At 34.9% G+C, this 71518-nt stretch overlaps 5 protein-coding genes across 7 annotated transcripts; 2 read left to right on the top strand and 3 right to left on the bottom strand.

The window, feature by feature from the left end:
- The first annotated feature begins 4000 nt into the window (after positions 1 to 4000).
- LOC103503051 (suppressor protein SRP40) lies at positions 4001 to 6192 on the top strand. Its single transcript, XM_008467221.3, has 3 exons — positions 4001 to 4332; positions 5601 to 5672; positions 5812 to 6192. Exons 1-3 carry the CDS (start codon positions 4113 to 4115, stop codon positions 6105 to 6107), a joined length of 588 nt encoding a protein of 195 aa, XP_008465443.2. The 5' UTR covers positions 4001 to 4112; the 3' UTR covers positions 6108 to 6192.
- Positions 6193 to 7324: 1132 nt separating this feature from the next.
- LOC103503052 (cytochrome b561 domain-containing protein At4g18260-like) lies at positions 7325 to 10679 on the bottom strand. The gene is made up of 4 exons (XM_008467222.3): positions 10322 to 10679; positions 10055 to 10216; positions 9070 to 9218; positions 7325 to 7778 (listed from the first exon to the last, which is right to left on the bottom strand). The coding sequence occupies exons 1-4, from the start codon at positions 10478 to 10480 to the stop codon at positions 7484 to 7486; spliced, it is 765 nt and encodes a 254-aa protein (XP_008465444.1). The 5' UTR covers positions 10481 to 10679; the 3' UTR covers positions 7325 to 7483.
- A 19370-nt stretch (positions 10680 to 30049) lies between these two features.
- On the top strand, positions 30050 to 49904 carry LOC103503053 (protein VACUOLELESS1). Of its 2 annotated transcripts, none has more exons than XM_008467224.3 (16): positions 30050 to 30311; positions 30453 to 31254; positions 31680 to 31970; positions 33219 to 33358; positions 33811 to 33916; positions 33998 to 34090; positions 44681 to 44770; positions 44857 to 44970; positions 45424 to 45531; positions 45670 to 45743; positions 46608 to 46662; positions 47427 to 47608; positions 47709 to 47838; positions 48010 to 48112; positions 48719 to 48816; positions 49367 to 49904. In XM_008467224.3, exons 2-16 carry the CDS (start codon positions 30469 to 30471, stop codon positions 49529 to 49531), a joined length of 2535 nt encoding a protein of 844 aa, XP_008465446.2. In that variant the 5' UTR covers positions 30050 to 30311; positions 30453 to 30468; the 3' UTR covers positions 49532 to 49904. The 2 variants fall into 2 exon arrangements, with proteins under 2 accessions (XP_008465446.2, XP_008465445.2); XM_008467223.3 differs by having other exon boundaries at positions 30425 to 31254.
- A 594-nt stretch (positions 49905 to 50498) lies between these two features.
- LOC103503054 (3-hydroxyisobutyryl-CoA hydrolase-like protein 5) lies at positions 50499 to 54418 on the bottom strand. Of its 2 annotated transcripts, none has more exons than XM_008467225.3 (16): positions 54281 to 54418; positions 54028 to 54161; positions 53772 to 53855; positions 53611 to 53679; positions 53383 to 53446; positions 53179 to 53255; positions 52987 to 53070; positions 52788 to 52872; positions 52625 to 52710; positions 52064 to 52185; positions 51896 to 51956; positions 51699 to 51797; positions 51295 to 51396; positions 51152 to 51193; positions 50964 to 51070; positions 50499 to 50852 (listed from the first exon to the last, which is right to left on the bottom strand). In XM_008467225.3, the coding sequence occupies exons 2-16, from the start codon at positions 54058 to 54060 to the stop codon at positions 50801 to 50803; spliced, it is 1167 nt and encodes a 388-aa protein (XP_008465447.1). In that variant the 5' UTR covers positions 54061 to 54161; positions 54281 to 54418; the 3' UTR covers positions 50499 to 50800. The 2 variants fall into 2 exon arrangements, with proteins under 2 accessions (XP_008465447.1, XP_008465449.1); XM_008467227.3 differs by having other exon boundaries at positions 53179 to 53252; positions 54281 to 54417.
- Positions 54419 to 57040: 2622 nt separating this feature from the next.
- Positions 57041 to 63987, bottom strand: LOC103503057 (aspartyl protease family protein 2). Its single transcript, XM_051087724.1, has 5 exons — positions 61918 to 63987; positions 59346 to 59399; positions 59034 to 59149; positions 58298 to 58361; positions 57041 to 57681 (listed from the first exon to the last, which is right to left on the bottom strand). Exons 1-5 carry the CDS (start codon positions 63601 to 63603, stop codon positions 57340 to 57342), a joined length of 2262 nt encoding a protein of 753 aa, XP_050943681.1. The 5' UTR covers positions 63604 to 63987; the 3' UTR covers positions 57041 to 57339.
- Between the last annotated feature and the right edge of the window lie 7531 nt (positions 63988 to 71518).

Genomic DNA, 71518 nt, shown 5'->3' with positions numbered 1-71518 from the left:
TTTTTTCAAACTGTTATTTGGTTCAAAATTGTATATCAAATATAAAAGATCTATTCTTTTCATACTTTTATTTAGTTGTTCACAAGATCGTGTACTAAATATAAATATAAAAGATTTGAAAAAAAACATCGTTCACAAGGTCATATCCAAATCTAAATGACTATGTATCATTTAGATTGGAGCAGACAAATGTGAACGATCGTGTAAAAAAAGGTAAACGATTGTGTAAAAAAAACAAATCATCATGTAGACAAATATGAATAATCATATACCAAAAGAATTAAAAAAAAAATCGTTTAGCCAAATCAAATGATGGTGTACCAAATTTTGAGCCAAATCTAAACGATTATGTACCAAATTTTGAAAAAAAATCGTTTAGATTTGGATTAGATCGTGTAACCAAATTAAACGATTGTGTACCAAACAATAGCAAAATCTAAACGATTATGTACCAAATATATTGCGCGCGTTGTTGACGACGTGGCTGACAAGGTATTTGTAACGCCACAAAGTAAGTAATTTAAGTTTGATTACCTTAAGTTAAATTTTGGCAATTTTCGAAATTATTTTTTTTGAGTGTTATATGATTTATTTGTAGAAATTCGAATTAATTAAATACTTATTGATTAGATACTTTGGAAAAATTTCTAATTAATTGAATTTGGAACTAATGATTGAATCGAGTTGTTTTTAAATAGTTTTTGTTGGAAGATTTGTATTTGGGAGAAATTTGATTAATTATATATGATTATATAGTTAATTGAAATTTAAAGATAAAATAATTATATTTTGAAGATAATTAATTATTTAAGGTTATATATTTTTTTGGAAAGAAAGAGGGTGATTTGATTGGAGAGAGAGGGAGATTTGAGTTTAAAAAGAAAATTTGGTGGGTTTTTAACGAAGAAAGAGTATGAGATGTTTTGGAGAAAAGAATAAAGGAAAAAGAAAAGAAAATAATAATAATTTTCTATTATTATTAATTTTATTTATTTAGAGCATTGGTATACGTGGAACCCCACTATTCATCTTTTTCTTCCTCGTCACAAAAGAGAAACCCTAATTCCTTACCTTCATAAACCCTAGCCACCAGTCAATCTGTCGTCGCTGAGATTCGCCATCCATCAGTCATTGAGAAGATTTTTCATCCTCGTCGGTAGACTCTAACGCTCGAGCCATCGTCTTCAGCCACGTCGTTTCGTTAGTCGTCGCCCCGTTTCATCGCACACGTCGTTGCCCCTCGTCGAACGACAGTCGAGTCACACAAGCCGTCGCGTCAGTTTGTCTTCGGCCATCTCCATCTCTGTCAGTCGATCATCCGAAGCAACCCGAGCCACGTTTCTACAAGTCGCTCCGTCAATCGTTGTTCAGCCGCGATCTGAGGCATTCTCCGTTAGCCGCGTCAAAGCCGAGCGCCGTCGACTTCCGCTTTGAGCCGTTTTCGTACGCCTTAGCCTTCGACTTCCGCTCCGAGTCGTCTCCACGCGCCTTAACCGAACCCCCAGCGTCTGAGCCCGCGCGTGCAAGCCAATCTCAGCGTTTAAGCCGCACACGAGCCGCCCTTGTTTTGAAACCGTACCTGAGTCGATTCCCTCCTTCAGTCGAGCCACATAGCTAGTTTTTTGCCTTTTTACTTATTTTTGGTAATTTTGATTGGGTTTTGGTTAATACCCAACAAATATTGATTTTTGGACTCTAATTAATGTAATTTTTAATGATTGATTAAATTGATTAGATTTAATTGGAAGCTGAGCTAGGAATTTGTCCAACTAAGTGTAAATTGAATTCAACATCGACTTTGGGTAAGTTAAATCAACTGGATTTTTGGATCCTTAATCAATTGCGAGTTAAGTTATTGAACTTAGTAAATTGCCCTTATTGTTTAGGATTTATTCTTTGGAAGCTTGACCTTGCTGTTAGGATTACATTTGGTTAAGCTAATCTCCAGGTAAGAGATTCTTCTACTAGACCTACGAATTGAAGTCAGAGCTTGCATGTAACTTTTCCATTATGCACAGATGTAGCTAATATCCATAATGTGTTTATGTTTATGATGATTGCTAGTCATGACTAGTCTAGGTTATGATAACTAATAAATCCGATTGAGTTATGTTTATGATGAGGATATTTGATGTTGTTGATGCTTATGCATGAAGTATTAATCTCATGATTAAGGATGTTTCGATTAAACTCATGTCATATTTATGATGATGCTATATTGTGCTGCATACTATGGATAGAGTGTACTGTTAGCTTTTTCTATTAGAGTCGTACTCACATGGGTGTCCTTCGGGATCACCACCTTTTTATGACTGTGTAGTCTGACGGGATTACCAGTCTAGTATGAGATGATATGTTTAAGAGTGGCTCGACGAGGTCACTCACAGCCCGATTGTCTTATAGTGTTTCTTTCGAGATTTACTAAGGACTAGTTTGTCCTAAGTGTTCCTTGTGTTCACCGAAGACCAAAGATGTTCCTACGGGATCACGGATTGCACGTGTTCGAGAACGTGCCAGTTAGGGGTACCACTTTACAGAACTCTAATAGGAAGTTAACATCCACCTAGCAGCGGAACTAGTAGTAGGTCCCTTACTGAGTATATTTTATACTCACTCTCTTATGTTTAACTTTTCCAGGTAGATGTAGAGGTAAGAGCAAAGGAAAACTGCAAATGACAAGAAGTGACCGTGGCATGCCATAGGGAACGTTTTGCTTACACCTAATGATATTAGTTTTTGATTTCAGTATTTATGCACTTTTATTTATGTTACTCTTTAAAACTAGATAGGGCCCGAACTAGAAATTTGTTATTTTGAAATTTATTTCTATTGATTTATTTATTTATGATTTTAAATGAGTTTTTAAAGTTTTGACCATGAACATTTGTTTTACCTTTAAATTTAATTTAAGATTTTTTTTTTCCTTTTGAGTAGTAATGATCTCAGTTTAGTAGAAAGAGTTGGGTCGTTACACTATTTTTAGTATTTTCCACGGTTGACATGAGAGTTTTTTTGTTTTCGAAATTATTCTATACAATATAAATATTTTGCCACTTTGTTATATTTTATAAAAGACTCCTAATTTATACATATTTTGTGGATTTTGTCATTTTTTTAACTCCCCTATAATTTATCATTTTTCTATTATTTTCTTAGATAATTTAATTATTGTCCGAATTTTTCAGATTAAAGTGAACTCATTAATGAACTCAACCTTGAGATTTGAGCCTTCCCCTTATATGTCTTTTGAACTTTAAAGAAAATTATTGAAAAAATGTTGATTTACACTTTTAAATTATGGAGTTATATCTATTCCAACCGTGAAATAATAATTAAATAAATCTAAATCATAAAAATGTATGTTCTACTTAAAAAGTTTTGTAGTACAAAATTACGAACTATCAAAGGAGTTTGTAGGTCATGCTACTAAAAATATTAATGAATTGCGGTTTTCAAGTAGAATTCGTAACTACACATATTTCAAAACTCTTTATTTTATATCCTTTATTTAGATTTGGTGGATACATATACTTCAAAATTTATAATTAACTTTTTCGGTTTTATTAGTGAATTGATTTAAAATCTCAATTTAAGATTGAGATAATTACAAAAATAACAATTAGATTTAAAATATTAGTATATACATCAAAATTTTAAAAAATTATAAATATAGTAAAATCTATTGAAGTTTATAAATGAAATAAATCTATAACAAACAAATCATCTATCCCCATAAACTTTGTTAATTTTATGTTAATTTTAAAAAAATGTTGTAATTTATTTAATTATTATTCATAAAATTATTAGAATGCAAATTACTATTATTCATTAATAATTAAATGCATGCAAGAATTGAAGAAAGATGATTGATTTTTTTTTAGGATGAATCTAAATCGTTGAGACTATATTTTGTTGCCATTTTCTAGCTTCAATATTTGTGGTGATGCTATTTTCTATCATAATTATATAAAAGAATGAAGTGGCTATAAATGCACAATGCAAATATAAAATAAAATAAAACAATAACCATACCCTCCAAAATCAAGTTCCTCTCCAAGTTCCAGTAATGGAGAACAGAACCCATATATTTTTCATTTGAAAACCATCAAATCATGGCCTCCAATTTCATTATTGGATTTCATTGCTCAAATCCACCCTTTTCTTCTTCTTCTTCTTCTTCTTCTTCTTCTTCTTCTTCAAATCTGCTGCTTAGCAAATCGCTGCCCTTGAAGTTCCATTCTCGTTGTTCATCTTCTTCGAGAAAATTCGCTGTTTCTGAGAGCGCCGAGGGTAGAGTTAACGAAGAGGAATTTCTCATTTCGTCTTCTTCTGGTATGTGTTAATTCGCTGCTTATTGCGTGTTTTCTTGATTTGTTCTTTGTTTCGTCTCTTTGCTGCTTGTTTATTTGTTCGCTTCATAATTGACTCTTCGTTCTGTAATTCTATACTTTTATATTCATTTACAATGGATGAATTTCTATTTGTAAATCTGAATGATTGTGGTATAATATTCTATTCGAGAATATGTTATATAGGAAATGGACATTATGGACTCCCTTTTGATATGGAAGGTGATCCAATTCCAATCCAAGTGATCTATCCATATACAAATATAATAAAGTAATGTTCACCTTGTTTGCCTTGGTTCAGTATATTTCTAGTGTCTGGGCTTTGAATAACATGATGAAATTTAGTTCTAATGCTTTTAAGAAATTTCATTATCTCATTCCTGTCATTTTATTATCTTAGGTAGGTGTTCACCACAAAATGAAACCTAAGAATGACGGACACAAATATAACATGTTTTAAAAATCTTGGACATGACACGGGTAAGGGTCCACTTATTAAAATATTCATTTAAAAAAATATCTATCGTGTTTATGATAAAAGAAAATTCATAGTAAATGAATTGATGCATTTATATGCTTAAAAGACCTAACTCGATGTATTTCACTCATATGTATCATTTTAGTCTACTCAAAGAGTGTTCTATGCATGTGTGATGTATTTGCTGTACTAACAAGTGTTTGATAGTTGTCCACCAAGTGTCGGACATAAACATACTAACCAATCTAAAGTGTCCGTGCATCTTAGTTTGGAACTATTTATCTTTCCTCTTATTTGAGGTAATGTTATCAAACATTTGTTAATAGCAAGAAATAGACAAAACCAGTTAGTATCTGTGGTTTCATTAGAAAAAGAATAACAAAACTTCATCGGACAATGTCTCTTAAGAAGGGACCATTGTTCTCCAAAACAAAATTAGTTGTAGCCATTTTTATATTTCTCAATCAAAATGATGCATTAAAATAGTTGTAGCCATTTGGATCCAATACTTTGAGGTTTGTTCGGTTTAAGTTTCTATATAGTTTATTGTTCATTTTTAATTTTTTAAACAACTGTGTTATCCATGTATTTTTGCTATAAATTTTGAAAATATATTTACATATTATACTTTCTTGCATGAAACTTATTATTATTATTATTTAACCAATTTTGGTAGACATCAATTTTGCAGGATTAAATTTAAGATTTATTTTAACCTTAATCTTATTATTTATAGATTATTTATCATTGTTTTTTCCCCCTCAACTATATAGGATCATCTTCTTCTGCACGCACACAACTCGATCTCTTGGAGCAACTCTCTTCTGGTAGCCAATTAGTTGATGGTAAGTGAGCGCTGTGACTCTCTTCTCTAAACAACTAAACAAAAAGTGAGAATGAAATAGAATGGCATTGGCTTTCTTTCATTTGAACTTGAAAGAGATGAGTTCACTTGAACTTACTGAGTTTATGTTATGTTGTCAGGTTATGAAAGCGATGGCAGTTACGGGAAAACTACGATTCGTGATCAGCTTGCGCAATTGTTCAGAGACAGAGATGACGATTTTAGCGTTCCGTTGGGTAAGAACTTGAAGAAGGTTAGTGCCAAGTTTTTGACAATTTCTCAGAAGAGGAATATCAAAAGACAAGCATACCTTAATGAAGTATCTCAAAGAAACGATTCTGTTTTCTTTGCTACAGTTGGAGCATTTGTAATTTTGCCCCCTATTGTAATATTGGGAATTGCTATACTAACTGGTTATGTGCAACTTTTTCCATGATATATATTTTACACGTACATCTTATATATATATATATATATAGAAGTGATAGAAGTGATAGAAGTGATTATCACTTGATACTGAAGATTCATTGCCCATTCTTTTCATCTTTATGTGATTATATCATCTTAATTAGTTCTTCTGAATGTGGTAATATTATTCCTTCTAAGCTTCAACTTCTAGTTCTATATTTAGGCCACTGCTGCATATTATGATTTTACAATTTAAGAATGGTAAGTTTTGAAATTTTATCTGTGGAACCTTATGGTATATGGTTACTAAATTTTAGTGTTTTAAAATTAGAATTTAGTTTAGGTTACATTACAAGTTTAGTCATTGAACTTTTTGAGGCTAGTGTCTGTTTGATTTATAAACTTTCTATAAGTTTATAGAAGTTTATTAGACTTAATTGTTGGATCTATTAGATATGAAGATTTATTCTATAAGTTTGAATTTTATGTTTAATAGAATATTAAATTTTCAATTTTTTTTCAATTTTGTGTTTAGTATATCCATGGATTTAAAATTTATAAGTTCATAAACTAAATTTGTAATTTAACTTTTAGTTTAGGCTTCGTTTGATTAAAAATTGTTTTAGAAAAGAAAGAATTCAATAGAAAAAAAAAACTTTTTTTACTATATTCGAATCCACGTTTGATATCAATTAAAATTTTAAAATTGAATTCAAAATTCAAAATTTATATTTGGTTGTGAACTTGAAAATGAAATAGTGCTTTATAATTTCTGAAAAACAACATTAAAAACAAAAAAAATGATAGTTTATTGTTTTTGAAAATGTGCTATTTTAAGGTTGTTTTTTAAAATCGATTTTAGAAATAGGTGTACCAAACAAGTTTTGATTGTTTTTTTTTTTTTTTTTTGAAACCATAAAAATGGAAATGAATCACGGACCAAATGGAGGTTTAGTTTTTTTATTTTGTATCATCAGTCAAGAATATTGAGAATTCCATGATACAAAAGTCTAGGGACTCCACAATCTTTATATGCAGATCAACTACTCCTCCTTTCGTCTAAATCACGATATCTAATCTCGTGATACTATTAAATAATAATATCCGTGTTTGTGCTTCTCAGCAAAAAAATGTTTCACATCTTTATTCTTGAAAAGAAAAAAAAACCTATGTATCCATTATGTTAAAATCTGTAATAGAAAACAGAAAAAACCCACATTATCTAATCAAAAAACATATCCTCCAGACCCAAAAGATTTTTCATTTCTTACAAAAAAACCACACTCTTTTCCTATACAAATCCCAAGAAGAAGAGAGAAATGAGTAAGAAGAATAACAACAATCTCATGTTAGTGAAAAGAAAGAAAAAAGCAACCTTTTGACAACAACTGTATTACTCCTTCTTCAGCATGGATCGGTAGGAAGTTCCTTTTGCTTGTGATTTGGAGACAGTACTACCAACTCATTCCCCAAAGTAACTCCTTGCTTTTGTATATACTCTACTTTGTCTTGGAATAGATAAAAGAATGATATCAAACAAATTTCAACACTGAAAATTATAGTCCAAATTCTTATACTTTCAGATGTTTTCTCATGGTATGCAAATAATCCCGAGTATACATTGAAAACTCCTAGGAGAGATACTGCTGTCCCAACCATCCAATGTATGAAAAACCATAGGCTTCTTGTTTTAGATCCCCTGCAACAGACAATAATGAAGAGTTGATTTAGAGTTTACAAGTCGATATCGACCTGCCTGTTTACTCGATCTCTCCTGAGCTAGATCAACGTACTGCAGTTGATTTTGGAGTAAGAGAAATTTGTTTGTTCGTTTTGTTTTGAAATTGTCCTTTATACTCCTAAACTTTAGAGATTGAGTTCATTTAAACTCTGAAGTTTTGCAATTGTATCCTCTCTATTACGTTTTATCAGGGAAACTCTGGTGGAAACTTTATAATGATGTCAATTAAACTCCTAAATATTCATCAATAAGGTTCTTGATCATAATTTTCTTTGAGAACCGTGTCCATCATAACGAAGGGTCTAAGTTGATTGGCTTATCGAAATTTTGGAGTTTAATTTACTTGAATTATAAGTTCCACATAATATTGGCCGAACAAAATTTAGAAGGGGTAAATTAATGAAAAATCAAGATTTAAATTGATAAAATTCTAAAGTTGAGGGGTATAAGTTGATATGCAAACTATTTTTTAACAAAAGGTCTATTAGAGACATGATTGATGAATAGGGTTCACAAAAGTTGTTTTGTTCCTAAATCTTTTCTTGTATGACCTATTTTTACAACCAATATTCTTCGTCATTCCAAAATTATAGGCTCGCACCAAAGGGTGTTTCGGGTAAGAACTAAGTAAGACTATAATAACCATCTCTTGTTACACTAAATATTGTTCAAAATTTTCATAATAAACACTTTCAAAACCTCTCATTTTCTACCATATTTATTATTTACTATTTGGCATTCATTTTTTTTTTTTGTTCTTTGCTACAATATTTACTATTTAGTTCTCAAAATAAAATAGTTTACACTCTAAAGCTATACTATTATTACCTAAACTAAAACAATCTATAACAAAACACAAACTATTATAACCCAAATATAATAATCTAAGACAATAATAAACGACTCCTCACCCCAAACACACTCTTAGTCTTAGAACACTCGTGAATATAGAACAACATAGAGTGAAAACAATTTTTTAACCTCATTTTGTATTTTTTATTTTTAAAAATTTAGTCTATTTCATCTCCATTTTTACCATGATTTGCATCTTTCTTAAGCACAGTGATTGAATTCTTAGCCAAATTTTAGAACAAAAAACTTTTCAAAAGTTACATTTTTTAGTTTTCAAGGTGGAACTCGAAGGTAATATCTATAGACTTAATTTTAAAAAACAAAATGGTTACCAAACGAGACTTTAATAACTCTTTCCAAGAATAATCTAGTTGGCGCGTGAAATATGAAAATTTACCTTTTTGGCCTTACAATTCCGATCAACCCCTGTAACCAGATCATCCCATACAAGCCAATCCCTATCCTTTGGTGACTATTATTGAAAGCATTGTTGAATTTCTTGATAGACATCACTGCTCCTGCTGTGACTAGTAATACAGACAGTATCTGTTCAACATAATCAAATCAAGATACTATATAGTATTAATGGCTGATTTAACAACTTATTGTAGAATGAAAAATACTAGCATTATAATCACTTGAATCACAACTGTTTATTCATCAAATTGGGCCCCATCTTTGTGGTTGAAGTATGATCAAAATCCTTCAACTCTGTCAGTGCAAATTTTATACCATTTTGACTTTCCAGACCTAAATCTCACCTAACTCTGATATTATAATCCATAAACCTGCTAGATTTTCAACAATACAGATATTTGGCTATGAGTTTCTAATTAGTTATGATGTGATGATGCCTCTCTTTTCTTTCTTCACAAGTATATTCATGTATAAGATATTCAGAATCAGGACCCTTATAGTTTCTCTTTAACCATCATTAATCTCATAAAGTAGAGCAAAAAAAGTGGATTGTTTGCTTGTTTATTAAAAAGTTAAAGTTAATTGCCTTAATCATGCTTCTACATTTATTGTTTGTTTAGTTCAAAAAGATTCTTCTTTATGTAAACAGAAAGAAAAAAAAAAAACATTGATTTTAGTATTTGAAAGTATTAAGTATCAGCTGGTTGGGGTCAGTTTAACCGACACTAAATCAACTATGGTCGGTTTAATAAATGTTCAAACCAATTTCGATCATGAATGAATACAATAATATGTCGATTTAAGTCTTTGAAATTTTTCAAATTGTTGTCAGTTTGGATTTTTTTCAAATTGACACTAACCGAATCTCTTATTCTTTGTCAAACTGTATTGTTCGGTTGGATTTGGTCGATTTTTTTTTTTTTTAATCTATTATGCTATTGATAGAGAAGATTAGATGAACTTGCCTGTAGAATTGTATGAATGTAAAAGTAATATTTCAGCTTTCTTCCACATTGCTCTCTGTTAGACATTCTGATAACAAGAATCCCTATAGGCATAAGGAATCCCATTGAAGCCCATAGGAGAAACCCATGGAGTGTGATATCAAACAATAGGCTGGAACTCATCTGTTGCCATTATATTACCAATAATCAATTTCAGCTTTACATTACATACAAAACCACTCTTTTCATTACATGTAAAAGATATGAACTTAAAGAAGAAATGGAAACCTTTTGGCTGTTGTCTTTCTTGCTTGAATGAATCATGTCTTCATTTTTGTTGTGCTGTTGAGATGAGCTGACTTGCTGAAATGTGAGAAGAAGAAAGATAAAAAGTATTGAACTTGCAGGGATGGATAAAGCAAAAGCCTTCTTCTGCAAAAATAGCATTGTTTATTTGGTTCTGATGAAACAAAGCACAAAGCACAAAGCACAATGGTGAAGCCACCCTTGTAGGTTGTTGCTATGGATTTCACAAGGGATCTTGAAAGCTTTTGTAGCAATAAGAAAAAAGGAAAAAGTAGAACAATGTCAGAGGAGGACCACTAAAGGTAGTGATCAATAATGCCTAAAGAGGACACTGGACTAAGGTACTTGATTTTTCTCAAGAAATACAGCTACTTCATATTTTTTCTCTCCAACCGGTTGACCTAAAAGCTTAAGTTGATAAGTAAAGGTAAATTCAATATTATATAATCTAATAAAAGATACAGAGGACCCAACATGTGAAAATTAATACTAATTGACAATGAAATAACATTGCATGAATTTGAACACAGTGTCCTCTGGACCATATGTTTGGATACTATGTCAAATTACCGATTAACTTAAAAACTTAAGTTGGTTGGTGGAATGAAGGTAAATTTAATATTATATCATGTAACACATGTTCTCGACTCTTCCCAACTGCCTTTGAGATTTCTGTACTTAATCCCTTTCAAACAGCATATCTACCCCAAATATATAGAAGATCCACTTTTACAAAATGATCCAAAGGTTGGAAGTTTGGATCTATTCATCAACTTTCTTTGACTTTAAAATCAAAAGGTATATCATATACGCAATTTTTTTTCTTTCTGTTTCTCATTTTCTCATATGATCTAGAAAGCAAAAGGAAAAAAAATGGGAAATGCTTGAAGTTGGTGATACTTACAACCCACTTTTTTAGTATCAACAAAATTCAAAGTGGGGGTATGGGTAATAAATGTATATAGAGTACTATAGGCAGTTCTCAACCATGTGGGGTTCACTGTGAAATTCTATATATCATTTTATATGGTGTGAAATGAAGAACAATGAAGTAGTGGAATTTTACAGCAAAATAGGAACAATTTTTTTTTTTTTTCTCTTTTGGAGGCAGAATATATGAAAGTGGTTTGTTAGTGGAAACTGCTCAAAAACATTATCTTTTGTTGGTTTTTTGTGTACACACACACAAATACGCCATGGACGCCCCACATACACACATTCAAGAAATTTGTTTGTTTCCATTTGATTCAACGTTATATTCACGGGTCTAAACTCTTTATATGTATTGTCATTTAACTAATTGCTCTTTATTTATATCAATGGAATCTCTCTCTTCCTATCTTTGATCATCATTTTTTGTTTTCATTGCATCATGTTTGAGTCATCTTGTTGTTATTTAACTATGGATTAGCACTTCTTGATCTTGAGGCCTAGCTATAGGTTGAAATAATATATGTCGTTTTGTATTGATTGCAAATCTATTTAAACTTGTTCAAGGTAGAGATGACCTCATGTAGCCAAATGTCATGCATTGTTAAATCACCACCAAGCTCGAAAGCTTTTTTTTTTTCTTTTTTAATGTGATAACTAAATCTAAATAGATCCGTAAACTCGAACCTCCTTATAAATAGTAAAAGAGAACCGATCAGGTAACTCAAAAGAATTCATATTACCTTCTTTTTTGGAGAATGAAAGAAGATAGATTTTACTTAACTTTCTCACAACGAGGGCTTCAAGACTAGAGGCGCAAACTTGAACCTCCTTGCAAAACGTGCAAGGTGAATGCTCCAAGTTTCGTTAATGGCCTACTTCTCCCCGTTTTCTCACAACCAACAATAACTTAAGTTAATAGATTATGTAGTAAACTAATTAATTATATCAATATTTCAGCACCTTCCATAACATCGTAAAAATTCATAGAAGGTCAACAGAAAAATTTCATATAGGAAATAACATTAAAATAATTCAAACATGATTGTATACGATGATTGTATACAATTTCTTGCTCTGACACAATGTTAAAATCAATACACCAAACCTAAAATCTTGAGCTAATAGATTATGATAAATTATGCATAAGATTAATTTTCACCGTCCAACCGTCAATAAATGGTTGGTTGCACTAGTTTTCACTTGGAATAAGATATTTACGGTGTTGAACCAAATTTCACACCCCAGGAAAGAAAAGATTGAAAAGGTTGTTCCATAGTCTACAATGCGGTAAAATCAGTTAAAAGTGCATATAGGAAAAAACATTTTTAATTGCCCAAATTGCTTATGGATTCAATGGTTGAGATTATGATTAATGTATAATTTTTCTACTCATAGACCAAAGAAGAAGCATGGAGATCTAAAAAGGTGAAGTGGTGGGTAAGAAAAAAGTTAGGATCCATCCAAATTAATTGTTATTAATTACTATTGGTTGATTCTTTTTCACAAGATATATTGTTAATTAATGATTATTGCTTTTGAACCCGTGATTATAGTTGCTGATTAAAGTAATTAAAATTAACCCATTTGAGATCATTCAACAAAGTATACACTAAAGAAGAAAACTTAGGGTTATATTAGTTTCATAAAATTTGATAATGATTTCACAAGAGATATTATGAATATGTTATCCAAATTGTAAATACATAGATCTTAGGATAAGTTTACTTTTTATTATGATTTTTTTTTCCAACCATGTTTGTTATTAGTTAATAAGTATATAGGTTGGACAATAAAATTAGAGTTGGTTTAGATTAACTTAAGAAAAACAATATTTTTCAAGAAACTCCTTTTTTATTTAAACTCTTTTGATGAAAATTAACTTAAGCTATTTTGAATGTTTAATAACCATTTTAATAATTTTCTCCATAATAATTTTTTAAATTAAATACTTGAAAATGTGTTCTGAATAGAATCTTAGTCATTAAAAGGTTCTCTTTAATGATAATCATTTGGTATTTGTATTATGAATTATAAACCTATTTACTCTCCATTTCTTATCTTTTTTAAAGCTTTCTAAAATAAATTCAAAAGAAAGTAGTTTTATAAGTTTTTTTTAATCCTTTGGTTTTTTTACAACATTGGTAGAAGGTGTGGCAAATTGATAAATTTAGAGATGGAAGAGGAGGAAAAATCAAACGGTTACCCAGATTTTCTTTTTTTTTTCAAAAATATTGAACGAAAATGTAAAGTATATAAATTGAACTTCTAACTTTAAAGTTGAATCAAAGTGCATTTGAGCTAGGGCCGTTTTGATTATAAAATTATATTATATTATTATTATTTGATGATACATGGGTTATAAAATCAAACATTCTATCTTCAAAATTGAGGATAAAACTTTTATGAATTTGATATTTAGTCTTTTAGTTTTAGAATTATGTTTCAAAAACTATTTTTGGTTTAAATTTAATGTGTTTAAGATTTAAAAATATTCCTAAAAATGTATTACAAAACAAAGAGATTACTATAAGCTAACAAACTTTGATAGAAACAATAATTAAATGGTGATGTGAGTACATCATAATTAAAACGAGAGATTAAAAAATAATTCTAAACAATTCTTATATGCTTGATTGGCAAAATTTGGGTTTGAAGCTTAATCAAGTGGGGTTTTTTTTTTTTTTATTAATTGAATTTGAGAGATAAAAGAGATTAGTGATTAGAACTATCTAACTAATTAGAAGCCTTTTTACTTTCTCTTTTGTCCTTTTAAAAAAGATAAACCAAAATACTTGATTAAATATAATGTCTTGCCCATCATCATTGCTCTCTCTCTCTCTCTCTCTCCCTCTCTTTATGTCAATCTCACATACTGAGATTATTAGTTCATGTTTGCTAAACTTTAAATTTGGGTCCATAATCTTTTTTCTTTCTCTAACAATCTTTTTTAATTTTAATTTGTGTTTAATAATTGACTGTAATGTTGTTTAATTAGTTTATAAACTTTTAATTTTGTATCCAATGAAGTTAAGAAAAACTAAACTACGTTTAGCTCAATCCCTAATTGACATGTCTCTTTTTCTAAGAGTCGGAGTTTGGTACTCCATTTGTCTAGTATGTTACTAACATATTCAAATTAAAGGGTGAGTGTAAGTGATATATTAGAAATATAAAGTGAAAAATTTTATTCGATAAGATACAAAAATTTTAACTTTCTTATTTGGTAGAGGAGACTTGTAAAAAAATAAATATTGATTATGTAGAGAAACTTTTAGTCATGTGAAATCGAAAGTTTAACGATGATGTTTTCAAAATTTTGAAAAGAAAAATAGATTTTTTAAGTCTCAAATTAAACCCTTACTAAATTTTAGAAATCTAATTAGCAAAATTGTAAAAGTTGGTGTATTGAAAATTATATCATATTTGTGAGGTTGAAGAAACAAATAAACTAGTATAGTCTGAAGCTTTTATGAATGGCTCACATTTAAGTATATATAGAATATCCTCCCAAGTGTCATAACAAATGAAAAAGGATTGTAAGAAACATCCAAGATAACATTTAATCATTAAGTTGTCCATAAAGACTACCTTTTGAATTGTTCTAGTAGCCAAGCTTTTGAGAAAGAAATGACATAAGAATACATACATGTTGCAAAGAGAATGGCAGAGAGACCGAAATTTTCAAATTTCTAACTTTGAACGTATATATTTTAATTAATCAAACTTTTTCAAATATTATGCTCGTGATAGATAGATATATATGTGTACGTTGCAACAAATGTGTACATATAACATAGAGAAAAAATTAGAGTATGTTTTGAATAACCGTACGTAGAAATGTAAAAACTTTTATTAACTTAATTTGTCTTAGATTCTTAATTATGTATAATGTTTGTTGTTGATGATAAAATTTGGTCAAAGGAACCTTTATTTGCCACCACTTATAGTGAATTTATAATTATTTAGAGGTGTCAAGCACTACAAGAAATCGAGATTTTTCCAACGTCGAAAAACGTCGGGGGAAGTGAAAAATACGTTGGAAAAGGATCTCCCGATGCAGTCCTCGACGTCGGGGGAAGTGAGTCGGGATAGGCTTTCCCGACGCTGTGTTGGTCATACGTCGGGAAAGCCTCTCCTGATGCCGTCTTTCTCGACGTAATCCACTACGTCGGGAAAACCTCGTCTGCTTTCCCGACGTCATGTACTGCGTCAGGAAAGCCTCCCCTGACAGGCTTTACTGTGCAGCTTTGTTAAGGAACCGTTTTGCCGACACTATACTGAAAGCTCGAGAAAAGGCACTTAAAAAGGTTCGTTAAACTTGAGATTTTTCTTGTTTGTCCAATGTTAGGCCAACCCTATGATGCACAGACGCACACATATTCATTCAATGAAAGTTGTTTCAATAAAAAAAATATTCATTTAAGATATATTTGTTTTGAAAGTTATTGACTGACTTAGCTATAAAGTGACAAACGGGATCCTGAAAAAGTGAGAATGGAGAGAGAAGAACTTGAAAGACAGCAAAGAGAAGGTTGGCGGCGAGCTACGGACAGAGGAAGGTTGAAGCTGAAGTTGCGGCCGCGGCGACGGACGGCAACGACGATGGAACGGACGACGGCGAGCTACGGACAGCGACAAATGTTTCTCTCTTCTCCGAACCCTTTTCCTTTCGTTTTCAGTTCTATGTAAAACAGAAACGAAATAAATAATCAGGGGATCTCCCGACGCACTACTTACGGCGTCGAGAAAACCTAGACCTTTCCCGACACACTATTTACGGCGTCGGGAAAACCTAGGCCTTTTTGACGCACACTTACGGCGTCAGGAAAACCTAGGCCTTAGAAATACCACTTATTTTCCACGTGAGGCTTTTCTCGATGCACTACTTACGGCGTCGGGAATACCCCTTATTTCTCGACGTCTTGTGCCCGACACATGAATTGTGCGTCGGAAAAACCTCTTATTCCCACGTCTTACTTTATGCGTCGAGAATAGCATTTTCTCCCGTCGTCTTATTTTATGCTTCGGGAGAACCTCTTATTCCTGACGTTTTTTATCCCGACGTTTTTTTTAACGTCGGAAAAAGTCCGATTTCTTGTAGTGAAGTAGAAGTCTACTAAGAAGGCTAAACCTAGAATTTACTTAATCACATTATGAAAAAAAACTCAAAAAAGTTAGGTTATGGCACACGGACATATAAATGTCACAAATGGGTTGTCTATTTGATAATATGTCAAGCCTCTAAAGTCGAGGCAGGCCAATTGTTTTACTCTTTTCTTTGTTGGCATCTCTTATTAGCCTATTTCCTAACTAACTAAAGTTTGTTTGAAATGAGACAACTTTTCTTATCTTACACACATATAACCCTTTTTCATAGGTCCAAAATTACCCGTAATATGGGTGACATGTAATTGCTCTTCTTCTTTACTCTACTTTAATTTGATGGTGAGAGACCTTACAACAAGAAAATGACATAAGAATACGTAGAAAAAGAAATGACATGAAAGAAAATACGCATTTTGGAGAAAGATAAAGAGAGATCATAGCATCAGAACAAATGTTGAATTTTGGCCACCCTTAAGGCTGACCAATTGATTTCATCTCTTCCACTCATTTTTTTTTATCATATATCTTTTGAACATTAATTTAAAGTAAAAGAAAAAGAAAAAAAAAACAGAAGAGAGATAAAGGAAGTTATAATTGTGCTATTTTTCATTATGGAGTAAAGGAAAAGTTGTGCAAATGATTCAACATAACATCACATTGATATTTTACCTACGCTCTTATGATTAAATTAATGACCTAAACAATAAACCTTAATTACAAAATGACTATCCAACACAATATGATGGAGAACTTTATGGTACTGATTAAGATGATTGTCGTATGTTTTCTTAATGTGATTTAGAAAAACAGTAAAATTTAATCTATAAGACATATAATTAGAATCCGATCTCTATAATTTAACCAAAATCTCGTTATGTAGTTCAACGATGTATGAATTAATTTTATAATTTTATCAAACCATGAAGATTAAATTCTAACCTATAAGATTAAAGACTAAAATCTAACTTTTTCAAACTGGTTTAAATTTGTAATTAAACCTATAAATTTTTGTATTTTATAATTACGAAAAATATCAATTACTTATTACATAGATAAATTTTGCCATATCTGAAATGGGACCCTTTTTGTGCTTTTCAAATTGGGCTATCTTCGCTTATTAGACCTGTTCAAAGATAAGCCCAATGATTTAAACCCAAAGACGAGGGCTTAAATGGGCTTCTTACTGGGCCCATTCATTGCCCAACCCTCAATATTATGCACCTTCAGAAAGCCCAATCTCGGCCCATTTCATATAATTTGGAGTTTGATCGGTCTCTCTGTCCAGTTCATCTGCCGTCGCCATTGATCGGAATTCCATTGCCGATTTTGAGCTGCGCGATCTGATGAGGTAGGTTTTGTTGATAATTGAATTTTTAGACTCAAACAATTAGCTTAGATAACAAATAGAGAAGAAGAACGAAAGAAAATTTGGCAAGAGAAAACTCTAGCTTCCATTGTATTTTTTATATTTTACAAATCTTAAATATATAAAGAGAAGCTGAGAATAAAAACTCTTACCTACACACATCATATAATTCCTCATATAACAAACTGTTTCTAGAATATGTAATTGGGCCATAATACAGTGGGCCAAGAAAAGAGAAGAAAAATAATTAGTAGGCTATCTTAACACCCCCTGCAAACCAATGACTGCTGAATCAATGACAGTAAGATTATTCTTCAGTTTGTGGAAACTTTGAGCAGACAATGATTTGGTGAGTATATCTGCAATTTGTTCAGTTGCTGGAAGATGTCTAACAAATAATTTTTCCTTTCGTATAAGATCTCTAACAAAATAGATGTCAAGTTCAACATGCTTTGTCTTGGAATGTAATATAGGATTTGCACTAAAATGCACTGCACTTAGATTATCACAACACAAAATAGGAGGAAAAGGTAGATCAATGTATAAGTCATTCAAGAGAGAACGAATCCATACCATTTCGGTTGCCAAAAGAGCAAGGCAACGATATTCAGCTTCAGTACTAGACCTGGAAATAATAGACTGTTTCTTGGAACCCCAAGATACTAAGTTATTTCCAAAGTAAACACATAAACCAGAAGTGGATTTTCTATCATCTGGATCAGAAGCCCAATCCGCATCAGCAAAACCAACTAAGGATGTATTATCAGACTTGCTAAGCCATAAACCATGATATAGTACACCTTTAAGATATCTTAGAATTCTTTTCACAAGCTGCCAGTGTGTATGTTTTGGAGTATGCATAAATTGACAAGCTTTATTGACACTATATGATATCTCAGGATGAGTAAGTGTGGCATACTGTAATGCACCAACAACACTTCTAAGCAAATGCACATCATGAAATGGTTCCCCTTGAAAAGCAGAAAGTAAAGGACCACTTACCATAGGTGTAGAGATAGGTTTAGCATCCAACATTTTTGTTCTCTGTAATAAATCAGTAATATACTTTGATTGAGATAAAAACAAACCTCCATTAGTTGGGTATGACACCTCACCTCCAAGAAAGTAGCTTAGCTTTCCCAAATCCTTAAGTGCAAATTGACTGTTTAAAGAATGAACTAAAGAATTCACATCTTTCTCAGAGCTGCCCATAATAATCAAATCATTAACATAAATCAAGGCATAGCAACAAGATGTAGGAGTAACACGTATTAATAAAGATGTATCAGCCTTGGAAGTTCTAAATCCAAGGGAATGTAAACCTGAGCTCAAGTTTTCATACCAAGCTCGAGGGGCTTGTTTAAGACCATAAAGAGCCTTTTTCAAATGACAAACCATAGGATAAGAGCTTTTAACTTCAAAACCAAATATTTGTTCCATGTAAACATTTTCATCTAAATTTCCATGAAGAAAAGCATTATTAACATCTAATTGACGTATACTCCATCCTTTCATAATTGCTATAGTTAATAGCATGCAAATAGTAACGGATTTCACAACAGGGCTAAATGTTTCATTGTAATCAATATTAGGTGTTTGATGAAACCCTTTAGCAACTAAGCGTGCTTTATATCTAGCAATAGGCCCATATGAATTCCTTTTTATCTTAAAAACCCATTTGCAACCAACAATTTTCTGATTAGGATTTTGTGGAGTAAGTCTCCAGGTGTCATTTTTTTGTAAGGCTTCAAACTCTTCTTCCATGGCTTTTTACCAATGATAATGTTTAAAAACTTCCTTGTCATTACAAGGTTCAGTTTGAGTATAATCAATCAAGAATGCTTTTGGTTTAAAAATACCATGCTTACTCCATGTTATCATGAGATGTATGGATGTAGATTGAAGTTGAGTGTTCATATCAGAATCAATTTGATGTTATGGTTCCATAAGACTTGGAGATTGAGTAATACCTCCACTATTACCATCATTCCGAGAGCTCTCTTAAGTACCTGTCTCTAAAGGATACACAATAGTAAGGTTTAGATGATCAGTGTTATCAGAAACTGTGTCAGTGTGTCGCCTATCCTCATTATGGTTCATAAGGGATGATTGAATTATTGAGTGAAGTGGTGGAGATAGGACATTTTTGGATTTGGGTATGCTAGAATGAGATGAAAATGATGCATATGAAAATGAATTTTCATCAAATAATACATGTCTAGAAATGAAAAGGCGACCATCTGAAGCTAGAAATTTGTACCCTTTATGTGAGGTACTGTATCCTAGGAAAGTACACGGTGTGGATCAGATAGATAGTTTATGTGATTGGTAGGGTCGAAGGTAGTGATAACTGTAATGACCCAACTCCTTATACTAAGCCGAAGTCATTACTATTTTAAAAGATAAATAAAATTCATAAATTTTAAAATAGAAAAATAAAACAAAACCTCAAATTTCTCATTTAAAAGCATAAACAAATGTCAATGGAAATAAATCTAAAATAAAATCCTAACTCGGGTCCTATCTAGTTTTAAAGAAATAAAATAACAATAAAAGAATAAAATAAAAATGCAAATACTGGAATCCGAACAATGACATAAAGCAAAAGCAAACGGGTCCCTATGGCACGCCACGGTCACTTCTGGTCATTCGCCAGCTTGCCTTTGCTCTTACCTCTGCCTCTGCCTGAAAAATAGAAATAGAAAGAGTGAGTATAAAATATACTCAGTAAGAGACCTACTACTTGTCCCGCTAGGTGCCTGTTAACTTCCTATTAGAGTCTTGAAAAATGGTACCCCTGAACTGGCACGTTCCCGAACACGTGCAATTTGTGATCTCATAGGAACATATCTAGTCTTCGGTGAATCCAAAGGAGCACCTAGGACAAACTGGTCTTTAGTGTACCCAAAGGAAACACTAAGACACTCGGGTTGCGAGTGATCCCGTCGAATCACTCGAATCATGTCAATGTCAATGTCAATGCCAGACTGGTGGTCCCGTTGGACTATGCAGTCCTAAAAAGGTGGTAATCTCGAAGAACACCCATGCGGGTACGACTCTAAGAGCTGAAGCTAACATACACCTTATCCATAACATGTAACATGTCATAACATCATCGTAAACATAGCGTATCATAACAATCATAGCATACTTAACCAATATCGTAAATATGAACACAACGCAGTCATCCTCATCGATATACTACTAGTCAAACATAACATCAATTCTCAGCATCAATAATCAACACAGCGTCGGTCATCATCAATATCATGGCGTTATGCAATTTAGCTACCATCCAGGTATAACTATAAATACATGTGATCTCTTAATATCACTCGTAGGTCTAGTAGTAGAATAGCTTACCTAGAGATTAGCTCACAGCAAACTTATCCTAACAGTCACGGTCAAACTCCCCAACAGTCAAGCCCTAAGCACAAATAAACCCAACACTAAAATTAATAAATTAATTACTAATTGCCTAGGGTCCAATTCCAATTATCTCAACTTACCCAAAGTTGAAGAAAAATTCCAAAGTTATCCTCGGTTTGGGAAAAATCTTCGATTCAACCCCCAATTGACCTATCATGAAAATAATTCAATTAAATCCACAATTAAATTATTTAAGGTCTAAAATTGATCTTTGTTGGGAAACAACCAAAACCCAAATAAAACTTACCAAAAATAGGTGAAAAGGACTGAAAATTGGCTTAGCGGCTCAAACAGCTTAAAAACAGGAGAAACAACTAGGCTGCTCGGCTAGAAGGCAGAAGACGACTCGGGTAGGCGGGCGGCTCGACTGCATGTGGCTAGGTAGGCGAGCAACTCAGCTGCATACGATTCGGGGCAGAGGAGGGCTGTTCGGGTCGATGTACGTGCGGCTCGGGTTGCGCAGGAAGGCGACGCGTCGACCGATGGAGAACGCTTATTGACGACACCGAGCGATGATCGTGACGGCAAGCCAGAAATCAACGACTTGCGGTGGGGTACTGATGGAGATGCTTCAGTTGACAGAACGGTGGAGGTAACAGGCTGCTTACGAAGGTGGGCAGACAGCTCGGGCAACGACTGTTGGCTCGATGCCGCTGCTGCTCGACAGGAAGACGATCGGCTGCAAAGACAGGGGCGGCCGTCGACCGTGGCTGGCGAACGCCAAGATGGTAGTGGCGACGGTCCTTGAGGCTAGGGTTTGTGGAAGAAGATGAGTACTTTTTTTCCACTTTCACGCTTTACGAGGGTTCTTTAAATAATAATACTACTACTATTATTATCATTATTTCTTTTCTTTATCCTCACTCCATTCCCCAAAACAAATTTAAATCTCAAACCTTTTCTCTCTCCATTTAAACCCCTCAAATCTCCATTTTTAAACCAATAATTCCACCAATCACATCCAGCTTTCCCCAAATAAAAATATCATAATTATCTTTTACTAAATAATAATTATATTTTCCATTATATAATTATTATTTTAAATTTCTCTCTCTCCATAAAATATTTTTCTCCAAAACAAATATCTTTACATAACCATATTATCCATATAATATAATTATTCCAACTTCAAAGTTAATTAATTACATAATCACATATAGTCCATCAAATTTCTCCTAAATACAAATCTCATTACACAAACAACTTTAATCAAAATTCCATTAGCACCCAAATTAATTTCAACACTAATTAAAATTAACTTAAGATAATTAAAATAAATTACCTTAACTTGGGGCGTTACAATAACACTTGCAGCCAAAGGCTCGAAGAGAAGGAAAGTTAGGTTTCCAGCCAAATAGCTTATCCAACGGGCTTATAGTATCAATGACTGGGGTAGGCAAACGATTTATGAGATAGACACTAGTGGAAAAGGCATCATCCCATAATGATAGAGGTAAAGTGGCTTGAGATAGCAATGTAAGAACCATTTTCTTGATATGCCTATGTTTTCTCTCAACTATGTCATTCTGCTTTGAAGTGTAAGAAAATGTTATCCTATGTTCAATGCCATGTTGATCAAGAAAAGGTTTGAGTGGTTTAAATTTAGTACCACCATCTGTTTGATGACTTTTAATTGATTGACCAAGAGACTTTTCAACACAGGTTTTGAATTTTTGAAAGGCTAAAAAAGGCATCAGACTTGGAATGTAAGAAATATACCCAGGTGTATCTACTATAGGCATCAACAAAACTTATGTAGTAACTAAAACCATTATGAGATACATTTACTGCAGGACCCCATAAATCACAAGTAATAAGTTGTAAATGATGTGTATAATGAGTGAGGGGTGAGAGAAAGGAAGGGCATGATGGTTGCCCAATGCATATGCTTCACAAAAAATCATTTTATCTATAGTGCCAGAAGAATAGTCAATGTGTTTTAAAACAGCTTTAATAGTAGGTAAATGGGGATGACCTAGTCTTTTATGCCATAGATCAAGTAAGGGAATATTAGATTTAGGTACAACTGTATTGAAAACAAACTTGGTGTTGGATTTAGAATGGTGAAGTCTTTTATGTGATGGTTGGATGGTAAATTTGTAGAGGCTATCATTGAGTAGTCCTTGAAGAAATACTTGGTCAGTATCCATATTCTTCATATAACACAAAGTAGGGTGAAATTCAAAGAAAACATGATTATCTTTGGAAAATTGTGAAACACTGATTAAGTTTTTGGTAATGGATGGAACATGGAGCAAGTTATTTAGTGTAAATGATTTGAATGGTAATGTAGAGGAGTTAAATGACATGGAACCATGATGAATGATTGGCAAACATGACCCATTTGCTGCATATATTTGATTTCCTCCCACATACTCAAATCTAGTAGATAGGTTGCTCAAACTATGAGTTAAATGGTTTGTAGCTCCCGAATCAAGATACCAATTATTGTCAATATTCAGGTCGGGGGAAGCCACCATATCAGACATCTGTGGATGATTATTCATATTAGTATATGAAGTATTATGTGAGTTTGGTGAGTATCAAAAGAAACAACGATTAGCACTGTGTCCAAGCTTTGTACATATTTGACATTGTGGTTTATTACGATTTCCTCTTCCTCCCCTGTTTGATCTTCCATTCCCACGACCACCCCTTTGATTGTAGGAGTGATTGTTGTGATAGTTGTTTTGGTTGTTCCTTATGTAAGATTTTGCTCATATTTCAATTGTTTGGGTGACAATGTTAACAGAAGGTAGAGCAGTCTCACTGATTCATTTTAAGATTCCTGATTAAGTAATAAAGACATAGCTTCTTGTACAGAAGGAGAGTCAGTTCTGGCGGAAATAACAGATATCATTGATTGATAATCAGATCCTAAACTAGCTAATATGTACAAAATATGATCATCAGATGAAACTGGTTTGTTAATTGAAGCTAAGGCATCAACACACTGCTGTATTTTGAGAAAGTATTCTTTTAATGACATAGATTCTTTCTTTATATTGTGAAGTTTGTTTTTGAAGCATAGCTTGTGCCAAGTAACGGGAAAAGAAAATACCTTGAAGAGTTCCCCAAATTTCTTTTGCAGATTTGCAATGAAGCATCTGATTCAGTATTTCTTCACTCATGGACCCTAGAAGCCATGAGGAGATAAGGCGAGCTTGGCATTTTCATACCTTATATTCCAGATTTGGTGTTCTTGTAGCGGATGTTGATGAACTCCCAGTAGATGTGAGATATTTTGATGGTGGTTCTGATTCAGATTTAAGAAAATTTTCCAAGTCATAGGCTTCTAATGCTGTAAGAATTTGGAACTTTCATAAGAGAAAATTATCATCGCTAAGCTTCACTAAATATATTTTGTTACCCGATCCAAATATTTGATTAATCGGTGAAGATGCTTCAGTGTTCTCAACACCGAGCAGGGATGAGTTTGAACTCATTTTGTGAGTGATTTTGTTGTTGAAGCCTATGCTCAATTGAAGAAATGAAGGAGGGAAGAACTTACCATTGGAGAGTTGATCCGAAAATTACAGCGAGACTCCCGATTTGGATATTTGAGAGGGGGATTTGGGACGAGTTTGAGTATACCATTTGGTAGGAATAAAGAAAATTTTAAACTGGTGGAGACGTTGATGAGATGAAGATGGTGAACAAAAAGAAAAAAAATGATGGGATGGGTTACTGTGTAGAATTGAATTTAGAGAAGATGATGAGATAAGTTGCTGCTAAAAAGATAAAGAGAAATTAATGGGTTGCTGCCAAAAAATAAAATAAAATGGGAGGATGTGATGTGCTGCTGTTGTCGAATGGATGAAGAGAAGGTTATTGAAAAAAAAAATTAGTCAGTTAGACTCTCAAAGCTCTGATACCAAGATAAGAAATAGAAAAGAAGAATTGAAGAAATGAAGGAGGACAAAACTTATCATTGGAGAGTTGATCCGAAAATTACAGTGAGACTCTTGATTTGAATATTTGAGAGGGGGATTTGGGACGAGTTTGAGTATACCATTTGGTAGGAATAAAGAAAATTTTAAACTGGTGGAGACATTGATGAGATGAAGATGGTGAACCAAAAGAAAAAAAAAATGATGGGATGTGTTACTGTGTAAAATTGAATTTAGAGAAAATGATGGGATGAGTTGCTGCCTAAAAGATAAAGAGAAATTAATGGATTGCTGCCAAAAATTAAAATAAAATGGAAGGATGTGATGTGTTGCTGCTGTCGAATGGATGAAGAGAAGGTTATTGAAAAAAAAATTAGTCAATTAGACTCTCATAGCTCTCATACCAAGATAAGAAATAGAAAAGAAGAATGAAGAGGAAGAGAATTTAGCAAGAGAAAACTCTAGCTTCCATTATATTTTTAGTAGGGTCGACAAGAATAATAGTAAAATTAGAGGTTTGCTTTGGATAAATGACAATTTTATTTTTAAATTGACAAAATAGCAAAACATAAAATTTTTAAATAATAAATGAGAGAACAATGCCTTAAATGCCCCTACCTAATTGACAAATGTGATTTCTAAATACATTTATAACAAAATCCACAAATACCCTATAATTAATACAAACTATGCACCCACATCCACAAATACCCTATAATTAATACAAACTATCCACCCACACTTGGGACATGACTGCTCGAGGACGGAGGCTTCTTCAACGGCAAGAAGAGCACACCCTAGTGCGGTAGCGTGCTACGGAGAAGGATGAATGGTGCAACAAGCTTCATGCAAATGAGAGTGACGGCGGCTGGGTTTGTGGAGATGCGACAACGGCGGTTGGAGCTTTGTGGACAAACACCAGTTGGAGCAAACACAATCCACTCGTTTCATATTCGGATGTCGCGACGCAGAGGAGATAGCTGATGGAAAGGGGAGCGGCTCGGGATGTGGCGGCTTGGGCTAACCACGAACAAAAGCTTGACGGAGAACTAAGGTGACGGTGGCGGCTTCGACGGACGGAGGGAGATTATTGCCGGAGATCTCAATAGAGAGAAGAAAGGTAGGGGTGGCGACGGCCGTGTGATTTCGAAGAAGAAGAAGATGAGAGTGAGGTGTTGCGGCTGAGATGAAGAAGATGATGATGAATTTAGGGTTTTAAAAAAATATATAATAATAATAATATAATTCATATTATATATATTATATTATATTATATTATATTATAATATTATAAAATTTATACTTTTTTTATTTTTTATTTTTCTTTCCAAACTTAAATAAACACACAACAAAATAAATTATCTAAAATTAATTGATTGTGGATTATCTTTAGCATAATTTTAGGAATTCAACTGAAGAATCTAAAATTAATACACTGTATTTTGTACATAATAATTAGAGAATGTTACAACTAATGACATATATTTAGGATTGTTCAAACAATATAAGATTTTTTTATTTAGTTAAGAATTTTGTTTACAAATACACTATTCGTGATATGTGATAGTTTGTTTGATTTTTTTTTATCTCAACAAATACACCGACATGACAAAATCTAAGGAATCTAATGTTAGCGATGCAAAATTAATGATTTTTCATAAATAATTTAGGAAAAAAATGTCAAAATTAAGAGAATGTAAACTTAATTTATTGTGTGTGTTTTTTTGGTAAATAATTTAGGAAATAAATAATGATGAAGTGGGAGGTTGAATTTTGGCATAATTTTAGGGAGGGTTTGAATTTTGAATTTAAACTTATCTAATTTACATCATTATATTTGTCATGATTTTAGGGAAGGATTGATATGTGGTGCGTAAAAATTTGAATCTTTTAAATTCTTTTTCGTTAATTTCTTAGCATTATCTTTGCCATGATTTTAGGGAGGGATTCAATTTTGAATGTATAATTCCAAAAAGAAAAATATTGAATATTTGAATTTTTTTTTTGTTAATATTTGCATTGTATTTGGCATGATTTTTAGGGAGGGTTGAATTTTGAATCTAAATTTAACTAATTTAGCAAAGATAATTATTTGCTTTATATTTGCCATAATTTTAGGGAATGATCGGTATCTATGTGCATTTAAAATTTAAATCTTTTAAATTATTTTTTGTTAATTTTTTAATGTTTTTGTTAATAATTAATTGTTGCATCATGATTTTAGGAAGGGATTCACTTTTGAATGTATAATTCCAAAAAGGAAAAAATGAATATTTGAAACTCTTTTTCGTTAATTTCTTATTTTTTATCATAATAATTGTAACGACCCAACTTCTTATACTAAGTCGAAGCTATTACTAATTTAAAAGATAAATAAATTTGTAAAGTTTGGATAAAAAAAATAAAACAAAACCTCAAAATTTTCATTTAAAAGCATAAACAAATGTGATTAGAGATAACTATAAAAGTAAAATCCTAACTCGAGTCCTATCTAATTTTAAAAAAATAAAATAACAAATAAAGAATAAAATAAAATGCAAACATCAAAATCTAAACTAGGACATAAAACGGAAGCAAAAGATCCCTATGGCTCGCCACGTTCACTTCTGGTTGCTCGCCAGCTTGCCTTTGCCCTTACCTCTGCCCCCGCCTGAAAAATATAAATGGAAAGAGTGAGTATAAAATACTCAGTAAGGGACCCACTATTGGTTCCGCTAGGTGCCTGTTAACTTCTTATTAGAGTCCTGAAAGTGGTACACAAGAACTGACACGTTTCCGAACACGTGCAACATGTGATCCCGGAGGAACATAACTGGTCTTCGGTGATCCCAAAGGAACGCCTAGGACAATCTGGTTTGTAGTGTACTAGGAGGAAACACTAAGACAATTGGGCTGCGAGCGATCCCGTCGAACCACTCGAATCATGTCTATGTTAATGCCAGACTGGCGGTCCCGTCGGATTGCGCAGTCCTAAAAAGGTGGTAATCCCGAAGGACACCCATGCAGGTATGACTCTAATAGGACAAGCTAACATACACCCTAACCATAACATGCACGTAACAAACCATCATCACATCATCAAGTCATATCATAACATCATATCATATCGCCATGTCATATCATATCATCATTAATTACCATGTCGTTATGCAATCTAGTTATCAATGTGCACAACTAAAAATATATGCGACCTCTTAATTTCATTCGTAGGTCTATTAGTAGAATCTTTTATCTGGAGATTTGCTCAAAGAGTTCTAACAGCAAAATCACGCTTCCCAAGCAGCAAAGTCCTAAATGGTTAGAAAACACCAATTTTCATAACTTAACCACCAAACGACCAAGGACCCAAGAATCCAGTTGAAATAACTTACCCGAGGTCGAGGTTGCAACGCTTGAGCCCTTAACTGGAGAAATCTCACGCTCCAAAATCACTTGGTCCAAATTGTCCTTTAAGAAAAATAATTTAATTTAACCCAAAATTAAATTATTTAAGATAAAAAAATTTTAAATCCTAGTTGGGTATTCCAAAACCCAATCAAAGCTTACCAAAACGGGTGAAAAAGGACCCAAAACAGGCTGGTGGCTCACAATTAGCTGGACGACTCGGCTGGGAGCAGGCGCGGGCGCAGTTGGCGTTCGGCTCACGAAGAAGGGCGCGGGTCGGGTCGGTTTGCGGTGCGGAGCGACTGGAGGCACGGATGGGGCGTGCGTTTCGCTCGGGAGTGGTCGGTTGGGTAGGCGACGCGACGACCACCGGAGGCGCTTGCTGACGACACCAAGCGACGACCATGACGGCGAGCCAACGATCGACAGCTTACAGCGAGGTGCTGACGGAGACGCGGCAACCGGCGGAACGATGGGGATGACGACTGCTTACGAAGGGGCTTGGGTTCCGATTCGGGGGAGATCGACGGTGGCGTAGCGGATGGGCGGCTGGAGAATGAAGGATGGAGGGGGCGCATGGCAGACTGCGGGTCGACGGCGGTGGCGGCTAGGGTTTAAAAGGAGATTATGGTTTCTTTTCTTTTTTTTTTTTCCTTTTGTGCATGGGTCCCTATGCCTATTTAAACACCATTAATAAATCAATATTAATTTTTCTTTCCTTTTCCTTATTTTAAACCAACAAAACAAATCTTTTATCTCCTTAATTAAAACACACCAAATCTCTCTTTTTAAATTCAAAATCAACCAATCACATCAATATTTTTCCTAAATAAAATATTACCATTAGATATTTTCTTAATGTCTAATAAAAATCAATTATTCATAAATCACTAAATTCAAAACATCCAAAATTTCAATAACTACACTTAAGATACTAAAATTAAATTCCAAAATTTGGGGCGTTACAATAATTAATTATTGCATTATATAATTTTGAATCTATAATAAAATAATTTTGAATCTATAATACTCAAGTTATTTTTGATTAATTTGAAAGTAAAAATTGAGATAATTAGGGGATATTGAAACCATGAATATGTTTAAGGATCTCTCAATAAATATAATAATTTTTTTGAATTAGTTAGTAATTATCATAAGTGAGTGTGTTTACAAATATACTGTAATCGTGATATGTGATATTTTATTTTATTTTTCTATCTCATAAAATACATTGTATTTGTATATGAACAGTTGTCATCCGTGAGGGATAATTTCGGACAAAAAAAGAGGAAAAATATTTAAGACAGTTAGTTTTGCTATAAATCAAATTAAAATAACAGTTTGTTATTTTTCTATTTTCTATTCTTATATTTGTTATTTCCCCTTTTAAGTATTCTATAAATCTAAAAGATATAAAGAGAAGTTGAGACTAAAAACTCTTACCTAATTGTTTTATCGTATAACAAACTGTTTTTAGAATATATAATTGGGCCGTGGGCCAAGAAAAGGCCATAATACAGTGGGCTAAGAAAAGAGATGGAAAATAATCAGTGGGCTATCTCAACAATCTTGAACAGAAGCTCAATCCATTTCGCCAACCATCTGAATTTTTCTCTGTTCGTGTTTGCACTTTCTCCGATACAGCAATTTATCCTTGGGGTTTACGAAGTGCTGTTTGGAATTGGTGCTTCGTTCCGTAATTTTCTTTGCGTATTGGATGCAAGTGGAATTTCCGTGCTGATTCGTTTTGTAGTTCGTCAGTTTTTGGAATTGCTTGTTTATCGGCAATTTGCAGAGAAATAGTTGTCAGTGATGTATATGTCATGTACATGCTTGTGAATTACGCGGGACTCGTTTAATACAGGTAATTGAGCTCGTTTTTTGGCAATTTGCGCATAGCATATTGCTGTAGATTTCAGTTTTCGTATCGTCAGTCTGGAGTAATGTGAATTATCGTTCTTCTAATTCGTTTCGCAGAGGACTGAAATCTTGCAAAATTTCCTAGCCGTAGTCGTTCTCTCATGGCCAACGTATCAGTTGCTGCGGAATGGCAGCTTCTCCATAATCGGTACTACCGTAAGCCGGAGCTTTATCCTATGAGATGGAAGCACATTGACCTCGGGCGAAACAAGGTCGCTTGTGCTCCTTTCGGCGGTCCCGTTGCAATTATTCGTGATGACTCGAAGATCGTTCAGCTCTACGCTGAATCTGCGCTCAGAAAGCTACGGATCTTCAACTGTGCAGGTATTCAGCTGGCAGAGACCGTTTGGCGGAACCCAGGAGGACGTTTGATTGGGATGGCGTGGACCGACGATCAAACTCTGGTCTGTGTTGTGCAGGATGGCACTGTGTACCGCTATAACATTCACGCCGAGCTTCTGGAGCCAAACTTTTCGATGGGTAAGGAGTGTTTCGAGCAGAATGTAGTGGAATGTGTGTTTTGGGGGAATGGAGTTGTGTGCATAACTGAGGCGAACCAGATTTTTTGCATATCGGATTTCAAGAATCCGAAATCATGTAAGCTTTCAGACCCGGGAATTGAGGATTTGCCACATTGTATGGTGGTAATCGAGCCACAATACACCATGTCAGGGAATGTGGAGGTGTTGCTCGGAGTTGGGGAGGCTTGTGTGCTAGCAGTTGAGGAGGATGGAGTGCAGCGGCTTGGCGAGGGTGTGCTCGATGGGCCGCTGCAGAGGATGGCCGTCTCCTTAGATGGAAAATGGTTGGCAGCATTTACTCACGATGGGAGACTCTTGGTTTTGACTTCAGACTTGCAAAAAACTATTCTGGATCGTGAATGTGAGGTTAGCAATGTGTTTTTGCAACCTTTGATTGTTTTTACTAAATGGATAAATTTATACAAGATGCGAGTCCTAGTCTACTCTTTTGGTTGTACGTGCATGATAACAACTGTTCACTTTAATAGATGATTCAATGCTTGGGTTTTTTTTTTTTTTTTTTTGGCAAAGAATTTTTGGTTTTAGATGTTGTTTAGATTATCCTTTCATTTGATGTCAAGATAATTCATTGTTTCATATTCTTCCCCATTTTCCCAGCTTGAAAAACATGGTGGACTAGGACAATTAGTTTACTCAATTTACAAGCATCCATTCATTGGGCATTTTTCTGAAGTTCTACTCCCTATGTTATTATTGCCATCTAGTTGTCATTTGTTTTCTTGAATGGGTTGGAATTGGATCATGTTATTCTTCTTGTTTTCTGGCTCCAGTCGGCTCTTCCTCCACAGCAATTAGCTTGGTGTGGAATGGACAGCGTACTTCTTTATTGGGATGATATGCTTTTGATGATGGGTCCAGATGGAGATCCTGTTCGTTACTTCTATGATGAACCAGTCGTTCTTATCCCCGAGTGTGACGGTGTGAGGATATTATCTAATACAAGTATGGAATTTCTTCAACGGGTACCAGACTCCACAGTAACAATCTTCCGGATTGGAAGTACATCTCCTGCAGCTCTCCTTTATGATGCGTTGGATCATTTTGACAGACGTAGTGCAAAGGTAATATTGTTTTTTCCCTTTCTTGTAGAAACATCTAGCATTAACCAAGCTCTAGAGGAGAGTCTCTCTTCAGAGATATTCGCTGAGGACAGTCTACTGGCAGGATCCAACCAAAAGATCATCTTTTAGTACTTTTTTTTGTTTAAAATATCATTTTGGTCTCAGGTAGTCTAGAGTCTGGACTTGTTCCATTTTAATTATTGTGTCATTGTACTTTAAAATTTTCAAATTTAGTCTAGTTACTTTCAATGAATCCTATGATCAGTTCTCATTCTTAGTTTGAAATTAATTTTTATTGAACTTTGATAAAATAATAATGATAATAATAATTTTCTACTATTAATGATTTTCATTCTAGAAAAGACACCACGACTAAATAGAACAAGTTTCAAATACATTGACCATTTTCCATATTATTGCATTGATAATTGTAGTCTTATTGATGCTTATTTAAACAATTTTCTATTTGCGATGTCTGTAAATGATAAGAAAACAATTAAAGAGGGAATGTTTTGTAATTCTCAATGTTGGCTTTTGGAATTTTAGGTCTTTGCTTCTGTGGGCTTTCGTTAATAAAATATTTTTTTGATTCTACAAGTTTAGTTCATGAACTTTCTAGTTTGAGTCTAATAGGTTCATGAACTTAACAAAAGTATTTAAACTTTGTTTCTTATATAGTTCATACAGGGGAGCCATTTGGTTTGCAGTAATGAAGGGATGGGGAATATGTTTATAAACCCATATTACTTCATGGACAAGAAATAAAATAACATATTTTATGTCCAGACATTGGCATCCTACACAACAATAAATGGATATAAATATGAATCACATTTACCAATTTTGTTCTCATTTACTAAACTCGGGCATCCCAGAATCCTATTTCTAAGCTTCACATTCCCATTCGGGTGTGATATACCCTCCAAGAGGAACTTTTAGGATAGAGCTACTTGAAAGAAAAACTCAATGGCATTGTGTTTATTTTTTATTTTTCTGAAGTAGAGGACCACACTGAAACTTTTTGGAATATGAGCTCAGTGTTAGCATGTTTTACGATGGAATTTTCAGTTATAATTTATGAGCTACTCGCTTGTAGCTAGGTGTTCATATTCTTGTTGATATATTATTACCTATAGTGGCAAACTGGCAATCTTCTTGTGTACTTGTTTTTTGGATGCCCATGTTAATTTTTTTTTTTCAAGGTACCAGTACGGCAGTATCTATAATTTTCAATGCTATGTTTCCCAGGCAGATGAAAACTTAAGACTCATACGCCCATCATTGCATGAGGCTGTTGAAGCATGCGTAGATGCTGCTGGCCATGAATTTGATATTTCTCGGCAGCAGACCCTGCTAAGAGCTGCCAGTTATGGCCAAGCCTTTTGCAGGTAAGTTATTGTAGTGTTACATTTTAATTCCTTTTTTATGATGTTTCTATTTATTTTCTTTATAATTGAAATTAGCAGGTGGCAGCCATTTTTATTTATTATTTGGTAATAACACAGCTAAGTGGACAGCTTGTTTAAGTATTAAGTATGCTTTAAAAAAAAAGAAGAGAAAAAAGGATTCAGTATGATGATTCCTCTAAACAATACAAGCCTAGCTTATTTAACCTGTTCATCGTTTGGGACATTCTAAGCTTTTCATTTTTTTTGTATACCTTTTTGATTTGTGTAAACTGAGGTAACTCCGTTGGCTAGGTTTTGGTAGGATGAGTTATCCTTAACCTGTAACATATGTCACCCTTTAATAAAATCTGTTTCTTTTAAAAAAATGTAAATATTTTTAATGTTATCTCTGATTTTGCTCTCCCATAATGATATCCAGTTGGCTTTGGCAGCAATTTTAATCGGGAACGAATACAAGAGATGTGCAGATTATTACGAGTTTTAAATGCTGTTCGCAGCCCGGAGATTGGCATCCCTCTCAGTATACAACAGTTTAAGGTCCTCTACTGACAAGAGTTTCCAGTTTCTTGAACTACAAGGAATCTTCATATTAATACTAAATAAACTTGTTTCTTGCAGCTTCTTACACCACCTGTTCTGATTGCTCGCTTGATCAATGCCCACCAACACTTGCTTGCATTACGGGTTTCTGAGTACCTTGGTATGAGTCAGGTATATATATCCTATAACCTGTGAATCAAACCATAGGGTGGATTTTCTTCTCACTTGTGTGCTAGGTGTCAGGGGCATAATTGTCCAACGTATTATTTACCGTTGGCCGTATGCCCGAAAACCCCCAAATCACTATATCTTTATGTTTTGAAAGTAGTTTAGGTTAATTCTTTCGTTTAGGTGTCGCCGAGTCACAGTGTGACATTTCGGCTTTTTCATATGCAAGCCTGCCAAGGCCAAAATTCTCAATATGTACTATAGGGGTACATGAACAGTCCGACCCCCGCCCAAGCCTTGTCGCACTCTTTGCATGCTGAGTTATTTTCCTTGCAATTGACAGTCTTCAATGCTTTCTTTATGACGTTTTCAACTATTTACTTTCTCTCTCCCGTTTTATAAAAAACATTTTCCCAAGAACGGGGAGGGAGGCTACGTCATACCGCGAGTTTGTCCGCGGATTCCGATTTTCGAACGGCTGACTTGCTGATTGAGCTAAGCAAGTGCCGCACAATCGTGTTGAGAAGTTACGATTGTGACAAGTGGTATCAGAGTCAAATTGGCTAATTGACGATTACATCGAAGCATGTCGTCGTCGAATCCATCGGGCAAGGCCCAGAGAGACCGACTAGTAAAGATAGAAGAACAGATGCTCTACCTAGTCGAAGTTCCCGACTCCATCCGCTACTTGGAGTCTCGTGTCGACGAAATTTCTGAGAAAGCTAACATGATCGATGCGGTAGCTGGCCGTGTCGAAGGGTTGCCAATACAAGAGTTGTTGGCAAGGGTTGACGCCCTAGAAGAAAACACCAACGCCAGAAGAACTATTAACTACGAGCGTGGGGAGAGTTCCTCAGGCTTTGCTGTCCACATGGAAGAACGTGTCGGCGAGCTTGATAACGCTCAGAAGACACTATTAGAGATGATAAACGGCATGTCGGAGGATTTTAGAGTCACCCTCGATGTCGTTAGGAATGAAATCGCAGACGTGAACGCAAGACTGAGCCTCACGATGCGAGCAATGGCAAGCCAAGCTCCAGCTGGAGGAGCAATTTCGGTTAGCAAAGTAAAAGTCCCAGAACCAAAGCCCTTCTGTGGGGTAAGGGATGCAAAGGCCCTGGAGAACTACATTTTCGACCTTGAACAGTACTTCAAGGCTACAAACACCGTCACCGAAGAAGCCAAAGTGACATTGGCAACGATGCATCTGTCTGAAGATGCAAAGTTGTGGTGGAGGTCTCGATACGTAGACATACAGGAAGGATGTTGCACTGTAGATACTTGGGACGCCCTGAAGAGAGAACTCCGCTCGCAATTTTTCCCCGAGAATGTGGAAATCCTGGCTCGGCGAAAATTGCGCGATCTAAGACACACTGGCGAGATTCGGGAGTACGTGAAGCAGTTCGCAGGGTTAATGCTAGACATCCGGGATATGTCAGAGAAAGACAAAGTTTTCTACTTTGTTGAAGGGCTGAAACCGTGGGCGAGGGCCAAGTTGTATGAACAAAGGGTCCAAGACCTCACGTCAGCATATGCAGCAACCGAACGGTTGTTCGATCTGACAAGTGACTCTCAAGATGCGAGGCGTAATCAAAGTTCCTCACCAAGAAGGAACAGAGATAGTCGCCCGAGCTCCCCCAAAGCTGTCGGGGGAGACAAACGTTCTGGTAAGGACCGCAAACCTTACCAGTCAACCACCGAAAATACATGGCGGAGGCCGAATGATCGAAGCCCAACCAAGCGTCCTCTCAGTTGTTTCATATGTCAGGGGCCCCATTTGGCAAGGGAATGCCCGAACAAAGTCGACTTCCATGCGTTTCAGGCCTCTTTAATTGCGGATTCAGACGATAAGTCAAATCAAGTCGAGGATGAAGCGGGCCTGATAGAGGGGGGCGAGAAGACCCGAATAGGGGCCATAAAATACATGTCATCTCTCCAGAAAAAGTCAGGGGAGAGCCACGTGCCATCGAAAGGGGGCTTACTGTATGTTGACACCTGGATCAACCAAAAGCAGACTAAGAGCACTATGATTGATTCTGGTGCAACCCACAACTTCATAACTGAGACGGAAGCTAGACGTCTAAGGCTCCGTTGGGAGAAGGATTCAGGAAAGATGAAAGCCGTGAATTCCATTGCCCTACCTATCGTCGGATTGGTGAAGCGAACGACAATAAAGTTGGGAGGATGGAGAGGCCCCGTAGACTTTGTGGTTGTAAAGATGGACGACTTTGATGTAGTGCTGGGAATGGAGTTCCTCCTTGAACATCAAGTCATTCCAATGCCGTCAGCCAAATGTCTAGCGATTACCGGATCCTTCCCCACGGTAGTGCAAGCAGATATTCGGCAGCCTAACGGGTTTAGAATGATATCGGCCATGCAACTAGACGAGAGTCGCGCCCAAGAGGAACCACTGTCTGTGGAGATCCTGCTTGGGGCGTTGGAAAAGCCGGGGGAGACAGTCCCCAAGGACACTCTGTGTGTCCCGGAGAAGTGCCATGGTGTGATGCCAAGTAGATGGCCCAAGTCCTCGTCGATGCGGAGGAGGACCGACCATGGGGTAGAGTCGCCATCAGAGGCAAACGCGCATGCGAAGAATGCTTATCGCATGGCGCCGTCGAAGTTAACCAAACTTCGGAAACCGTCAGAGATGTTGTCGAGTACAGGGTGCAGTATACCTGTACAAGCTCCGTATGAAGCCCGCGTCCTTTCCCTGATGAAGAAGGACAGAAGCCCACAACAGTGTGTTGACCGTCGTACCCAGAGTAAGCTCACGGTCCGGCGTAAAGGCCCACTCCCCATGCTCACGAGGCGGGTGGACTGCCGACGTGGAGTGAAGCATCGCCCAAAGTCAGACGACCGACCGAGGCAATGTCGAGTAAGAACAACGAAGGCAAAGGGACGCGAGAAAAATTGTGTCACTAGGCACGAAGCATACGAGTTCCCTGTGGCGCCGCTGGGTCTTACTGATGCCAAGGGAGGAAAGTGTTGTTTTGTGCAGGGCCAGGTGAGCGCGCTGATTCATGTGGGGGAGTTCCACCAAGGTGGGTCGTCGAGAGAAGAAGACACTCAGTGGAGCGAGAACCTTGAGTGTCGGGTCGCCTTCAATGGTTCGAAGCAAACCATGATCGAGGGGCCAAATCTTGGGGTCGTCGATGCGACTAAGACTCCTGAAGTCGAAGCCGAGCAACTCAGCTGTGTGCTCGCAGAACACCTGCATCATTGTGTTGATGGCAGACAAGAGAATTGGGTTCAACTGCTGAAGGTAACCCAATTCGGTTATAGTGCTCAGACCGACTCGCTGATCAAGAGAAGTCCGTTTGAGATTGAAGATAAGAGGCATTCTGTATTGCCGCCCGTCGCTGATGGCCCTTGTCTAGGGGACCGCCCTCAAGTCCGCCGAGTTGGAGAAGAATGTGAACAGATGGCCAACATCGCTCGAGTGTGCCTAGAAGAAGCTTCAAGACCGATGGAGGAGAGGGGAGATCAAAAGCGATGCCCTCTCGAGTACGAGGGGATGACCAAGCTTCCAATTGGCGGTGCAACAACGTCGTACGATTATCTGTCAACCTGGACCTGGAGGAAGACAGAGAAGTCGAGGAAGGCCTTGCTAACAGAGTAAGGACTTGTAGAAGGCCCACGAGGGAGACACATAAATTCTTGGTGAAGCAGAAGAAGCCCTCGTGGAGGTAACCAGCGGAAGACCTGTCGAAGACTTTGAAGCGTGGATGCAGAAGACCGAAGAGCTCCAGCTTCGCCAGTTGACGAGGACGTCAACCGTTTAAGTGGGGGAGAATGTCAGGGGCATAATTGTCCAACGTATTATTTACCGTTGGCCGTATGCCCGAAAACCCCCAAATCACTTTATCTTTATGTCTTAAAAGTAGTTTAGGTTAATTCTTTCGTTTAGGTGTCGCCGAGTCACAGTGTGACATTTCGGCTTTTTCATATGCAAGCCTCCCAAGGTCAAAATTCTCAATATGTACTATAGAGGGTACATGAACAGTCCGACCCCCGCCCAAGCCTTGTCGCACTCTTTGCATGCTGAGTTATTTTCCTTGCAATTGACAGTCTTCAATGCTTTCTTTATGACGTTTTCAACTATTTACTTTCTCTCTCCCGTTTTATAAAAAACATTTTCCCAAGAACGGGGAGGGAGGCTACGTCATACCGCGAGTTTGTCCGCGGATTCCGATTTTCGAACGGCTGACTTGCTGATTGAGCTAAGCAAGTGCCGCACAATCGTGTTGAGAAGTTACGATTGTGACACTAGGCCCCCAATTTTATTTACTTATAATAGGAGGAATAAGAAGAAACATGAAACCAATGAGGGGGGAACAAGTGGTAGGGGAGGACATGGTCATGAACCCAATCGAGAGGAGGCACGTGGTGGAGGGGAAGAAAGCAAGGAGGTTGGGGACCAGAAAGGGGGACCCACAGTTAGTTAGTAGTGGGTAATTAAAAGGGTGCACGGATGTTTTGAAGGAAAAGGGGTAGAGGTCGCCATCTCCTGAGAGAGGAGAGTGCAGAACCAGGTTTTATCATTTTGTTTTGTGTCTATATAGTCGGCTGGTCTTTGTGAACGTCATTGTGGAATCCTTGTGTTATTTGCTCTGTTGTTTTGTTATTTTTCTTTGTGTTTACATTCTCAAGTGTTGGTTTGTGTTTGGACATCGTTTTTGTTTGGGCTGTAATCCGTTTTTGGAAAGAAATATATATAGAACGTTTGAAGAGTCCTAACAACGTGGTATCAGAGCGTCAAACCTGGGCAAATCGTAACAATGCGAAAGCAGGGAAGAATGGTTGGAAACGGTGGAGCTGGAAATGAAAAGGCTGTCGATGATTGAGGAGAACATAGCATTGTTGGCCAAAAATATCGCTGAGATGAACTCGCAAATCGACAAACAGGCGCAGCAACAGCAAGTGATATTGAAGTATATTGAAGGAATCATTAAAGACGATTCACTGGGAAGAAAGATAGAAGAAGGATCCACCAGCAAGGTTACTATGGCAGAGACATACTCCCCAGCGACTGTCGACGAACCAAAGGTGGAGGCAAAAACAGAGGAAGAACGAACGCTGGATCGAAGTAAGTTTAAGAAAGTAGAGATGCCAGTTTTCGATGGAACAGACCCCGACTCGTGGCTGTTCAGAGCAGACTGCTATTTCAAGATACATAACTTGTCAGACTCGGAGAAACTCACAGTGGCAGTGATCAGCTTCGACGAGCCTGCGTTGGACTGGTAACATTCACAAGAAGAGCGGGAAGCATTTGTCGGTTGGGATGATTTGAAACAGAAAATGCTGGTGCGGTTCCGAGCAACCAGGGAAGGAACGTTGGTGGTCCGATTTTTAACGATCAAACAGGAGACCACCGTCGAGGAATACCGGAATCATTTTGACAAGCTACTAGCACCGGTGGCTTCCCTGCCCACGGTGGTGTTAGAAGAAATGTTTATGAATGGGCTGAACCCGTGGCTGAAGTCGGAAGTGGAAACCCCGGAGCCCAATGGGCTGGCCCAGATGATGAAGCTGGCATTGAAGATAGAAAAAAGAGAGTTGGTCCAAAAGGAATGTGGGCTGATTAGTGCTTATGATATTAAAACCGGCCATAAAAATCAGCAGACCAAGAACACCGGTTCATCAGCCACGAAGGAGGGATCGACCGGTGGAAGCTGGCCAATGAGAACGATAACTCTGAGTGAGGTAGCCAGGGGAGATAACCGTCGGGAAGGGCCCACGAAACGATTGTCTGATGCAGAGTTCCAAGCCCGAAGAGCAAAGGGATTATGCTCCGTTGTGGGGAGAAGTACTTCGCAGGACACCGATGCAAGTCGAAAGAACATAAGGAGCTCCGAATGCTGGTAGTCAAAGAAGGAGGTGAGGAGTTGGAGATTGTGGAAGAGGAGTTCTTTGATGCTGAAACTAAGATGAAACAAGTCGAAGTCCAGAATGTGGAGAACGTGAACATTGAATTGTCCCTCAACTCAGTGGTGGGTCTGACCAACCCGGGGACCATGAAGGTAAAAGGAAGGGTGGGAGAAGAGGAGGTGCTGATCTTAATCGACTGTGGGGCGACCCACAACTTCATCGCTGAAAAATTGGTGACCAAACTGGGGTTGACGCTGCAGGAGACACCGAACTATGGAGTGATCCTAGGGTCTGGAACGGCAGTCAAGGGTAAGGGGGTGTGTCGCGACGTCGAAGTACAATTGGAAGGATGGAAAGTGAATGACAGCTTCTTACCATTGCAGTTGGGGGGAGTTGACATGATCCTAGGAATGCAATGGCTCCACTCTCTGGGGGTGACAGAAGTCGACTGGAAGAAGCTGATGCTGACTTTCCACCACCAGGGAAGAAAGATTGTGATAAGGGGGGATCCGAGCCTCACCAAAACACGGGTGAGCTTGAAGAACTTGATGAAATCATGGGGAGCAGAAGATCAAGGATTCCTTGTAGAATGTCGAACCATGGAATGTGGGCTGCAGGAAGAACACGAACAAGACAGAGAACAGGGGAAGGAAGACGAAGAACCTATAGCGACCCTGTTAAAGCAGTTTGCTAGCGTGTTTGAATGGCCCACAACGCTCCCACCAAAGCGCAGCATTGATCACCACATCTACCTGAAGAGTGGGACGGACCCGGTGAATGTCAGACCGTACCGGTATGCGCACCATCAGAAGGAAGAAATGGAGAGATTGGTGGATGAAATGCTCTCCTCAGGAATCATACGACCGAGCAAAAGCCCGTACTCCAGCCCGGTGCTGTCGGTAAGGAAGAAAGACGGGAGTTGGAGATTCTGTGTAGACTACCGGGCATTGAATAATGTGACGATTCCAAACAAGTTTCCGATACCGGTGATAGAAGAGTTCGACGAATTGAAGGGAGCTAGCATTTTTTCCAAGATAGATCTCAAAGTCGGGTACTATCAGATAAGGATGTGCCCCGAAGATATTGAAAAGACCGCGTTCAGAACTCATGAAGGGCACTACGAATTCTTAGTGATGCCGTTTGGATTGACGAATGCACCATCGACTTTTCAGGCACTGATGAATCAGGTGTTCAAGCCATATTTGAGAAGGTTTGTGCTGGTATTTTTTGATGATATTCTGGTCTATAGTCAAGGGGTAGAAGAGCACGTCCAACACTTAGAAGTGGTCTTAGGACTACTAAAAGAAAAGGAATTATATGCAAATTTTGAGAAGTGCAGCTTTGCAAAACCGCGGATCAGTTATTTGGGGCACTTCATTTCGGAATAGGGCATTGAGGCGGATCCGAAAAAGATAAGAGCGGTCAGTGAATGGCCAACTTCGACCAATGTGCGAGAAGTTTGGGGATTCCTAGGGCTGACTGGCTACTACAGGCGCTTTATCAAAGACTATGGGACAATAGCATCGCCACTCACACAATTGCTTAAGAAGGGAACATACAAGTGGGATGCGGAAGCTGAGGTTGCTTTTGATAAGTTGAAAAAGGCCATGATGACTCTACCGGTGCTCGCCATGCCAGACTTCAATCTGCCTTTCGAAATTGAATCAGATGCTTCAGGATTTGGAGTTGGGGCTATGTTGACTCAGTGCCGGAAGCCCGTAGCTTATTTCAGCAAGACATTATGTATGCGAGACAGAGCGCGGCCGGTGTATGAGAGAGAGTTAATTGCCGTGGTTCTTGCAGTACAAAGATGGCGGCCGTACTTGCTAGGAAGGAAGTTCACTGTGAAGACAGACCAAAGGTCGCTGAAATTTTTGTTGGAACAACGGGTTGTGCAGCCCCAATATCAAAGGTGGGTAGCGAAACTCTTGGGATATTCATTCGAGGTAGCCTATCAGCCGGGACTAGAGAATAAAGCCGCAGACGCCTTGTCCAGGATTTCCCCAGCCGTGCAGTTGAATCAAATCACAGCCCCCGCAATGATAGATGTGGAAATCATCAAAGAAGAAACAAGGCAGGACCTCGCGCTGCAAGAGATCATTAGATTGATAGAGGAGCAAGGGATGGAGATACCCCATTATACTCTGCAGCAGGGGGTGTTGAAGTTTAAGGGGCGGCTGGTGATTCCAAGCAACTCCACACTGCTGCCTACAATCTTGCACACCTACCATGACTCAGCGTTCGGAGGGCACTCGGGATTTTTAAGAACCTATAAGCGGTTGACTGGGGAGCTCTACTGGAAAGGTATGAAGAAGGACATCATGAGGTATTGTGAAGAGTGCGCGATATGCCAGCGAAATAAGACGTCAGCATTGTCACCGGCAGGGCTACTGATGCCATTGGAAATTCCAGACGCGATATGGAGTGACATCTCCATGGATTTCATCGAAGGACTGCCTAAATCCGAGGGATGGGATGTGATACTAGTGGTGGTGGATAGGCTGAGTAAATATGGCCATTTTTTGTTACTGAAACACCCTTTCACAGCCAAGATGGTGGCCGAAACGTTTGTAAAGGAAGTAATCCGGCTTCACGGGTACCCGAGGTCAATAGTGTCTGACAGGGACAAGGTTTTCCTAAGTCATTTCTGGAAGGAACTCTTCCGTTTAGCAGGCACCAAGCTGAACCGGAGCTCCTCATATCATCCCCAATCGGATGGTCAGACCGAGGTGGTGAACAAGAGCGTTGAGACATATTTGAGGTGTTTTTGTGGGGAAAGACCGCACGAATGGAGCCAGTGGATACATTGGGCAGAATATTGGTACAATACGACCTATCACAGTTCAATCGGAATCACTCCTTTCCAAGCTGTCTATGGGCGCCTGCCCCCTCCACTGATATACTATGGGGACATGGAGACACCGAATTCAACATTGGATCAGCAGTTGAAAGATAGAGATGTAGCACTGGGGGCGTTGAAGGAACATCTGAAATTAGCTCAAGAAAGGATGAAGAAACAGGCTGACACCAAGAGAAGGGAAGTAGAATTCCAAGAAGGGGATTTTGTGTTCCTCAAATTACGACCCTATCGGCATGTATCCCTCAGAAAGAAAAGGAATGAAAAGTTGTCACCAAAGTACTTCGGGCCTTATCGGATCCTAGAGAGAATCGGAGAAGTAGCATACAGGCTTGAACTCCCTGCGGGTGCTGCTATCCACCCCGTGTTCCATGTGTCACAGTTGAAGAAAGCTGTCGGGAGAGGAGAAACTGTGCAACCATTGAATCCATACATGAATGAAAACCATGAATGGATCACGCAACCCGAAGAAGTTTACAGCTATCGCAAGAACCCATCAACTAAAGAATGGGAGGCCTTGATCAGTTGGAAGACTGCCGCCCCACGAGGCAACATGGGAGAATTGCACTGACATGAAGTACCAGTTCCCGGAATTCCACCTTGAGGACAAGGTGGATTTGGAAGAGGAGAGTGATGTTAGGCCTCCAATTTTATTTACCTATAATAGGAGGAATAAGAAGAAACATGAAACCAATGAGGGGGGAACAAGTGGCAGGGGAGGACATGGCCATGAACCCAATCCAGAGGAGGCACGTGGTGGAGGGGAAGAAAGCAAGGAGGTTGGGGACCAGAAAGGGGGACCCACAGTTAGTTATTAGTGGGTAATTAAAAGGGGCAGCAGGCACAGGGGGAGGGTACGGATGTTTTGAAGGAAAAGGGGTAGAGGTCGCCATCTCCTGAGAGAGGAGAGTGCAGAACCAGGTTTTATCATTTTGTTTTGTGTCTATATAGTCAGCTGGTCTTTGTGAACGTCATTGTGGAATCCTTGTGTTATTTGCTCTGTTGTTTTGTTATTTTTCTTTGTGTTTACATTCTCAAGTGTTGGTTTGTGTTTGGACATCGTTTTTGTTTGGGCTGTAATCCGTTTTTGGAAAGAAATATATATAGAACGTTTGAAGAGTCCTAACATTGTGTTTTTGTTTAATGCCCCTACCTGTGAAAGTACTAGTAAGTAACCCCCGGTTTTATAAGTTTTATTCTTTTAGAACTTTGGTTATGTAGAAATTACGTTATTCATTTTAGAATGGTATGCTAAGATGAATTGTTTCCTTGTTTCTTACAATGGTAATAAATATGAAAATTGAAAATGAGGATAAAAGTATAGCAGAATAGTTTTCATTTATGAAGCAGGGTTCTATTTGATATTTCATCTTCCAAATGTCTAGAAAGAAAAATCTTTGGAATGAAGAATTGGAATTTTGTTGGGAAGCTAACTTCCTTTTTCGTGGTTAACCCCACTCTGAGGGAAAGAAGGTTCTTTGAGGTTTTGACTTTTAATCAAATGTTCCCTGTCGATAAAAGATACTTCAGTCAAAGTTAGATGCAATTAGGCTCATAAAGAAGAAAATAAATGTGTGCTTTGAGAATTCACATCTCCAGGAAGTATAGGAAACATACCCTAACAGTACTTGTTGCCACTCTTTTGGTTGTTCCTCAAATATTGTCAGCTTGGTGTTAATGGAGTTGGTAGAACTTTGAGATGGTTACAGCTGGAAAAATGGTCATTTTCATTTAACTCGATTTCATGTCTCTCTCAGTGATCCAATTCAACTGAAATCTAAAGCACTAAATGTTTGGAATACTCGTATACATTTTTTTCTTGTTGCCTGTGTTATCAACAAGATCCATATATCTTTCATTTTGTACAGGAGGTGGTGATAATGCACTGGGCATGTTCAAAGATAACAGCTTCATTAAATATTCCTGATGCCACCCTTCTTGAAGTTCTACTTGATAAGGTTTTATATTTGTCAAATATCTATTATTGAGATTCCATTCTTTTAACTATCGTGCAATGGCAACTGAAATCACTTGTTAAATTCAGCTGAAGTTGTGTAAAGGTATATCATACGCCGCAGTTGCTGGCCATGCAGATAAAATTGGTCGCAGGAAATTAGCTGCTATGCTTGTTGATCATGAACCACGTTCCTCCAAACAGGTTTTTATTTTTTTGTATCTCATTTCTTGTTCTCGGTTTCTTTTATTTTTGGGCACAAGAAGCAAGAAGCTAGCATTTAAATCAAGAGAAGTGTAAGAAGCAAGCATTTTTGTTCTTACTTATTTTTTGGCATAAGAAGCAAGCATTTCAATCAAGAGAAGTGTAAGAATGTACAGCAGTAGAAACAAGGACTAGCCATCCAAAATATCCCTACAGCCATTTACTAACCAAACTAGATAGAGCTTCTCCATCTTCCCTTGAGTGCATTCAGTACTAGAGGTTCAGGACTTTTGAAATAGACATGATTGGTTTCCTTCCACTTTCCATTGTCGTTAAGATATTATCATATCCATCAAATGTATATTCATAATTTTTGTAGCACTAAGGAACTGTAGATGAAAGAGAAATAAATTGCTATTTTAAGCTTGTTTTCTTTTTTCTGTGTCCATTTAGGTACCTCTCCTGTTAAGCATAGGAGAAGAAGACACGGCATTAATCAAAGCAACTGAAAGTGGCGATACTGATCTTGTTTATCTCGTTCTTTTTCATATCTGGCAAAAGGTAGTTCTTCAATAATATCTTATAGATACACAGTTTCTTATCATGTGTCTGAATATTGAATGAGGGTAGGGTGTACATAAACAAGCGGTAAGTGATAAAACAACTTTTGATTAGCATTCATAATTGGCTTTGATGCAGAGGCAACCATTGGAATTTTTTGGAATGATACAAGCCAGAACTCAGGCTCGGGACTTATTCATTACTTATGCTCGGTATGTTTTAGTCCTACCAGTGACAAATTTGATGCCAAAAACGTGGTACTTTATTTTCAGACTATCAGATTCTTCACTTGTCATGGAGATTAATTATGCTTCTATTTAATCTGAGTTAGTATCTCTTTGTTTTTATCCTATCTTTTAGATAGTGGATTTATCTTCCTCCACAATTGCCTATACTTCTTTTTTTTATGAAACTCTATCTTCTTTTGTTTTTATCCTATCTTTTAGATAGTGGATTTATCATCCTCCACAATTGCCTGTACTTCTTTTTTTATGAAACTCTATCTTCCATTTACGAAAACATAAAATAAAATAAAAAATTGATGGGCTCTGCAAATCTGTGATCTATTTCTCTTCCTCATATGCTAACATTAAACTGTCATTTCTTAACAATAACTTGATATTTGGGGATTGTAAGTGAATTTGGTCTGGATTCCTACGGTTAGACCAACAAGAACCAACCAAACGTTATTCCGATGTGAAGTTATGAACTGCTTACAAATTGTTAGCAAATTAATAGCTTATGTAAGTTTGCAATTGAGATATCATTCCTCTTCCCCATATGCCAACACTAAACTGTCTATGAAAGTTCTTTGTATCAAAGAAAAATATATACCATTTCTCATCCTCGTTTGCTAACAGCCTGACTATAATCATTATGAACATCATACACTAGATCTGCCAATTTTTTTATGTTTATTTAGTTGGTTGTTGCTTATAAATGGAATGGCTTAATGGGGGTGTAGGCACATGACCTCATCTCTTGTTTGGTTCTTGAGCTCGTTTCTTGGTTTAAAATCCATTTCTATATAGACATGTCCTTTCTATTTGCTTGACTGATTATGTTGCTTCCTTCAGGTGCTATAAGCATGAATTCCTGAAGGACTTTTTCCTATCAACTGGACAACTTAATGTACGTTTACGTTCTCAATATTTGGTTGCATCTTTCTTTTTAACACATCTCACGGGTTGTTTCTTTTACATTTATTTGAAAATGTCCTGTTGTGTGTTGTGGGATTGTATCTTCAGCATCCATTGAAAGAGTTCTTCCTGCACCGAACCCCAATTGCAGACATTGAAATCCTAAGCACTCCCTTCCTCTTAACTTGTGTTTTATCTATAAATTGGGTATTCGAGCATTGGACCACCTTTTCACTCTTTTCTTTCACTACCATCTCCTCATTCCCCAGTTGTGACCTGACGCATTTGGTAAATTCCATTAGTTTGGACTTGGGTTGATGTCATCTGCTTGGATTGCATTGCACTCAGCATATCAGTTTAATGGGACGAAAAGTATCTTATTTTCTTTATAGGCCAAAAAGAGTGCAGACAACATTATCTTTTAGGATCTCATCAGCCACGTTGATCCCCCCAGGATTACTAAACCAAGGACCAAAATAGAAAACACCCTTAGTCCTGAGTTGCGAGATGAACGAAAAGGGACTCGGTGGAAAATTCTCAAGTCTTTTATGAATCCAAAATCTCCTACCCTCATTCTGGTTTATCTTTTTTCTTTAACATCTCGAGACGCACCTTTGATCACATCAGATAGTTGATCATCCATAAGTTTTCATTTCCTAATCTTTCTGGGAACAACATTCCAATGTCCAATCTCCTTTTATCTATCTGGTTAGACCTATGTTCATGAATCATGATACAATTTATGTATTTCTACAGGAGGTAGCTTTTCTTCTGTGGAAAGAGTCGTGGGAGCTAGGGAAAAATCCGATGGCTAGCAAGGGATCTCCACTCCATAGTCCACGCACAAAACTTATTGATAAGGCCCACAGTCTTTTCGCAGAGACCAAGGAACACACTTTTGAGTCTAAAGCTGCTGAAGAGCATGCAAAATTGTTGAAGTCGGTGCAAATTTTGGTCATTTTGTTTGTTTCTGAATATTCTTTTCTTAAATTGGGGAAGACGAACAGTACTGAATCATTCTCTATTATCTGTCCACAGAATACAACATGAGCTGGAGGTGAGTACAAAGCAGGCCATTTTTGTTGATTCAAGCATCAACGATACAATTCGAACATGTATTGTGTTGGGAAACCATCGAGCTGCACTAAAAGTTAAAACAGAATTTAAGGTGTGTTAACTTCTTTACTATTGCCTTGAAGTTATTTTAGAAAAAAAATGATGGAAAGAGATTGGTAGCAAGAGGTTCTCATCCTTCCTGGAAATCTTAGATAATTTCTGTGTCTTCCTATTCATTTTGATTTTTGTAAATCCCTACTCTAATTTTCATATTATGCTGTAGGTTTCTGAGAAAAGATGGTATTGGCTTAAAGTTTTTGCTTTGGCTACCACAAGAGATTGGGTTGCACTGGAGACATTCTCAAAGGAGAAAAGACCACCAATAGGTAAATTTCCTATTATTGGAGTATTAACTTTTCTGCTTTCATAGAGAAAATCACCAATTGGAAAACTACTTTTTCATATTAATATGACACACATTCCATGCTACTCTCCTTATTCTTTCTTGATTTTGAAAATGAGATGCAAACCTTTTCTGAGGTTGATTAAAAGTCTTTTACTTTAATGAGAGTTGTTGTAGAAAGCACTCAATCACAAAATAGACAGGTGCCCTCCCTTTTTGTTTGTTAGATTAAAAATATTATATTATAAGTTGATTGTTTTCTCTAATTTACCAAATTTTCATATTGAAATATTATAGATGTGATGAAAGATTTTGTGACTTTGTCCCTCAATAAAAATATTAGATCTTTGTGTAGGGTGACACTTTAATGGCTTTTATTGCTGTTATTCATCACCATTTCAATACACGTTCGTTACATTTTAGCTACTTGGCCTTGAGACATGATTTCACTTGTCACCTTTATTATCAACAACAGTAACTTCCTTAAATCTTTTATCTTTTATTTCAATAATTGGAACAACGTAATTAGAATTATAATAATATTCGATTAGGCTTATAATTTCTCTCTCTCTCGTTTTTGTTTTAACAGGTTATAAGCCATTCGTAGAGGCTTGCGTTGAAGCAGATGAGAAGGCTGAAGCAGTGAAATATATTCCCAAACTGGCAGATCCACGAGAAAGAGCAGAGGTATGTATTATATTTATAACATTCTAATGCATGCTTTTTTTTTTTTTTAATTTTGGTATTCTTCTTTTTCTTTTCTTAAGAATTAGACCACTGTGCGGGTGGGGCACTCAAACTTTTGGTCTCATCAAGTATTTAGTTGATCCTGCTTGGAAAATGGGAAATTTTCAATCTTGCCAAAGATTAAGTCCCCCCCAACTTGGTTTTCGGTTTCTTATCTTTAAAAATTGTGTTTGTTTTCTAAATACTTCTCTCTAACATAGTTTTCACCTTTCCCAACTAAACATTTGTATTCTCACACAAACTATCAGAAAAAGAAAAGAAACAGTACAGGACAAAACAAAATAAAATAAATTCGGTTATCAAATGATAGATAATGAAACAAAGAAATCAATTAGGGGAACTATTGTCTATAAGCGAGACTAAAAAGAAAACAAATCTGATTATCAAACGGGGCTTTAAATTTTAAAATCAATTCGAGATAATCCCTCGGATCCGCTATTGGATAATAGTGTGTGAATTGCAAAACCTTGTGACCCATCTCATTTTATAGGCTTATGCTCGGATTGGCATGGCAAAGGAAGCGGCGGATGCTGCCTCACAAGCAAAGGATGGAGAATTACTAGGTCGACTAAAATTAACATTTGCACAAAACTCAGCAGCTTCATCAATTTTTGATACTCTTCGAGATCGGTTGTCCTTCCCAGGGGTATCATAGTCTAATCAGACTCCACTTTCTTTCCTCTTTAATCTTCATTTATTTCCCTCCTACCTAACCTCTGCCTGCTGTTTTTGTGTGTAATATATATATATATGATTGGAGTGTACATTAACTTGAAATGCCCAACTGATTTAGACCTTCGATTTCCGTCTTAAGCTTCTGCTGCTGTTTTATAATTGATGTATATGGATTTCTTTATGACAATTTTCTTTATAGAGTGCATTTGGTTAGTAACTTTGAAACTGATTATAAAACATATTGTATCTCTTGTACCTCTTTTTTTTTTTTTTTCCCTAAGTTTTTGTGAGGGAACTACATTTGGTTTTATACCAACTACTCTACTAGTGATTGATTCATTGAACTTTTTACATTCTAAATTTTGATTGACAATATATTATGTTATACATTTGAAAACAAAATAACATGAGGCTGTAGTATAAAACAGTATATTTTTATAATTGACGTAGATGTCTAAGAAAGATACATATAGGTGTAGATAGTAGTTTATCTTGATTTAATTTATCGAAACTGATACTTTGCTACTTTGCTATATTTGAAAATAGTTTTATTTATTTCTTATCTTTTTTATATAATTTTATATTAAAAATTTTCAAATAAGAAACGGAGAGGTGCTTTCTTTGCTAATTTTGAGAATGGAGAAAGCTACAGATGTACCTTTTGGACCATGATGACTAAGATGTTGGCATTCTTGGTACTAGACCACAACTTTAATGGAAAGAAACGTAGAAAATTTTCGATGACTAAGATGTTGACATTCTTGGTCTAGACCAAAACTTTAATGGAAAGAAACAAAGAAAATTTTCAAAATTGTTTTAGGTTGTTCCTTTCCCTTGAATAGATTTTTTTTAGTAGTCACTGAGTGGGATGAGAGGTTGAACTTCTAACTTCTTGAAAGGAAGTTCATGTTAATTATCACTTAGTTAAAAACTTTGACACTTGATAATAGTTTAACATTAATTTGATCAATGCAGATTTTGTTGTGAACAAGTCGTTACTACAAGTTACGACTCTCCTCTTACAATTACCTTCTACGCCCTCTTCACAAATTTAATTTTCGGTAAACAAGATAACATTAATACATCAAAATTTGTAAATCACTGCTTTGCATGTAAATATGTATTAGATTATAAAGGATATACTTGTGATAGGCATAATGAGGCAGTTGATAAAAGAAGATAAAGAAGATTATTCCAACCATAACAGCTACTGCAGAACATGAGAAACTTTGTATTGCAATTGTCTTACTCACTCCATTTTCAAAGTTGCATAAATGGAATCTTCATATTTACCACTCCACCTGGTTTCGAATAAAAAAACAAACATACAAACTTATCATATTCTTGGTCGATATGGTTCACTAAAGTTAGCTGTTAGAAGTTGAAAATTTTGCAATGTCATTGGTACCAACCTTTGTTCGTCGTCTATGGGTACTTGGAGTTCCAAATCTTCCCCATAAGGCTGAAATACTTCGTTTACCTTATCGTCGTCAACCTTGTCAAGAGATGGTGGGTCCCACTGTATCCAGTTTAATACTTTTTAGTTAAGAAGACACAACGAAACAACATGTCTTGCATACAAAGATAGAGAAGGGAAAACCTTAGGAGCATTGTCTTTGTCGATGGTGAGAGCTCTAATACCCTTTGTTCAACAGGAAACAGATTAGTTTAGAAGTGGCCCCGTCTATTATGCTGATGATTATCATTTTATGATTCTATTGGCTATCAATGATCGTTAATTACCTCATAAACATCTCCAGAGATAAGGGTGCGTAGAATGTTCATTGTCAGCCTGAATTCCTTCTTCAAACATTCTTGCAGTGTTAGTAATCGACCTTTGCGTATCTGGAAATGGTAAAGCAAGAAATTAGCGGCAAACACACAAGAGAAGCTACTACAGCGAACACGAGTGGGATAAAAGAAATAACATGGAGAGTTCACAATAGTAGAAGGCAGCAGTTGAAAGTTAAAAGTTTCCAAAAATTTTCCATTTGATAATGCTAAGTTACAAATAAAACTGATAGGAAGCAAAGTGTCTTCAAATGAATGGAAATTTTGAAGTCTGTTCTGAAAATTAAGGGATGTAATAATGTTGTCAAGAAGAAGTGAATCATTTGCATTCGTGTGTAAGAATTTGGATGTGGTACCGATTTTAGAGTTATTTTCAGTCCTGTAGGGGATGATCTCTTTAGTCCCTTCAGGACGGGAATTATCCAACCATTTCCTTCAACGCTTGCCTCGGCTTCCTGAACAAAATAAATGTTCACAAATGTATAGAAGCCCAGATGATCAGAGAAAGAGAGAAAAAAGCAAGGTAGAGAGAGAGAGAGAGAGAGAGACTTACAAAAGAGGTTATTATCTCTTCAACAGTTTCCTTTGAAAAGCACTTGTCAATTACAGATTGCCTGGAATATTCCCAGCAGTTAACTTCAGTTATTTGACTCATTATGATCTCAAAGACATTAGATATTCAGTATGAAAATGAAACACTTCATCTAATTCCATTCACAACCTTTTCAAGACACTATCTTCATCCAGCTGAACTTCTAAAGAAAAATCTTCAATTGCAGATCGAACTGAATTTTCATCATGGGAGTTCAAACTAATCAAACGTGTCTCTAGTTCATCCAATTTCTGCAATAAACAAATGAAGGCTTCGTCTTTCACGTATTGCATTTCAAATAGAACAATGCAGCAGAATTGAAGCAAACTCAAAGTGTGAAATCAAAACTAATTAACACTTGATTATAAATTATGCTTTTTATTACCTCGAATAATTGAATTAAAGTGGAAACTTATCGATTATAGATGATGGTAACTTTTATTTCTTATACATGTAAACTTCTGGATGTTGCTTCAGAGACATAAATTTGAATTGAAAATACGGGAACAAACTTCACGTTAAGAACGAAAAACTAAAAGCAATATGCTCTATATTATTTCTAGTGCCTTCATCGCCTGGATTGTATTTTTTTTCCCTTGTAAAATGAATGAATTATTTTACTAATTGCATTTAAAATTAGTCAACAAAATCTTGAAATCGGAACTCCTAATAGGAGATCGCTAAACTTACATCAGAAGGGACAAAATGTGTTGCAAATCCAACTGCAACCAATTCTTTGCCGTTCAATCTGGACCCGGTCAAGGCCAAGAATTCACCTGTATATGTCCACATCCTTATTGAATCAGTCTATGTTTTTAAATCATCGAATAAACTTTTCTCACTGCACTGTTACCCAAGTATCCCGGAAGGCGAGAAAACATATACGAGAAACCACAGTCAGTGTGAAATCCAATACTTGCTTCTGGAGTGGCAAAAATCTATATAAAAGAATCCATGACAGAAATCACTGGAATATTACTATGGAGACTGAAACAAACATATAAATTAAGTAACATTTAAGAAGGCAAACAAAAAAACAAAGAAAAACCCACAGTTTTCTCTGTGACGACTGAAAATTTCATTGGCACCATAAATGATGCACCTCCTCCCATTGCAATTCCGTGTACAAGTGCAACCTGTGATCAGATGAGCAGAACAGCAGCCAAACATTTAACTTTATCGAACCTTTTAAGGAAAAAAAAAAAACTGACAATTCTTGTATAATGGGGTCAGAGAATCCTCACGTGCATTTTCTTATACGTGTGAACATGATAGCAGAGCCAATACATTCGGTAGACAACTTCAAGGCATGAATCCTCTGCTAAGAAGAATGCATTTAGGAACTTAACTTAGTGATCATTGAAGTTTAAGTAAGACTTCGTTGTTATCATTCTGATAAAGAATGGGTACACACTGCTGAACGTGACAATAGGAAAACAAGCACCTACTTTTATTCCTGCCTTCATAGAACATCCTCAAGTCTCCACCAGCAGAAAAGGCTCGACCAGCTCCCTATTTAAGACACATGACAAAAACTAATTTACGAAGAGAAACGCCATTTCAAAGATTTAAGGTTCCTACTTCTTATTTATCATCCCTGCAGTTTGGAAAAGCTAAGAACCAAGACCAACTGCAACTAAGCAATATTTTTATCAGGCATCGATGACAGAACTGACCTTAAAGATTATAAGTTTCCCTTCATCGTCTTTTTCCCATTTCTCCAGGTATCCAGCCAGCAGAGAAACCTAAATACAGAGGAAAATCCTTATTCATCCCTTTATTCAAGAAGATAAGACCAATCAACAATCCAGTTAGATGGAGCTAAAATTTTACACACCACTTTAGATGAGATGACATTCAATTGCCTTGGCCGGTTAAGCGTAATCAACCTAACATTTCCAACTTCTTCTCCCAGAACAACCTGAAAAATTGAATTCGGACAAGCATTAAGTGAATGAAAGAGTGAAACTTCCACAAAATTTCAGCCGAGGGGAAAATTCTCAATTACAGGAAGCAAGTAAAATGGTTAAAAGAAATTACATTAAAAACAAAGGGTCGCATTCCAAAAAGTTGGAGAAGCAGTAAAGAACTACCTCTTCCTCTGGTTTGACAACTTCCAGCGCCATTCCGAAGTCGAAATTCTGGATTGAATCTAGCAAAACGAGCAATCAAAAGGAGAGCAGCAGATCGAAAGAACCGAAAAATCCAAGCCCAACGGGTTTTCAATCTGAGCAGGGGAGTGAAATGAAAGATGATCAGCAGTGAAAACAAGTGCAATTGCAGAGAAGTTGCTTAAAAATAGACCAAAAGTAGAGTCTAATGGACAGCCTTTCTCCTCCCACCTACCACCAATCATTAAAATCCCACCAACCAAAGAAGAAATTCTAGTCTTAAGGTCACATTTAGGTGGCTACTGCTGGTGAAGCTAACAGAACCTTAAACAGACTAAAATACTACCAACCCATCTTTGTTTTTCAAAAGACTAAAATCCACGATAATCAAACGATGATCGATTTAACCAAAAAAAAAAAAAATTCACCATCAACATTGAAATGCTTATGAAAATAATATTAACTTAAAGAGCCACAAAGCTTTTATAAGAATGAATATCTTTGACTAAATATCTTAATTAATTAAAGGATGAGATATTCAAAGTATAAAAGGTTTTCCATTATCTTAGAAATCTTATTAATTATCTTTAAAAGAAAAGAAGATTTATACATATAATATAATATAATATAATATATATATATATATATATATATATATATATATATATATATATATATATATCCTGTATGTATGTATGTGTGTATGTGTGTACGTCTGTATGTATGTATGTCTGTATGTATGTACGTACGTACGTATGTACGTACGTACGTACGTACGTATGTATGAGTTGAAGAAGATTGTTCACGTCGGAGTCATCTGCATTCACGTCGGAGTCATCTGCATAAGCTACCGGATTCTAAAGGTATTATGATCTTATGTCTATGAGATCGACATGTTGATCTAAGTTGCAATAATTGATGAGTAACAGACGAGACAATGGGTTGTGTGATCACTGAGATCTTTAAAGTAAAGAGGTTGTCAAAGATATTCACTAATGTGTTCAGGGGAGCATGAAGCCAGACATTGTGAAGAAAAGTAATTCAGGGGGAGCTGGAGTCTGATGTCAAGACACATGCTATTAAGTCATATAATTGAACAAAGCACCATATACCGTATTGACTTAAGTGAATATTAATAAAGATTACTCATAAGAGTTGTGCGCATCTCCCCAAACGTAAGCAATATTCATAACAGGGTTACTACTTGATCTGGTATGACAGTCACATTATATGAACTATGAAAGGGAAGGAAGCCAAATGTTAAGTATTTTCATATTTTTGGAATTACTTGTTATATTCTAGCCAATAGAGAGTATCATCGAAACTGGGATGTGAAATCTAAACAAGAAATCTTTCTTGGATACTCTCAAAATAGTCGAGCTTACAGAGTCTTTAATATTAAATTAGGAACAGTTAAGGAAACAATATTATCTCATGGTTCAGTAAGAAACAGAATTGTGTATCATTGTCTACAGCTGAAGCTGAGTATATATCGGTAGGGAGTGCTTTATACCTAGATGATTTGGATGAATAATATGTTACAAGAGTTTGGTTTCACTCAAGAAACCGTGACTTTATATTGTGATAATATAAGTGTCATTGACATATCTAGAAATCCGGTTCAACATAGTCGAACCAAACATATTGATATTAGGCATCATTTTATTCGTGAACTTGTTGAAAATAAAGCTATTAAACTTGATCATATTCGTTTGAACTTGCAATTAGCTGATATATTCACTAAGCCTCTAGATGCAAATACGTTTGAATATTTATGCATTGGTTTAGGAGTTTGTCGCATTTAACTCCATGACTAGCTATTAAGACGGCGTATGTTTACACATTCTGAATCATTAGGGATGTCAGCGTCGTTTGAGGATCTAATGGCTTTCTTTCGGCATATGGAGAGTCTCTCTTGACATAATGAGGCTCTTAATTTTTGATTATTTAAACGGCCACTTCATCGAATCATGCAGAAATTCTTGCAATTCATGAAGCTAGTAGAGAATGTGTATGGTTGAGGTCAATGACTCATCATATTCGAGAAACATGTAGTTTGTCTTTCAGTAAAAATTTGCCAACAATACTATTTGAAGATAATAACGCAAGTATAGCACAAATCAAAGGAGGGTATATAAAAGAAGATAGAACAAAGTATATCTCACCAAAACTCTTCTATACGCATGACCTTGAAGAAAATGATGACATCGGTGTTCAACAAATTTCTTCAAAAGACAACTTGGCGGACTTATTCACAAAAGCATTACCCACATCAACATTTGAAAAGCTAGTGCACAACATTAGAATGCGACGACTCAGAGAACTCAAGTGATGTATCCATAAGGGGAAGTAGAAATATTGCCCTCAAGGAATAGGAATATTGCACCCTTTTTCCCTTGACTATGATTTTTCTAATTGGGTTTCCTAGCAAAATTTTTAATGAAACAGTTATTAATATATAAAAATGATTACTTTTTTTCCTTCACTATGATTTTTTCCCATCGTGTTTTTTCCTAGTAAGGTTTTAACGAGACATTTATTTTTATATAATATGAATATCTAAGGGGGAGTATTGTAAATATAATAATATATTATAAATGTAGATATACATTCAATTAAATATTGTAACATTCATCCCATTGAACTCCATAATGTAACATATACCATGATATGTCCTATAAATAGAAGAGTGTGATACCTTTGTAAGACACACTACAATTGAATTCAATTGTCTTCTCTTCTTCCTCTCCTCTATTTTTCTCTTTGTTTCATTATCTTTTATTTCACAACATTATTAGCTATTTTCCCTCCAATCCACCATACATAATCGAAAATGTGTATTAAAAAATAAGCAAAGAGCCCACTTAAACCAATAAATCTAATTTGACATCGCTCTTAAGAGTCAAATTTTTGCTTAAGTACTTCAGAAATTAAAACTTAATAGATATAAAACATTTGACAATAACAGAGACCAATCCGCAATACTCAAAATAAGTTCAGCGGTAATTAAGAATAACCTTCCATTCTAAAGGTACAAAGGTTCCAACCCAACACAAGAATTCAAGACTACAACTTGCAACACTCAGGGAGAAAAGCTTCAAAAACAGAGATGCAAGAAAATTTGATTTAGATATTAATCCAATCAAAATTGACAAACTCATCTCATGAACTCCACAACAGAGGAATAATTGTGCTAGAAAAACGAATTGTTTCAAATAAATTTCTTCTACTTCTCGAAGTTGCTATTAATCTAATCAATAATAATCTAACCAATAATAATCAAGATCAGCAGAATTACATGAACAAGTTGGGCTTAGATGCTTTGTATGTTGTCTTGAGCTTCCTGGTGGGTGGCCTCACCTTCTTATACACCAACGGGAATTTGATCTTTGAGTTGTGAAACTGTTTCGTACTTTCCCTCTTGCAGAGTTTTGCTGGAACGGTTGCTGTCTTAATGATTTGGATGCATGGGCACCTCACCCTATGGCGAGAAGCCATCTCGGTATACATTTGCTCGACGGCACCATTCAATGTTGTGTCGCGGTACTCCTTGTACATGTTGTGATAACCAGTTCGGCTCTGATATCGCAGCCAAATACCATAGTTCTTGATCTTTGTTGGGTTCTTTTCAAAAATCTGCAAATTGAAAAATGAATGCAAGAAGATCACTAATAGTACTATGGTTTAGAACATGTAGGAAAAAAAGGGGGAGAACTAAGGAGGACAAGGTGTGCTTATGTGCAGGCCAGAATCTTGCATGAAATTACTGAATGAAGTACACTACTATATGGGAAACAAAAGCAATCAAATAGAAATCTATACCACTAAAGTTGTTGACCGTTCATCGAACGGTAAAACATCTTTGCAAATAACCATTCACAAAGAACAAAAAAGTTCAAATAAATATATCTATAAATACTTGCACAAATAGTAAACATACATATAGCATATATATGCAAACAAATTCAAAGAACGCATGATAGCTAACTTCAGAAGAAACGAAGAACAACAACAAGCAAACATCAAGACTGGTAGACGATCAATAATGAATATATCAGGAGTTGTCTAATTTTGTTCATTTTAAGGAATCATATGCCAAATATAATGTCTATAAATAAAATAGAAGTTCATAGACAAAAGGAACTAGACATTTGGGTTAAAGACCAAAGAAGCTGAAAAAGCTCTCAGCTTACTACTGTCACGGTAACACGATAAAGACATAGAGTATAGAAGCATGTTCCAGACCCAATACCTCATTAATGGCAAGAATTTGACCATTGCTTTTCTTAACTTTCTTCAACTTCCTCAAAAAGTACCTATCATCCACATGCAAGTATCAAGAAATCAAAATACAAACTAAGCTAGCTTCACACGATTTCTTTAATGTGCTTTCCACATCTGGATTCTCACCAAGATTTAAAATTTAGAATTTGAAAACTAATTTTTACAGTTTTTCAAATATAGAAGCATGTTCCAGACACATTTATTGTTATCATATTCAAACACAGAAAACAAAAACAAAACAAAAAAGAAGGCCAAAAAAATCCTTTTCCATTTGTTGAGTCAAACATTCTATGGAGTTGCAAAGGGACAATGGTGAAACCTTAAATCAAATCGGACAATAAACCTCACCGCCATATGAACTATTGAACTAGGACTATAGAATCTAAATAACCATAATTATACAAAAGCCTTCCTGCTTTTGAAAATAGTAAATATATCAATAGAACTAAACCCATGAATAAAATCTCATTGTGCTACTATAAAAATTAACACTGCTGGATCAAACCATTAATAATGATTCAAAAATCCCTCCAGAATTTTTAGAAACAATCACGTTGAAAACGTCAAATCCACTCATAAATCTTCTAACTACATGAACCAAGATCATGAAAACATAAAGAAAAAAACCCTTACTCGCTTTCATTTTCTACCCAGTAACCAATCAAAAAGATAAAGAAACATCGACGGAAAGAATAACAACATACCAGAACTTGGATTTGGCACGGACTTCGTTGGTAGCCCATAGCTTCATCCGATAGATCTTGGGATGCTCATCCGATTCAGAAGGAAGAGCCCTCCCCACAACCTGGTACTGGTGAAACTGCGTCCCGATAAAGCAAATAAACAAAAAGTGAAAAAGAACAGATCAATGCCTTGCAAACTCACTTCGAAGTGGAAGAGGTGAATCTAATGAACAGCTATAACACATTCGAATCAGAAAAAAAAAAAAAAAAAAAAAGTACGCCAAAAAACAATCGATTAGATAAAATTTGAGTGTTCCTGAAGCAGAACCTTACCCTGAATGTAACCATTTTGAAACTCGAAGATCTGAAAGAGATCGGTGCTTCGATTTACCTCTCGACGGCCGATAGCCAAACTGCTACGAAGCGTAAAAGTCGTGCTGAGAATGAAGTAAAACCCTAAACTGCTGCTCCACAACTGGGCCGAGGGCCGGCCCGGCCCAATTGAAATGCCTCAAAAATAATTGTGAATAAATTTTCATAAGGATGTTTTTTTATCAAAAAAATACGCCATGGTATTTTAATTATTGATTCTAAATATTGTTTCGTGGTATTAATTTGTTAAATTTCTGATGTGTAAACCATATAGTTCATGTTTATTTTAAATCTTATCTTATGGTTATAAAATTTTAACATAGTTGGTAATTTTGGCCTAGTTTAATTTAATTTTTATGATTTAGTTAGTTCACAAATTGTTTGTAAATTATTTTTAGGGGTTTTTTCAAAAATATAATAAAACGTCGAAATATTTACTAAGAATAATTTTGAAAACAGAAAAAGCTTATATATGGAAAATTGTCTCGTTAACTACGTCGTCAACTATTATTTAGATTTAGATAGCCAAATCTAAACTTTTTTTTCTTTCAATTCTCGTTTAATTTTGGTTACACGCTCATTTAAATTTAAACAATTTTTTTTTAAAAGATTTAGTATACAGTGGTTTAGATTTTACTAAACGGTTTTTTTCAAGAATATTTTGTACACATTTGTTTATATTTGTTTACAAGGTCGTTTTTTTTTTCAAGATTATTTTGGTACACTTTTTCTAACACGATCAACCCAAATCTAAACAACATTTTTTTCTTCAAGTTTTTTTATATTTAGTACACGATCTTGAACCCAAATAAAAGTTTAAAAAAATAGATCTTTTATATTTGATACACGATCTTGATTTGGAAAAAATAGAGGAGGAAAAAAACGATGTAAATAAAAAAAAATCAAATCGCATACGAAGAGGAGAAGAAAGACGATAAAAGGGAAGGATAAACGTAGAATATTTAAAAAATGGCTACTTCATGTGCTTTGATAAGTCGTAAATATTTTACCGCTTTGTTATATTTATGAAATTTTTTCTTATTTTTAGTCATCTAGAAACTATGCATAATCAAATGAGAATGATAAGTATTTTCAAATAAAAAAAATAGTTTTTTTAAAATAGATTGTTATTGAGTTGTGTTAAATAGATAAACATTTTAAAAAGTGAATAGAGATCAAAATAGTGCTATGTCTATCATTCTCGAATGTTTAGATCAGGTTAATATTAAGTTAGACTAGGATCGTTTATTGGTAGATTTCTAAATTGTAATTGTACTCATGTTCACTAAGACATTAGCCATAATCACACATGTAATTGCTCAAACTTGTAGCAACTTTAATATTTACCTTATATTTTGGAGGATAGGAACAAGTAGCTTGAGTTAAGCCATATCTTGATAGTTCATACCCTCCACATGTGCTCAGAGTGTTTTTCCTCACTTCGAGATTGGGGAATTGGCATATGGATTTCAAGGCCACTCCATAACATAGACAATAATAAAATGCGTACACATTCATATAAATTTGATATAATGTGCGGCCATAAAGAAGATTTTGTGAAAAATTACCATATCGTATGATACAGTTTAATCTATCCTTTTAGCATATTATTTTTTCGACTTTATATATATTTGTATCATAAATTAATGCATGTACAAATAGGATCTAAAGATTAAAGACTAATTAATTCAATTATAACCACAAACTCAAACTACGATTGTGATGGAAATTAATATTGTTTGATTGATTCATAGTTTTGTACAACAAAAAAGAAATAAATTCATTAAGATGTAGCAAATCAAATGTATAAAAAAATTGAAACATAGTTTGATTAAATCATGACACTGCCTAGTATTTAAAAATCAATCCTAAAATTTTGACTATTGACTAATTGGTCCACCAAATAAATTAAAATTTAATGACCATAACCTTAATCTATTCAAGAATCAAACTACTTTCTTGAGGTTGAATAATTAATCTAAATTCTAACTAAACTCATTGTCTGCCTAATTTGACTATAAAACTGCTTTGAATTCTTTGTGGATAACACTCTAATTACTTTTGAGAAATTTAGTATTTTGACAAAAAAATTAGAGAATTATTACAATATTTTTTATAAGTTAAAATAATTAGTGAACAATTTTAATGTAAATAAAAAAGATAAGACAACAATTACGATTTTAAAGTGATCGAAGTTGAACTTGCATATAAATATGTTAACTACCAAATTTGTAGTTGGTATTATATTTTTAAGTTCAAATGGCAATGTTCAATCAGCAAATTTTGAAGCCATATTTGAGAGATGAAAAGTGAAAATAAAAAAAAGAAACAAATAAGCATTTCTTTTTCTCTTTTTTCACTACAAAATCAGTCAATATCTATATGCCTTGTGCTCCTCACTTTCTTTTTTGAGGAAAAAAAATTAAATTATTTAATACTAAAAAAATAATATAATCACAATATTTTAATAATACAACAAAAGACTTGTTGCTGCTAAGATCAAGACTATGTTTTAAAAATGAAGTTAAAATTAAACTTCAGCACATCTCATCGGCGCGTAGCCCAGTCTTGAATTCTTCGTATCATACAATATGTGAAAATTCTGTTGTTGATAATTTCCGATGATCGACAGTGCTGATTTTGGAGTTCCTAACATCGCTAAGCAAACGATATCCAGTTGCTGGATTCTTATGAAGTAATTCTCCACCGGAAAGTTCCACACGGCGCCGTCGGCGAACTGAATTAAGAATTCTGGAAAGTTCAGTTCATCGGTACTGGAGACGTTGTAGCAAGGATGTAAAATCGGAAAATCTTCAACTAGTTTATAACCTTTTACTTTCCTCAAGAATGCTTCCTTGATGATTCGGTAAGCTGGATCGGAGAAATAGCTGAGAGTTGTACCGGAATCGATGATTGTTCCGCCGGCACCATCGGCCGAGAGGTTCCAATTCTCCTCCGGAATTTGGAGTTTCTCTCCTCCGACAAAGATCGATTTGATTTGCAAGTAGTAGAATGTATCGACTGGGTTTTCCTTTCCGCCGATCAGAGATGTGAAATTCAGTTCTGGATGAGTTAATAAATCTTTGTCTTCGCCGAAAATCAATTTGCTGCTCACGCTTGTGTCGCTGTCTCGATCGACGAGACAGTAGGAGAAGGAATGTCCGTAGAGCGATTGAAGCTGTGAAGAGAAAGAGAGAGGTCCTCGGCCAAGCCCTAATAATCCGGCGGCGCCATGGAAGAGACCTCTGTTCCAATGGCCGCATCCGAACATCACATTCTCCACTCGTCGGAACTCCGATTTCCCCGTCGTCGATGAGGTGAGATTGACGGTGAACGTTTCCAGCGCGAAATCGCCGGTGGTGTTAGAACTGTCGCCGTACCAGTAGAAATAAGGGCACGATTGCTTCTCGAATTTGCACGGCTGCGGAGGATCTGGAGATGAAACTAATTGACATCGAGGATCGTTACAGGTAATGTTTCTGAAAGAAATTGAATCTTTAGGATCGTAGTAAGGTCCGTTTTGCTCAAAACAATCGTAGCAAGGGACACATTGAATCCAGTTCAAATCGCTTCCAGTATCGAGAATCAGAGAGAAGTGTTTAGGCGGAGAACCGATGAACACGTCGATAAAGTACTCACCAGAGCCAAGACTGACGCCGGATTCCAAAGTCGCCATAAGCTGACCAGAGAAGTAATCGGCGTAAGACTCCGGCGATTCAGCCGGAGAAGAAACCTTCTCCATCGGCTTCTTCCGCTCGACATTGCTCTTCTTCAACCTCGAAGTCGTATCTTGATTCTTCCTCTCGGCGATTCTGGTATGCAGCGTTTGGATTCTCGCCAAATCCCTAACTGCAGATTCAGTAATCGATTCCCTCGGCTCGTTCGCTGTATTCGTTGACCGCTTTTTGAGATGAAGTTTCACCGATTGCTTCACTGAATCCGCCATTAAACTCTCTGTCTCACCTTCTTCGCCTTCATTTCCGAAGCTACAAGGAGCACTCGCGGATGAAGAAGCAATACCGGAGCTAAGATTTTCCGGCAATTCGATTCCGAAAACACTAGAGCGATTGGATTTGTGGAATCCTTGAGGAATATGCGCTTCAACAACAACAACCGTATCAAATACGCTAGCGAAAAGTAAAAGGAAAATCAATGTTAGAAACAGTTTGCAATCCTGAAATCCTATGCTACTTCGTGCTGGGATACCGAGAAAATCCATTACGCATCACTTCAACTGATGAATGAAGAATCAACTAATTTAACAGAAATCACAGAAAGAGAAAAAGAAAAAAGAAATCAAATCGAAGTTAAATCAGATTCCACCAAAATCAAGAACAACGCAAACAGGAATTGTGAAGACCGGGAGGCGGAATCCCGGAAAAGAGAAGCGCGAAATCGGGGAAGAGAGAGAGAGAGAGAGAGGAAAAAAGATGAAAATGAAAAGAGAATAAGAGAGGGATTTGTAATAAATATGGGAGAGAGCTTTGAATGTAGGGCGCAGTGCAATTCAACGCGCTTTCATATTAAAATTTCGAGATATTCAAATTATATATTTATAGTGCTTTTTATTTTAAAATTAATAGAAATTAAGAGGATGAAAAATACAAAAAGAATTTCATTTTGTCTACTTTCTTTTTATTTATTTTTAAAACTTTTATCCTTCACCAAATCCCTATTTTATAATCACTCCTCAAAAAAGGAGTATTTGTTTACATTTAATCACAGAAGCACACTAAAGATTAAAAACTAGCCGCATAATTTTATCTACCAAATATTTTATCAATTTTATCGTGTAATTTTCTCTTTCTTTATAAATTCTAATTTTTCAAACTTTAAATTTCACTTATTATATCTTGAACATTTTTTTCTTAATTAATCTTATAATTATTATGAATATTTCGAAAAAGAAAACAAGATAAAATTAAAAATTTTAATCTAAAATAAGTATCATTTGGATTATCTATTGGTTTCTAGGTTTTTGGGGTTCTTAAGGATCAAATATAAAATTTATAACTAACAAATAAAAAAATAAAAAAATATATCAAATTTGAGTAAGAAATCAAACTATAATGAATAAAGTTATTTAATCTAAAAGAATCAAACATTCCAAAATTAATATTACAAAACAAATAGGTGGATTGAGTTAAAAAGTCACATGGGGTTAATGTACATAATTAACCATAGTGAAAGGAAAGTTGGTTCATTGTAAACTGGGGGTCCTCGTGCTTCCGCCACACGGCATTAAAATAATAGCGTAAAAGCTTACAAAAGCTGCTTTAATCTCCAACTCCCACGTAACTCAAATTAAATTAAAAACACAACAATAATAAAACTCCTATTTAATTATATATACAAAAACTCTTTTTCCTTCCCAATCCCTTCCCTCCCCGCCCGGCGCCCTCTCAAGTTTGACCCTTCCATTTTCCTTTCCTTTGACCCCTTCCTTCTTTATTTTTCCCTTTTTATTTTCGGTCTCTAATTCTATATCCTTATAATAGATGAGAGTCTTTCTCAAATATATTAGAAAACTATTAAATATTTACCCTCTAAAACAATTTCAAAAACGAAAAAAAGATTCAAAGACCCAATAAAATATTAAAAATACTTCGTCAACCATGTCGTCACATAATATTTCGACCATTTAGATTTAGTTGTTGTTTGATATGCGATCGTTTAGATGTGACTACAATTTATAGACGATCGTTTAGATATTGTTCTAATTTATCCAATATCATTTAGATATGACTACAATTTATCTTTTTCAATTACATGTTTAAATTTAGTTACACCATAGTTTACATCTGGGAACCCACATTTAGATTTTTTTTTTCAAAATTTGATACACTGATCTTTTTAATTCTTTTGGTCCACGATCGTTTAGATTTATTTACACGATCCTTTACTTTCTTTACACGATCTTTTACATTTGGCTACTCCAATTTTTTTTCAAAATTTTTTATACACGATCTTTATTTTTTTTACACAATCGTTTACTTCATTTTTTAAAATATCGTTTACATTTGATTACTCCAATCTAAATAATTTTTTTTCACACGATCCTTTATTTTTTTAACTTGTTTATTTTTTTACATAATAGTTTACATTTGACTAATCCAATCTAAATGACTTTTTTTTCAAGATTTTTTATACACGAATTTTTTAGATTTTGCTATTTTTTGTACACGGCGTAAAAAAGGAAAATAAGAAAGACGATGGAAAAGCGAAAAAAAAAACGATGAAAAGATCAAACGACGTAAATAAAGAATTGAAAAATAAGAAAGATGATGCAAATAAATTGCAGAAATAATAGGAAGGAAGAAAGACGAAATGGCAGGAAGACGATGGAAGAAATATCGGTAGAAAAACGAATCGCAAAATAAAGATAGAAGGAAAAACTTAGAATATTTAAAAACTGACTAATTTTATAAACTTTGTTATACGACTCATAAATAGTTTAATATTTTATTACATTTATGTAAGTTTTCCTAATATATAATTAACAACATTATTAATTTAAAAAAAATTAATGAGACTATTATTGTTATTGTTTAGAAAATTTAAATTTAAGTCTTTTAAAATTTTATGAATGGTTCTCGACCTTGAATTGATATTCTTTTTCTATTTTAATAATGATGTGATATTTTACGTCAAAGGAAATTTTCATAGGCAATTGAAAACTATTTTTAGGAACTTTTGATGTTCCAATGTTAAATTAAAATAAATTTTAAAACGTACTTACATGACATCGACAATGAATTTATTTTAAGAAAAAACTAACATGACTTACAAATATTTTATGGCACGCACACTCTAATGCTCAAGACAGAATGTGGAAGGTTTGAAGCAGTGAAGTTTGACTTAAATGTTTTCATTTTTCTTGTCAGAATTCAATTATCTTATAATTTAAATGAATCGTATATGAGATTCTTAGTTTCGGATACTTATGCGAAATTTTGATTCCTGGACTTTGGTGGGCAAAGCCAATGTAAGAGAAGGATGGCACAAGGACCTAACTCAAGTCCAATGGTCAAGTAAGCCTCCAAAGCCAATGCCAACGAAACATTGGGTCCAAGGGTCCATCTACCTGCCATGACCTTGTCTTGATTTCGATCTCATCTGTCTTTTATTTATTAAATTTATTCTTATGGTCCAAAATCATCCGTAACAAGTATAATTGCATGTTGAAACTAAATTAAAACTAAAAACAAAACTTAAAAACCGAAAAAATTGGTAATGAATATTAAGTAAAGAAATCAAAACTCGAGTTTAAAAACTAGGAATGTTATTTAATTTGATCTAAATTTAAATAAAAAGAGGTTGCAAATTTGTACCAGGGGTAGGTTTACTAATTCCACCCACTAAATTCAAAGTAAAAATTTATTCAAAAGTTTAGAGGGCATTTTTTATCTTTCTGTTCCATCTAAAAATTTGTATGTTTGTTGCGAACATTCATTACAAATCATTTTCCTTTTCTCAATGTTTATCTTGTTATTGATGTAGAAGAGATGACATTAAAATAATGGTTTGTTCACATCTTTTTCTTACACTCTCATGTGCTCCCTTTTCAAATACATATCATTTGACTCTTTCTTTCCTACTTCAAATACTTTTCACACTGGTAAATTTTGAATAAATGATAATGATAACTTGTGAAAATAAAATCAAGAAAATGTAATAAAAATCCAAGATTATGTGTTTGATTACGACCAAAATAAGATTTCAATTCAATAACTCGTTATTGAAAATAGAAGTGATTGCATTAAACCCTATCCAATTAAAAGCAATCTATAATGTTGTTGATAAGTTTTGATGTGGATGTTAAACTAATTTTAAAATCCACAATTTTATTATTTTAGGTTTTGAAAATAGAAAATAAATCCCAATTAGATTATTTCATTATTAAAAGAATATGTGTTTAATGGTTATGGTTTATTTTAAACTTTTTATACTACGTCTTTCCATGTCAAATAAGAGTCAATTTCACTAACCGTAATATTTGAAAAACATAACTAACATTGTTTACAATTTAATTTCAACCATCCATAAGTTGTTTTTGGATAAAAAGTAGAGGGAATATTAAGATTGTTATTACTATCATTTCAACTCGACAGGTTAGGTTGGCTTTATCTACAATGTTAATTATCATATCAATTTTACAATTTAGTTGTTTTGTCAATTTTATGAAACAATCTCCCTTGTTTATTATTTTTTCTAATGAAAAACAATTTACATTATTTATTATTATTATTATTTACCAATTTCGAAGTTCAAAAATAAGACTAAAACTTTCTAATTAATATAAAACTATAGTTAAAACATATGTCAAACATCAGCCTACTACGAGGAGGAGGGTCCCGTATCCAGCAATCCAACCTAAAAAATGTATAAAGAAGCTTTATATAGGTTGGAATTATAAAGTTGACCTTATTATTCAAAGGGGTAAAGAGCTTTTTTAACTGTTGTGCAAAAACACACCTTAGTTTTTCCTTTACTAGACTAGTGAGTTTCCGTGGTTCCTATACAACACCATTTTTTTTTTATCATTATGACATGTGGTAATAGCTTAACGCTAGTTTAGTGGATTAACATGGCTATGTTTCAACTCATTCAAGAATGGGACGACAATGGTCCGCCATCGAGCTTGTTATAATCTTGGATGCAATTCAATGAAATCATCATCTATCCATTATATCAATTATATTTTGATCTCTTTTAAATATCAATACATATATTATTCAATAAACACATCATATATAATATATAATATATATCTTCGACTAAAATGTTAAATATTCAAATACTTCCCACGATTTAAAATAATTTTATCGTTTCAATAAAAAGAGGGAAAAAGGGAAAAAGTTGGCTTCTAAAATTGGACTCCATTTTCCTAAACTCTACAATACATCAATTTCCACAAATACGAAAACAACCAAACAAAGTGCAAAAGAACCAAATAAACTAACAAATAAAAGTCCTTGGCTGTCTGCCATTAACAATTTTCTTGGAATGAACAAAAACAAAATCTCGATCCAATCCCATGCAACCGTCAAATAATCTCCACCATACATTGTTCACACATATAATTGTTCACAAACGTATGGTTGCCATTGGTTTTTCCATAAAGTTACTTCTTTTACAAGTAACCTACGTATATTCAAATTAGATCCAAAAAAATATTGTAATTAAACTTAAAAAGTATTAATAGATATAATATTGAATAAAAATTTTTATAAATAAAGTAGAATTCTAACATCGATTCAACCCTAAAACCTATTATTAATAGGTTTCGCTATTTGTAACTTTTTTTCAAATGTTGTTGTACATTTAATTATTTATTTTTAAAATTATAATAGAATATTACCATCTAATTTATTATAAATATTTATTTTTTATTTATTTACGTTTTTTATGAGGAGTACTCGAATATTTTTTTTATAGATTTAATTAGTCGAGGTAATTAGTTTATTGTTGATTTGTTTTATTAAAAAATATTTATTAACATTTCATTTATAAGTTGTAAAAATATATTCAGCAATAAATATTGTTTTCATGTTATTAATTAACTAATTTCGAAGAAAATTAAGTTTGAGTAAAAATATGGTGGTATGAGTTTAATGTTTAATAAATATACCCCAACTAAATTTGAATAATATAAAATAGAATACTGTAATAAAATAAAACTCAAATTACATTGGGACATAAAACTAGTATTTTAATTGTTTTAAATAAATTCAAAATTTTCATTTCTGTATCTATACTTTTATCTTTGGTTTAATTTAGGTGTAATATTTTGAAAATGTTCATCTTTTATCATTCAACTTTTAAGAACATCAATATTTTACTTATCTGAAAATCAGAATAAAGTGACTAAAATAATCTATTTTTAAAATTAGACTCATTCAAATGAATTAAAGTTGAAAGTGCATCCAAAGTTGTAATTTTTTTTTAAAAAAATTAAGTATGAAAATTACTTTTTTAATCCTTAGGTTTATGTATGTTTGGTCCCTATGTTTTAAAAATAGAGATTCTTAATCTCCAAATTTATAAGAATAGACTTAATTGATCTCTAAATTTTCAAAATATACCTTTTAATCCCTAAAATTTTAAAAATGGATTTAAAAACCTCTAAAATAACTTTATATTTTTATCTCGAATAATTATATGTGATTTTAAATTAAAAAATAACTTCTAAAAAAACCATATCCTCTCTAATTTTTTTTTTTTTTTAATTATAGATATCATACAGTTATTTTTAAAAAATCAAATTTAAAATACTATAGAACTTTATAAATTTATTTTAAAACACAGTAACTATAAAGATACACTTTGAAAACTCGAAAATCATATGAATCTATTGTTATAAAGTTAGGATTTATAAAAGTTAGTTTTTAAAATTTAGTGATTAAAAGTACAAATTCATCAAAATTTGAAGATTAAAGAGGAAGTTTTATCAAATTAAAAATAATAGGATGAAAATAAATATTTTAGAAGGACTAAAATGAAAAAATAAAAAGTAAAAATGGAATTTGGAGGCAGCCAACCCACGGCCTTGCCGCCACGCACTAAAAAAATGTTCTACACAACGAAAAGACTCTTTGACTTTCGTCTTCTATACGGGATTGGTTTACGATAAACCGTCCGATTGATGGATGAGACCGTTGACTAGGATTGAGAAATAGGAACCTCAGTGGGCGAAGAAGTTGGCTTTACTGTGGGAACGGGTGCACCTGATTTGTGTACAGTGTGGCCCACTTTTTCGTTTTCTCTTATTTGACTTTGAAAGTTGAAATTTGTAATAAATAAATAAAAGGAAAACCGGAGGTCATTTCTTTGTTATTCTTCCTTTCTCTTGGCTCCTTTAGTTGGAAGATGACCATGAAGTCGGACCCACTAAAATTAATTCAGTCTTTGGTCTAATTAATGGTCGAATGTAATGTTTGTTTCTTTAAAAATGTTTAGATTTATTTATAATATGATTTTCATTTAATTTAATTAATTCTGTTACTGACTAATCAACACCGAAAACTCGAATGTATTTAATTTGAATGGTTATAATATATGTTATGATTCCAACCTCTAACATTTAGATTGATAATACTAACACAATTTGTTAAGATAGGTTTGTTTTTATGATGGAAAATTTTAACTTAAATGTCAAGAAAAAAAATCTATGTCACAAGTCATGTCACTGTTATTATTGACTATGCATATATTGACGTGGATTAATTCAACATTATAGAATTTTGTTTATGTCAACATAATTGAGAGGCAGAAGAAGAAGAAAAAATATATATTTTTAGTTTGTATGTTGATAAAGTATCTAAGAGCACACGAGATGGTTGCAATCTTTGGGAGAAGAAAATTTGGGAGGCATAAATAATTTGATGTTCTAAAAGATGTTTGTCTCTCTTGATGCTTAATCATCAGTTCAAAGTCGAACAACTTGAAGGTTGTTATATATCGAATGGTGGTTGTATGGATCTTAAGGAAGTCTCCTTTTTTATTTTTATGCATAAGAGTTGGGAAATGCGTTTTTTTAATTTTGGTTGGTGATTAAATATATATGTGTGTGTGGTTGAATTGGTTTTATTCGTTCCTAAAGTGAAAATAAGTTGCTTTTTTTTATGAACAATAAATTCATAATTAATGTCAAAAGAATTATTGGCTAATACATTTCCTACCCCAAACTTTAAACATTTAATAACCATTAAGCACTCTAGTCAATTAGATATTTTTGATTGATTAATATTATTTTTAATACAGAAAATGGTTAAAAATAGAAAAATGAATAAAATATTTTACTTCATAAAAAAATCAACTCTATGAATTTTTACTTTTTAGTTGTTTTGAAACGTAAATAGTTTATTTTTTTATAAATTTTTAAACTCCCAATACTTTAAGTGTAGAGTTTTAGTTTTAAGATTTAAAACGAGGTTGAAATCAAATAATGAATAATAATGATTTTAATCGATTTGAGTAGGCTTTCAATATGTTGTGTACTTTGGTCTTGTATATTTCAAAACTTATGTTAGCATTAGCTCTTAGTAACAAGTTTATGTACTGTTTTGTGGTTTCATACCTAGTAAATATCAAGTTATGTGTCAATCAATGTTGTCTATACATTCACGTTGGTT

This window comes from Cucumis melo, chromosome 7 (genome assembly GCF_025177605.1).
Source record: "Cucumis melo cultivar AY chromosome 7, USDA_Cmelo_AY_1.0, whole genome shotgun sequence".
Classification (NCBI taxonomy): Eukaryota; Viridiplantae; Streptophyta; class Magnoliopsida; order Cucurbitales; family Cucurbitaceae; genus Cucumis; species Cucumis melo.
The sequence above is the reverse complement of the archived record's forward strand: the minus strand, read 5'-3'. Positions and strand labels throughout refer to the sequence as shown.

Excerpts from the sequence above, each read along its gene's own strand:
- LOC103503051 (XM_008467221.3), top strand. The coding sequence starts at position 4,113 with ATGGCCTCCAATTTCATTATTGGATTTCATTGCTCAAATCCACCCTTT. Across the intron at positions 4,333-5,600 it reads TCTCATTTCGTCTTCTTCTG|GATCATCTTCTTCTGCACGC; the intron begins GTATGTGTTAAT and ends TCAACTATATAG. Across the intron at positions 5,673-5,811 it reads TGGTAGCCAATTAGTTGATG|GTTATGAAAGCGATGGCAGT; the intron begins GTAAGTGAGCGC and ends TTATGTTGTCAG.
- LOC103503052 (XM_008467222.3), bottom strand. The coding sequence starts at position 10,480 with ATGCTATTTTTGCAGAAGAAGGCTTTTGCTTTATCCATCCCTGCAAGT. Across the intron at positions 10,217-10,321 it reads AGAAAGACAACAGCCAAAAG|ATGAGTTCCAGCCTATTGTT; the intron begins GTTTCCATTTCT and ends TAATGGCAACAG. Across the intron at positions 7,779-9,069 it reads GGAATTGTAAGGCCAAAAAG|GGGATCTAAAACAAGAAGCC; the intron begins GTAAATTTTCAT and ends TGTCTGTTGCAG.
- LOC103503053 (XM_008467224.3), top strand. The coding sequence starts at position 30,469 with ATGGCCAACGTATCAGTTGCTGCGGAATGGCAGCTTCTCCATAATCGG. Across the intron at positions 45,744-46,607 it reads TTATTCATTACTTATGCTCG|GTGCTATAAGCATGAATTCC; the intron begins GTATGTTTTAGT and ends TGCTTCCTTCAG. Across the intron at positions 48,817-49,366 it reads ATCCACGAGAAAGAGCAGAG|GCTTATGCTCGGATTGGCAT; the intron begins GTATGTATTATA and ends CTCATTTTATAG.
- LOC103503054 (XM_008467225.3), bottom strand. The coding sequence starts at position 54,060 with ATGGCGCTGGAAGTTGTCAAACCAGAGGAAGAG. Across the intron at positions 52,186-52,624 it reads CACATTTTGTCCCTTCTGAT|AAATTGGATGAACTAGAGAC; the intron begins GTAAGTTTAGCG and ends TGTTTATTGCAG. Across the intron at positions 51,397-51,698 it reads TGAAAATAACTCTAAAATCG|ATACGCAAAGGTCGATTACT; the intron begins GTACCACATCCA and ends TACCATTTCCAG.
- LOC103503057 (XM_051087724.1), bottom strand. The coding sequence starts at position 63,603 with ATGGATTTTCTCGGTATCCCAGCACGAAGTAGCATAGGATTTCAGGAT. Across the intron at positions 59,400-61,917 it reads CGATGAGATGTGCTGAAGTT|ATCGAAGCACCGATCTCTTT; the intron begins TAATTTTAACTT and ends GTCGAGAGGTAA. Across the intron at positions 59,150-59,345 it reads TCAAAATGGTTACATTCAGG|TTTCACCAGTACCAGGTTGT; the intron begins GTAAGGTTCTGC and ends ATCGGGACGCAG.